Below are 69,862 nucleotides of genomic sequence, written 5' to 3'. Positions count from 1 at the left end.
TTTGTGCATTAAATAAAATGCATTCAATATATTGAACGTAAGACGTTTGGTTGAGTGTGGCATTGGGCGTGTGTGGCCAAACCCAATCTGCGTGGCTAAGAGTGATATGAGTGGCCGAGTGTGGGTGAGAGGAGAGTGTGTGGTTGAGTGTAAACTTGTTTCCTGATAGTGGTATATGGGACTACGGGAATAGTCAGTGGCACCTACCTTACCCCGTATTTAACATCTTTTACACTTTCTTAGTGTATCCAGAGGGTGGCCGCACGCTAAATCATGGGATATGCCCCATGAGGGGTAATAAAGGTATACGGACAGCGCCATTGGGCACTCGCCCAACTGGGAGTCCATCTATCCAAGGTGAATGCAAGGAGGCGCTCAGAAAAGGAGGCAGGGGAAGGGTCCTAAGGTCAAAGCTGCAAGGTTTTATCCCGATATGGTATATAAACGAATAATAATGTGATGTCTTCTCTATTCTTTTAGGCATTCGGCTGGACCTTTGTTCTGCTGATGACCTTCTTTGCGTTCCTTGTCAGAGCCATTCGGCCATGCTTCACCCAAGCGGCCTTCCTGAAAAGCAAATACTGGTCCCATTACATTGACATAGAGCGCAAGCTTTTTGACGAGACATGCACGGAACACGCAAAGAGCTTTGCCAAGCTATGTATCCAGCAGTTTTTCGAGACGATAAACAGGGACATGAACCTGTCCCACAGCCATATTCTGGAGAAGACCCTGGAACCAGAAGAAGATGAGAAGCTGCTGGGAATCACAAACCAAGGAACGATGAATAAACTCTTAAAGAACTGGCACAAATGTAAGCCCCCGCTTAACCTCAATAAGTATGAAGACCACAATGGTAACGGTTGTATCAAAGAAAATCACCATTTAAATGACCTAAGCGTCCCTAAGAAGGAATTTATAACATATTACAGTAAAGTCTGAAGATTTGATGGTTAACATTAAATAGAAGATACATGATTCGATCTTTTTAATGGAAATCTGCCTGCAGGAACTCAACGGAGAGTAACGGATCACTGAATAAACGTGACTTGCTGTGGCACAGGGACGGCTAACCCATTTGTGGATAATGGGAGACAAAGTTCAACCGCATCGAGAAGGTCAAAAGTTGGCCGAAATGTTCTAGCTTCATCGTGCATATGACTTCTTTGAGTAGAAGTTACCGTGATGTCATGCGTCTGATGCCGTATCCCCTCTAAGGAGAGCGACCCCAGCCCTTATGTGGCATTTTGAGAGGTTGTTTTGAGCACCTTTGTGTTCCGAGCAGCTTGTGTTAAGTTGTGTCCTTCCTTAACGGTTTTAACCCCTTAATGACAAAATGCATTGGTTTCAATGGGTTTAGGGTACCGCCCATTGTCCTTAAGGGGTTAATGCTGGACCTTAGAGGAAATACAGGACATGTAAATTAGAGAGTTTCGATTAAAAAAATATGCGATTATCAGAGACTTTAAATCCAGAACCATAGTTATTTGTGTAACGTGTTTTCCTCTTTAATTGTTAAAAAAAAAATACTAAATGGAAAATGGACGTTCCCATCAGCGTTGAACATGACCATATAATCACAATACATGAAATGCACCGTGGAAGCGTGTTCCCAACATACAAGATAAAAGGCACTGACCATAGAGGGAAAAGATATTTACTCCTAGTCTGAAGAATGCGTGGGTAATAGTTTGCGCCCTACTATTTCTTTGGGGTGAAATGATATTATATTATTATTATATATTATAAGGGGTAGAGGGCCCACAAATGCCTTGAAGCAGCCATGAAAAACATTTGCATTTTGAGTATCTAATATTTGGGGAACCGGTCTCCCGGTTTAAACACTAAAGGGCCCGGGGAGCCCCTAAAAATGAGGTGTATGAGAGTAAGAAAAATGTACTTACCTTGGGGAGAAGCTGCAGCTTCCCATTCCCTCTGTAGTCCGGGGATTCATCCCCCCATGACTTTGTAGGAGATACCCCAGGGCACCTAAGCTATTTTATGCATTAACTCTTTTGTTAACATGACTGTTCCCTTTAAATCTTTGCTAGACCGGTGGCCACATAATCTGCTCAAAATAAAGATGAGAGAGTTGAGGGAAGGTCTGGTATGAATACTTACACTCAACATGGTGACACTATTGTAGCACCGATCTCCGTGGCACGCACAGATATCTATTGCCTGGAGTGCTATGTCATCTGGGAGCGGCCCCCGCGGACAGGAGGAATGCTACCTACACACCTGGCTGCATCTTACGTTAGACACCCTGTGGCCACCTCTGGAACTGCGGCAAAAACTGCTGATGGCAGCCAAAATCATTGTAAAGGAAGTAGCCCAGGGGCAACTACCTAGCGGGGTAGGGTGTAGGAATATGAGTTTATATATTTAACAGTATTATAGAGATATAGTGACAGTGTCTGCCTGCCACGTAAACAATCTGACACTGTCCTCACGATTGTACTGTCCCTTCCTCCGCGTCTTTCCCAAACAGACAGTTATTTCATTGTAAGCTGACTTGTGAGTGCTGACGGCTTTTTGTTACATCGCAGTGTATACCATACATTTCTCAATAAAGCGAGAAACAAACTAGTATTTCTTCTTCACAGAACGCACATTACCGTTCAAAGGTCTGGGGTCGCTTAGCTGTTTTTATGGAAAACAAGGACATTTCTTTGCAAAAGGGTTTCTAACGATCAATTAGCCTTTTAAACTTAAGCTCGGATCAGCGAACACAACGTGCCATTGGAACACAGGAGTGATGGGAGTGATGGGAGTGATAAAGGGCCATTGGGACACAGGAGTGATGGGAGTGATAAAGGGCCATTGGAACACAGGAGTGATGGGAGTGATGAAGGGCCATTGGAACACAGGAGTGATGGGAGTGATAAAGGGCCACTGGAACACAGGAGTGATGGGAGTGATAAAGGGCCATTGGAACACAGGAGTGATGGGAGTGATGGGAGTGATAAAGGGCCATTGGAACACAGGAGTGATGGGAGTGATAAAGGGCCATTGGAACACAGGAGTGATGGGAGTGATAAAGGGCCATTGGGACACAGGAGTGATGGGAGTGATAAAGGGCCATTGGGACACAGGAGTGATGGGAGTGATAAAGGGCCGTTGGAACACAGGAGTGATGGGAGTGATAAAGGGCCGTTGGAACACAGGAGTGATGGGAGTGATAAAGGCCTCTGTACGCCTATGAAGATATTCCTTAAAAAATCACCCGTTTCCAGCTACAATAATCATTTACAACATTAACCCCGTCTGTGCAGGATTTCTGATCCATTTCATGTTATTTTAATGGACGAAATTTACTATTAATAAATAATAATAATATTATATGGTTCAGGCAGCTTTTGTAGGGGTGGGTGAGGAGAAGGGACCGGAAATTTGATCGGATGCCAATCTCAGGTTTTATGCAGTACATGGTACATTATAGGAAAAGGGGTTTTAAGATGTATTTACGCTCAAAATGGTTTTCATTGGAAGAATGATAAGACTTCTTACAAAAGAAGGCAGCCCAAAGCACGCTTTAAAATGTCCCTTACACATTACTGCTCAGAAAGCCTAGAAAGGATACAGTCAGAGTGTAAAAGCTGCCTAGAATTATTCCAGAGGCCTCTGTGGCTATATTTAACGAAATTACAAAAAAGACATAAAAAAGTCATAACATAGTTGTCCTTCATATCTGTGCACAGCAATGCGTAACTATTACAAAAAAAACCCTGCATCTGATAAACATCAATCAAATAAATGTAGAGTGCATAGTGCTGCCCATATAGGAGGCAGAGGGATTTACTACAGCTAGTAGGTACAGTAGTAACAAATACTCAGTTGCAGTGAGTATTCACTCCCCCTGCTGGCCACTTTCCATACTACTTTTTACTCCATACTGATGACACTCCAAGGAGGGGAGGCAGTATTTTTAGTGCATACATAATTGTCATAAGGATATTTTAGTTTGATGCAGGATCTCTAAAAATGTCCTTATCAGCAGATCCCGGATCCGCCACCGCCGCTGTCTTACCACACGTCCCTGGAGGATCTTTATAGAGCGTAGCTGGATTCAAAAGAGCAAATAGTCCGTGTCCCCCACTGGACAGAATGGCCGTGTAAGAGTAGAATGTGCGGACTAGCCCAGAACAGCAGTGAAAAATGTGCAATATAATTCTTTTTAATCATGTAATCATATAATAAAAAACCTCAGACAGACCGTTTCGTCTCAAAACACAGGAAAGTGTGACAAATGTCATCCTCTTCCTCCTACAGTCGATAAGCGATGTCACCTGCCGAGGCGCAGAATTCCTTTCAGCCTCACCGCGTCTCTCAAACAGTTCTAGAACCTGATTGACCACAAACTCGTTAAAGAAATAGAAGATTCCCTTCTCGTTACTGATCACACAACTCGTGACACCCTTTACTCCCACATTAAAAGCCAAAAAAAGACTTTATGAGTGAAGTGCTAATCTGTGACGTATTCGCCCCTAGAGAGGCAGGTCTAGGGGGCGCCAATCTTCCCACCCCAAAACCAGGGGGCAGACCACCCTCTTGGGAAATTAGGCCCACCGGTGTGCCGCTGCTGGACGAGCTGGTTCCAAAAGAACAAGTGAAGCTTTTAATGGATAACTAGTTTAAGGCAAACTGTGTGTTGGGATCACATGATATAATCATAAAAACACAAGAAAGCCCCCCCCCCTTATTTATGAAATGTAGTAGCACTAGGACATCCACCTGTCCAGATTTCACCCCGATGGCCGGGGGCAGCCCCTAAACAAAATATGTTGCTGCATAGTAGCGAGTAGCCACATTAGGCTGCAGGCTCCATGGTTTAATCCCTTTAGGCAGACACCATGGTGGACACACGGTGTTAAATGGCAGAATCATAATCAAGAAACACAACCTTGCAATAAAATACACATTTTCACAAGTATGGCACTTTTTGTATACCGGAAAACAACCCCCATAACCCTCAACATCAGAAAGGCTCAGAGTCATGGGAGTTACAGTCAAAAACTTTTGTCACAATAAATAATTTGTCTAAATGTATCTAATTGTGTCTTTGTGCTTTTATTCTTATTGTAGTTACTGGATAGCAGGATAATTGTTCCCACATGCTGACAAGATGGCCCATGGGAGTTATAGTCCACAAAAGACCACCCGTCCTCTTTTAAAAGAAAATAAATATATTTATTTAAATGTTTTTTTGTTTTTAGCATTATACCCATCGGTGGTTCCTATAGAAACGGGCGGTTATTAGCTGACAATTTCGATACACAGATTCCGGCCCCTGGAATGGAGGGGGTGCCGTGTATGGCAAAGAACTTTGGATCCCTGGGTCTTCTTGTCCAACAGCATATCCCATAAATGGTCGGTGCTCAAAGGGTTAAACTCATTTCTCCTTTTAACCTCTTAGTGGCGGTTATTGTTTACTTATATAGCGCCAACTGATCGGCAGCAATAAGTTATGAGGTTATACAAAAAAGCAGAAAAAGATAACCCAACGTGTGGGGGGGGGGAGTGTCATCCCCCCATTGCTAAGTACTTACGTACACAATTTATTTTTAAGCCTAACGTGATATATTTTATTGGGCCAACACAGAAAATAAAGAATTACACAAGGTTTTGGGGCCTCAGAGGTCTCTTCTTCAGGTGTCTTGTCCCAATAAAAGGATAAAAAAAAAAAGGCTATGAGTAAAGATGAAATCTCTTGTGCAGCAGGATTGCTTTATCCCCTTTACTACAATTCGGATTCTAGTACAGATCACAGAGATCTTCAGCGTAGTGTTTGTTGTTTTTAGTTAGTTTTTTGTTTTGTTTGTTTTTTTGTTTTTATGTTTTCTTTATTTATTTTTTTTGCACACAAACCGGCTGTTGCTTTAAATTGAATTTTCTCTCCCTAAAACAGACCCCCCTTTCCAGCAGGCTTCATGTCATTTCCTATGAACACACCCCATAAGGATTCCTGGGCTTCAAGCACTTCTGACGTCACTCCCTTAGTGCTTTCTCTCCTCCTTGCCTCCTAGGCACAGTCCTGCAGGACTCAGAAGTCTCTTGTTGCAGAGGAGGGTAATGTGCAGATAAAAGGAGGGTGTCCTGCAAAGTAAGTAATCTGTTTTATGTAATGTTACCAGATCTTATTGTAAATCAACTAGGGGGGGGGGTGCAAGCTTTTACTCAATGTTTAATGAAGGAGGGTGAAATAAGAAGCAGCATTTTATTGGCTTCAGTCATCCATGCTTCAAACTTTCCTTTCTGCCTTCCAGACAGCTGCAGCTATTTTAGTAGTTCTGGTGCTATAGTATTCTGTGTTTACTGCAGCCTGGGGAGAGAGGGGGGCAACTAAAAAAGTGATTGCAGGATGAACGCGAACAGGAAAGTCAGGGTTAAAACACTGAAATGCATAAAAAGTACTGGAGAGGAGTTTATTTAGAAGAAATAGATCTAGAACAAGAGTTCATAAACTGAAACAGAGCGTAACGTAAGGAAGATTTACTTTATCGAGAGGGTGGTAGATCAGTGGAACAGCCTCCCAGCATAAGTGGTAGCGGTTAATACAGTGAGGGGGATCTAAACATGCGTGGGGTGAACATATGGCTCCCGAATCTAAGACGAGATCAGCGATTAAGGTTTGAGTCAGGTTCTGAGACTAAATGGGCCGAATGGGTCAAATTCTATGTTTCTGTGAAGCATAAAGAGCTTTTATGAAGATGAAGAAGTGAAAAGGCTGATCCGGGGAATCTCTATCATTAGGGAAGTGGTCAGGTCTTCCTTCTCCCGATCGAGCGCTCAAAGTGACTCGTTCCCTTACAGATGTATTTAACTAATTGTTACACCGTTACCGGTTCAGAAATGGAAACCCCCGTTATCGGCCTTTAGGTCCGGTACAAATACACCTTTTTTTATGAATGTGGAATACATTTAAGCGAAGCTGGAAAAGTCCATAAGGCAAACAGGACACATTCCCAGTAGACCAGTGGTACCAGTCTTTGATCCGTATCCAGCCCTACTAAGCATTGAGTTATGATCCGTGTTTTTAATGGACCAGTAATTGGAAACGGTCCTTTCTGTAACGTATCCAGTTCTCTTATCTTCTCCCATAGAGTCTACAGAGTATTAGAACCTCAGCCTTGTGATCCTGGTGGTAACTTTTTCTACTTTAGCCCCACAAGTGTAGTCGCCGGAGCAGGTTGTATCCATCCGGTATTGACCATTATGTGACTACTCATAAGCTGCAGGTCATCATTTATTTAATGAAACCCAATGGTATCCATTTTCCACAAGGGTTATCAAAACGTAGGTGAGATATGGTCACCATAAGTATCCAGCACCCTGGTTCACACCTAAGAATGAAAACGATCACGAGAAGTCCAGCTTGAACGAGGCATGGATGATATTTCTTTCTAGGTAATTTCCTGAAAGTCCTCTTCCCACGCAGGTTTGTGCATGTTTGTAACGTGATCCCTCTGCTCATGAAAAAGCTTCAGGTGTTTCTTCATCTACGTTCCCGGGCTTTTAAAAGGAAACGTTATATGAAGAATGTTAAAGCTGAAAACACCCTCGATGAATGCGGTCTCTCAGAATCACCTCTCCTCCACCGCAGTCCAGTAATGAGGACTGAGTGACTGAAAAGCCTATGACCTTTGGCTAAAATCCTTTATCGACTTAAGGCTAATTTGGGGTGTTGGATTTGGTGGTGTTCTAAAATAGTTATTCTGGTCATGGCAGAATAGGATATTGTCTAGGGCCCATGGCCATGAGCGAAGGTCCTTCCTATGTGCCACATAAAGCAAGACCACACGTACTATCTGATGACCCCTCTGTTGTATGTAGGGATGGGGACCCTTATCTGGTTCTCTTCCTAGAGCCCCGGTAAAGGTGGGGGAACTAGAAAAGCTATAGTAGAACTAGAGTCCAGCTCAGTTTGTGGACACCAGCCTGCCAGACCAAGTTGTCTTGATTGTCCCTGGTTTCAGCGTTGGCTTCCTTATCCTAAATTAACACTAAAGCTGATTTAAGACAAGATATCTGGTTTAAGCTCCCACCGGCTGACCTGGTCCTAATATCATGGAATGTTTCCCTTGTTCTGCTCCCAGACCCTGAACACGTAGAGCTGCGAAGCACTGGTGGGTACCAAAGGGACTCTCGTGAAAACCGGTGGTCCTTTGCATTGCTTCATGTACCAAATGCTATAGTTAACATACTTTTTTATGTTACACTTTCTGTATTACTGTCTAGAGGCAGAAATCAACCGGAAACAGAGTAACTAAGGAAGTTGAGGGTAACATCTTGGTTATAAATGAAGTAGAAGCAGATCATAGAATGTCAGACTTTTGTGAGTATAATTAATGGAGCGGGTAAAGGGGAACACGATTTTAAAGCTTTCTTTCTTTTCTTTCAGCGTAAAGATTTTTCTGAAATCTCTGGACTCTAAGACCAAAGAGCGAAAATGGCTTCCATAATATCCGAGAACTTGAAATTCTTTGCTTTGTTCTTCAAGAGCCGGGATGTTATGATATTTAATGGGCTGATTGCCTTGGGAACCGTGGGCAGTCAAGAACTTTTCTCGGTGGTTGCCTTCCATTGTCCGTGTTCTCCGGAAAGAAACTATCTGTACGGATTGGCTGCCATCGGTGTCCCTGCTCTCGTCTTGTTCCTCATCGGGATCATTCTAAACAACCACACGTGGAATATGGTCGCGGAATGTCGTAAGAGAGGGCTGAAGAACTGCTCGGCTCCGGCGACTTTCTTATTGTTTGGATCCATTGTAGGAAGGGCGGTGGTGGCCCCCGTTACGTGGTCTGTGATTTCACTATTACGCGGGGAAGCCTACGTGTGCGCCAGAAGCGAATTCCTCGATCCTTTCACGTTTTCAGATGTTAATACGCTCTACGGGCCAGACATTTTGGCAAGGATCCCCTGCAAAGATGCCCCAGCAGTTGTCCTGCCCTTTAGAGAAGAAGCAGTAAGAAGATTGAAGTATGAATCACAGGTGACTTCGTTTTAACTCTTATAATATATAACTTGTGAGTGTACAATAGTGCATTATTTCCCCATCTCCATCATGTTGGGGACTTCTCCCACCCCATGCCCTGATTCCAGCAGCAAATAACGTTAGACGAGGGTACGCTGAATAAATGAACCACAGGAGATATGTCCTCGACTGACAGCTAAACATTGTATCAGATGGGATGTGCTTTGTTAGTTCATTGATGTATGACAAGATCTAGAGCCTTGGGACTCAAAGCTTCATCTCCAGATGATAATTAAAGCAGGTTTTAATCTTAATTAACATTATTTTAAATAGAAAAGTTGAGATCACAATGGGTAATCTTTATTTTTTTAAGCAAAGAATGTTACCAGGAATGCAGAAAGGACAGAGTTCTGGAGTAACGTATGATGAAGGATATTACGTTGGTCTTCAGCCCGAGTTAATCTAATCCGTTTTCTTTGCTCTCGTAGTTCCTCGGTTGGATAATGATCGCTGTAGTCGCATCAACCATATTTTTGCTGAAGTGTTTGCAGCATTGCTGTTCGCCGATGAGTTACCATCAGGAGGCTTACTGGTCACAGTACCGGACCTGCGAAAAGGATCTCTTTAGTCGGACAGCGGAGGTCCACGCCAAGATCCTGGCTGCCAGCAACGTCAAGCAGTTCTTTGGCTTTGTGGCTCTGGATAAGGAGGAGAAGGAACTTGTCAATGAATACCGAGTGGAAGAGGCCCAACCGAGTCCTCAGTGGAACGAAATTACCGGGGTTTACTTGTATCGGGAAAATAAAGGGTACCCGTTGTACAGCCGTCTCCATAAATGGGCTAAAAAGTTAATAGGGAATGGCCTGGACCCTGAAGGCAGGGAAATGGCGTTGCTTGCTGTGTAAAACTTGACTTGGGATTGGAAGACGAATTATGGGTTCCCAAGTAACGAACGTTCTAAATGAAAGAACTTACAGAACGATTATTCATCAACAACACCGATAACTGAATGTAACGTGATCTATCTCAAACCTTTTATCCGAAGCCACTTTGTTGCAAACGGCTTGAAAACTTGAACCACTCTTCAGACCACTGCCGTCCCACCAATGGTCTCGGCAAATGCTGTAATTGAGCAAGGCCCGTAGGTTGTGATATTACATGATTTCGTCTCCTTGTATATGGCCCACTGACCTTGTTTTCCAAGTGATTGGTGGCCCTCCATAGCCACAACTTGGACAACACCGCTGTAGGTCCTATACTAACAGACCCATGAAGTCCCCTCTAGCCGGGTAACATTTAGATCCATTATTACACATTTCTAAGAACTTTAAGGAAATGCGTTCTATTTACCAATAGTGTTATTCTTTTGGTAGCCGGCAGACTAATACACAGGGACGGAATAAAAATCACAAACCTTTAGCTTTAATTATTAATCAGGTCTGAAATAATTCAGTAAGCAGTGTCATTTTATGGCAAATATCCTCATTAACTGCGCTGCAAAATCAATGTTTATAAGTGTTTAACCCCTTGAGAGCCAGATGGTATACGTCGCAGCCCTGGCACTGCAAGGGTTACAACATATAGCACAGATCTGCAATAAGGTACATTTGTTCATAAATCCTCAGGAATCGTATGTTTTTTTTTGTAACAAATATATATTATATATGTATCTTTTTTTAATGTTTGTCGTAGAAGTGCATGTAGTTTTTCCAATAAAATAATTAATATTTTTCACACGGTATCTGTGGGTTTTTTGGGAATTACCCGATTCTAATTCTATGATTATCAATCTTTCTCTCTCCTTTTTCTTCCCTCTTGAAGTAACTTAACCAAAAAAAATCCTGACTTTTTTTTTTTGCAAATAAAAAGCTTTTATTAGGGGTTTACAAAACGTGTGAAATGAGACCATTAGAAAATACATAAGCAACAAATTGTTACTGTGTTACACAATCGGAGTATGCACTTGGATTCCTCATGGGAACGACTACTGAGGGTTATATCCTCCATGAGTGGGACCTGGCAGCTAAATAAATAAACCGACCCCAAATGTTAGATTTGTTCCAGGCAAATAAACCCAAATCATGTAGTCGGGACCAAAAAATTATTTTTATTTTTTTTTGATTAAAGGGCACTAAAGTGTCCCATACATCCTCCTCCTCAAACACAACTGACTTTTAGGAGAAGCTGCAGCTCAACACCACCGTCATGGTCAGGTTTCTGCGGTTGAAGTAGTAGGAGCTGGTCACGGTGGCTGGGCAGACTAGATGGGCCGAATGGTGCAGAAGGGGTCTCATTAAACCATCTCAGAACCTTCGCTGAGAAGGCGTTGGAGCTGGCGGACGGTAAGTACATCAGGCGGGTGCAGGCAGCAGGAGAAGTGTTCAGCTGACCCCATATCCTGCAAGCCAAGGAGCCTTGTAGGCAAGGAAAGGGACAACGCGGAAATAACGTGGGGGGCCTTGGCTCTTATGTGTATTAGAGTGTCCCTGTAAGTAGGAGTGGAAGACTCTCTGGGGACTTGGTTCCAGGATAGATTTTGAAAAGAAGTAACTGGGACCAGTACGCCTACCACCAACCTTCTGTGTTGATTATGGAAGGGGACTCCACGTGCCGAGCGGGTTTGTGCCATAGAGTGTTTGGCGGGTCCTGATTTAAAAGGCTCCTTTGTCAAACGGTCTCTTTGCCCGCAGCGGCTGAGAATACGGTCTTTATTTGTGCCTAGCTTTCCTTCAGAGGAGTTTTTATGAACCACAAGGAATGAATTTAAAATGGTTTTGCGATTGTGTCGGCGAAAACCATCTGTGAGTCACACGCCGTGGGCGTTCGATACAAAAATAGCTGAAAAGAGAGAACAGAGCTAAAAAGTCTGTCTGGGAAAAGGCCGGGACGTCTAATTCCAGGTCTAGAGAGACACGGATGCGGCAGTTTTCAGAAATTCACGGCTTTGCTAGATGTCAATGCAGTGGATGTCTCCGCTGGGCCATGCTGGGACAGCTTACTTTATAAGACAGAGTTTCAGCCTTACGAACAGGTGGCTCAGAACCCAATTTTCAGCTGTCATTCATGACAGTGATGTCATGCTGATGTCATGCACAATCATAAGGTTTGTTACAAGTTGAAGAGCACACATGACTCACCGGCTGGATTACACAGGAAGATAAAGATGTCTTTCTGTCCCAAGTGTGTGTGTGTTAGTGTGAGTGTGTGTGTGTGTTAGAGTATGTGTGTGTGTTAGAGTGAGAGTGTGTGTGTTAGAGGATGTGTGTGTTAGAGTGAGAGTGTGTGTGTTAGAGTATGTGTGTGTGTTAGAGCAAGTGTGTGTTGGAGTGAGAGTGTGTGTGTTAGAGGATGCGTGTGTATGTTAGAGCGAGTGTGTGTAAGGGTGAGTGTATTTTAGAATATGTGTGTGTGTGTTAGAGCGAGTGTGTGTTAGAGTGAGAGTGTGTGTGTTAGAGGATGTGTGTGTGTTAAAGTGAGTGTGTGTTAGAGTGAGTGTATGTTAGAATATGTGTGTGTGTGTGTTAGAGCGAGTGTGTGTTAGAGTGAGTGTATGTTAGAATATGTGTGTGTGCGTTAGAGTGAGTGTGTGTTAAATACAGTGATGGGAGGGGGGCATGAAGGCTCATTTGGATAAACATGCCACCTGGACCAGAAGGGACCATCCCTACTCTGTTGGATCTTAACAAGACCCCCACTGCATTTTGGCAGGAAGATTTGTTAGCATCGTTTGCCCTGCTGTCTACCACCCGTTAGGCCGGGGCTCTTTTTAACAGCAGCTGATCTATATACCCTATATATCGCAGTAGATTTTGCCTTCCTCCTATAAACATCATTGGCTTATTCCAGAGCCCCGGGGGGGGGGCAGTAACATTCCTTCTGAAGGGCATTTAATGAAAGTCCCCATAAGCGATAATGACTTCCACAAGCCTTGGCACGGACACCGGTGTCTGCGGACGGCTGATTTTCACTCGCTCTGTTCCTTTAAATGCTCACGGTTAGTGAATTTTGGGACAATAGGTTGGCTCCTGCTGACCACAATGTGATCATCCCCCCCCCCCAAAAAACCATTTCTTTGTTATCCAGCTACAGAAACACAAAAGAACAGGATTTCCTCTACAGTTCTGGGCAATCCTCACATGATCTGACTGGGGCGGCTCACAGAGGGGCATTTGGGCAAGAGAGGCTTCTTACAATGAGGCAGATGGGGGCTTTCGGAAAAGAAGCCCCAGCGGACAATGATTTAGTGAGTAATATTAACGTTTTATGGAATACGTGGGAAGTGGCTCTGTGTAGAGCTCTGTGTAGAGTTTGTGCTGATCGGTTGTATCGTGTGTTACGGGTGCGAAATCAGAGTTATTGGATCGGGTTTATGGTTAAAAAATGTTACGTTTGGCTTTAGGATTGGGTTTAAAACGTAGCTGTTCGGTACACTATGATAAACCCAGTAGGGCAATAAATGTCCATATGCTTTATATTATTATTATTATTATTATTTATTATTATTATTTATTATTATGTAGTGTTTTATATAGCACCATCATATTCCATAGCGCTGTACAATGACTTTTTTGGTAAAGAAATTTGGTGAATTGTACTGAATAATAGGGTGATTTTGCCATGAGTATTGCATAGAGTTATGTATATTATTATTATTATTATTATTAATTTTATTTATATAGCGTATAGGGTACTAATTCACAGGGAGGTATGGAGGTTGCCAGGCTGTCTCTTAAAGAAATTAGATTATTAGTTGTGGCGCTAACCTGTAAATATATCATTACTGCTTAAAAATATAAAAATACAAATAATTTAAAAAAATATATAAAAAAATCAGTAATTTATTCTATATTATATATAATTCTTAACTTTGAAATACGCATTGATGCGTTTTTGTACATGCTGGAGGCAGACATTCAAATTGTGCTCATATTTACTAAAGAAACATGAAAAAATGGTGGTAAAAATGTTTTATTATTACTGTGAGAATGAAGGTGAAACTTAGGAACCTTTCCCTGGTCACCCTGAGAAAGTACTGTTTCCCTTAGAATGTGGTAGATAGATGGAATAGCCTCCCAGGAGGGGTGGTAGAGGTTATTCCAGCGATGGCATTTAAACATGCATAAGACCATCCTAAATATATTCCAATCTCCAGGGTATTGGGTGAATAGTTTTAGGTATATACCTTCAAATGCTACATTTCTGTGAATCGGATGCCACAATAGCAGGCATTAGAAAGGATTCGCCGTGGATTAAACTTCAGGAGCCGTACGCCTATCCCATGCATGTTTAAATTCCCTTACTTTATTAGCATCTACCACTTCTGCTGGGAGCCTGTTCCTCTTATCTACCACCCAAGAATAGGGAGACACAAAAGACCCGGAAGGTTTTAACTCACCATACGACGCACAATTAGAGAATAAAAGGGAAGGAAGTAAATGGTTAAATCCTTCGCTCGTCGGACCTTTTAACGTGAGCGCTGCTTATTGAACAAGTGTTCGGATATTTGATATCTGCACCTGTTCAAATCACAAATGTGTTTAAGAGTTATCACAGACGTTTTAACAAGCAGCTTGGCCTCTTGGATTAAAGGGACTGAGTGGGGAGGAAAAAAATATTGGAGCGGAATATCAAAGGCTCCAAAAAGGAGATAATGCCTTTAGTTTAATGGGTTTAATATATATATATATATATATATATATATATATATATATACAGTATAATTCACACACACATATATATTATATACATATGTATTAATCAGAAAAGAGCATTTTTATGCCTTTATTCCAAAACGAGCTGCACGTTTCTGTTAGCGCAGGCTGCAGCGTGGGAGAGCAGGAGCTTTGCTTTTGGAAACATTTGCTGAACTCAGTAAAATGAGACAAAAAAAAAAAACAGCAAAGGAAGCCGAACAACATTACGCTAAACAAACGAGTGGGAGTTCATCCATCACCCGGAACAGCAAATACAGTGCAGTCACCATAGCAACTGACCGGATATTCAGGAGAGTTCTTTATTATTGAGTCCCCTTGGCTTTGTGTCACACAAAGAGTTGTTTAAATTGTTTAAAAAATGGAATTTGAGGCAGACAAAGAGAGGAGAATGGATTCCTACACCCCCCGCCCAAGTCATTTGATCCAAGATACTTAGCTCTACCCTCTTATCCAAATACACCCCTACCCCCCTCCGTTCCTCTCATGCCCCGCATCTCTCTTCTACCGCCATTACCTCTCCTCACTCCCGTATTCAGGGAATTCGCTTCGTTCCGTCAGACTTTCTCCCTCGTATGTAACTTTCAAAGGCTCCTCACAACCCGTACAACCGATCCTCCTAACACTCTCAGCCAACATCCCAATCAACGACCAACAACCTCTACAGATCATCCAGACCCAACCAACTCATCCCAAGCCGTCCTCTCCTACTGTTTCACTTCCCCCTCAGCCACTGATTAGATTGTAAGCTCCCAGGATCAGCGTCCTCTTCTCCTTTGGTATAACCATCTAGGGCAACAGAGGGACCTGTTAGGATTATTCAAAGACATCCTTTTACATGGACAAAAGTGTTATTTTCCCATGCGTTGCCATGACAGCCAGTCTCTGTTCGATGTGTCGGACCCTTGAAGGTGACGTCCTTTCTTTTAACGTAGGACGTTCGCGGTTCCAGGAGCCCAATATGACCAGAGAAGTTCTACGCGGGGTCCCGTTAAACTTCATCGTTCTCGTCTTCGGAGCAGGGCTTCTTCTGTTCATTTTCTGCTTCATTTTCTGCTGCTACTTTTTCAGGTAACACAAAAATGATAAAGTTTCTGTTTTCGCACTCATGCCCCAAAAAGAAAGAAAGACCCCGCATCTGAAGGCGTTCTTACAGCCGATGCCAGAGATGTTGGGAGACCAGTTGTGACCGAGCAACGAACGGGGCATCTCAGGGCAAGGCTGTTCTTGTCTATATCACATTTTTGGAGTTCAATTATTTGTAAATTATTATTTCAGGCTAAAGCAGCAGGAGCAGTACCAGCGACGGGGATACAGAAAGGTAACCCGATATTTACTCTCTAGAATAACAAAGTTTAAATATTTAGAATCATAAATAGAAACATAAATACACTTGGCATTCAAAAGTTTGGGGTCACTCAGCTGTTTCCATGGTTGATATCCCTGCTTGAATGCAGGTGACTCAGTTAAGTGCATCTTTAAATAACGACAAGTCAAGGTTTCTATGAGGCCCGTATCAAAGCCATTTGGGTGACATATTTTGCGTACGTAGAATCTTCACGATGGGTTATTAAAGGGTTCATATTTAAAGAGCCTTGGGGTCCGCTCATTTACAAATTGAGCGTGACAAAAGCTGCCGGTTCTTCTTGGTAAATCCCACCTTCCTTTAAGTCTGAGATTAAATACAATCCTCCTACAATGCACAGTGTAGCCTTCAAACTCCTTAAAGTCAGCATTCCGTAAGCATTTGCTCTTTTGTTGAGGTCGGCAAAATATGAATCCATAAAATGAGTGGTGATTAGGGGGTTAATTGACTATTTTGCTGTTTTTCTAGATCACCCTAAAAGAAAAGCCCAGGAAGGCCAACCTGGTGGGTGTAAGTATCTCATTTCTCATGTAGCAGACATGGAGGAGAAAGTAAGGGGGCTTCTAACCTGTTCCGGTCCCTCTGGGTCTGTCATCTCCAACCTGATCCCACACCATCAGTGATTGTAGAACATGGAGAACCTGTCATTCACGCTCAGATGTCCTCCTTTTTAGAAATCGGGAACTAGCATAATAAATCGTGCAGTTAAATGACCTCCTGGGCACTCAGACCTCAAATCCCATCAAGAGACCTTTTAAATCTATATAAATTATTATTCTCAGCCATTTCATTGTACATTATCCAGGGCCAGCTCCGTCCTTCAGGCTGGAGAAACTCGCCAGTATTGACCTTTCATAATGAACAGTGACGTGAGAAAGTTGGGACCACACTTAGACCCCACAATACTCATTCCGTAATAATTCGATGGAATAAACAGGGATATTTCTACCTGCAGCAGGTGTGCGCGGTTTGCCTCGAGGAATTTAAAGTGAACGAAGAACTTGGCCTGTGTCCGTGTAACCACGCTTTCCATACAAAGTAAGTGTCGGTGTCCAGTACTGAACCGAATGAAAGGAGAAAGGATCTTTACATTAGGTTTCTGATTCTTGCTATGGTTTACCCAGAAAGTTTATTTGTGGTTTAACTAATTTATTACGATTTTATTTCATTCAGGTGTTTGATGAAGTGGCTAGAGGTGCGGAACTCCTGCCCGATGTGTAACAAAACCATTTCAGTAACATTGCAGAGACCCGCGTTGGAGCGCATGTGAAGCTAGTTTTTTTAATTTATTCTTATTTTTTTTATTTTTAAAAACATGTAATAACTCAGGCGGGTCCAGACATTGGCTGGCCTTTCCGAAAACAGAGACCGAAGATCAGGACAGTCACCTAATGTATCGGGAAGATGTATCAAGACGCGAGTGGTAGAGATTAAAACTTTTGCAGACTTATAACTCCGAACAGATGCAGCCAACTAGTTTGACCACCAGTGGTGGGTTATATGGGGTCATGAGAGGGGGTAGGGAGGAGAGGGCTCTTCCCCTGCCATCTATCGTTGCACATGCTCAGCCTACGTAGACTGGTTGATCCAATGAAGGTCCCTACATGGAAGGTTACATTAACGGCCACATTCGTGTCAATCAGTAAGAGCTAAATCTGGTCCCAGAAATAGAACTGGAACCTGGGATGAGGGGAGTGCGAGTTTCTTGCACCGGTTAAGTTGGCAGGAATTAAAAATCAAGCCAGTAGAGGCCAAAAAAACTAAGGAAGAGAGACGTGTTAATGATAGGTCAGCAGAAGACAAGAAGGTTTGGTGGGATACGCAGAGTGATACAGAGACAAAGCACGGGCAACCAACAGTAACATCAGACAAAATAATAGATTTATTGTTTGGTTTAATTCAGGTCAGTAATAGTGGACAGACATTAACCCCTTAAGGACAATGGGTTTCCTTAAACCAATGCATTGTGAGCTCATACATGTAGGGGCTGTCATGAAGGGGTTAAAAGGTCCCTGTCCAACATTGTCCTCAGATAATGAGTATCATGAGATACAGCCAAATAATACTTAGTAAAGTGAAGTTGGTCCATCTGTTGCGGTACGAGTCCTAACCCAACGGCTGCCTCGGCTCTGTATGTGGTGGTTACAGGTAGCAGCAGCCATTGCTACGCATGCATCGTTTGTTGTAGATGGCAAGAGAAAGTGAATAAGTGGACTGGGTTTGTGGCTGCTGGGGTGAGATTGAAATGTATGGGGCTGTATATAGTCAAAATGCCCCCTTCTGTGAGTTTTTACATCTCATATACTGTAAGGGGGAAGAAACATGAGATTGGGGGGGGGCAGATCCGCAGCATTGTGTATGAACCCCATAGTTAATGGCACTCCATCTAGTTCTTTATTTAGTTTTGGTACCTATGCCTGGGAGCATTATGCATGACATATTTCATAGCACACCAGCCTGTATACACGTCGAAAGACATCGAAAATAGAAGCCTTTAAAACCGACTTAAATTATAACAAAGAAGTTGGAATAACGCCAGTCTTCCATTACCTGAAACTCGCCATCGATATGGCGATCATCCCAGACAAACGCTAACGGCGCTTTCAGCCACTAGTACAAATTTTATGCCGGTCATTCAGAAAAACCATTGAAGTCTCGCAGTACAGTATGAAGGTGGAATATTAATACGCATGAAGGGAAGTGGAAGGCTGGCTTTACAGCCCCTTTGTATGTAAAGATGAAGAGGTGATGGTCCATGTAGGTGAAAGTTGGTAAAAAAGGGAAACCATAACTGAACAGAGTATAACGGGCTGTTTATCAGACCAATGGAGCTGTAAATTATAATTATAATTCTTGGACCATGATTTGCTGTGATTGTTCTGTCTGATGAGGAAAAACTCCAAATATAAAACTGAAGTCAATACATTAATTTTATGTCTATCACTGCAATGAAACGTCTCTTCCATACAATAATATACAATAAAAAAAGATAACTGGGGAATCTTCGGTGTATAGTTTTCTACTGGCTTTACAGATCAATTAAGTGGAAAATCAGAAGTCCCGCACGAAGGCGTGATATAAAAAGTTGTGTCATTAAATGGCCAGAGAAATAAGTCTTTCCGTCAGACCGCGGTCCGTAAGCAGGAACAGAACCGCCACCGACACAAGCATTAGGACGTCGTCACTGAGCTTTTCGATTCCACGTATGCCAGAGCTTTCTCTTTCACGGCCTGGATGCTCTCCGCGGTGCCGTGTTTCTTCTCATACTCCAAGTAGCGCTTGAAGAAGAATTTAATTCTTTTTGCAGTCATGCTGAGATGAATGACTCGCTCAAAGATATCCCTGCGGAAACAATACGGTGTTCTGTTATACTTCATAAAGCGTCAGCTCATAACTAATAAACTGGGATTTGTATTCTAAACAGCCCTTAAGGTGTGTGTGTGTGCCATAGTTGCTCGATTATTAGACGACCCCCCCCAAATTCTGAATATTCATTTGGGGAAAAAGCCTGAATATAAGAGTACTCTATAAGAAAAAAGTTTTACAAGTAAATATTGATTCATGTATACTATTTTTTCATATTTAATAAAAATTGATTGAGAAAAATGCATTTGTTGTTTTTATTTCCTTATATTTGCCACTCTACCTCCCAGAAATGCCTCTTGACCCCCTATATGCCACTCTGCCTCCAGAAAGCCCTTAATTCCCCCCCATATGCCACTCTGACCCCAAAAAGGGAAGAAGAGGGAGAGCTCCAATTATACGAGGGCTACTGGTTACTGGCGCTTGGCCCCAAGTTTTAAGCCGTACTGTTGTCTATAACCAGTATCCACTTACCTCACTTCCTTCTGGCCGCCATGCTTCATCATCATATCGATATAAACTGACCAGAGATCTGTGCGCTTTGGATAATTGCTTAGCGTGCTCTCAAACAAGGCCTTGGCTCGCTCGGTGTCTCCCAGGTTAAATTCTAGCTGAGCGAACTTTGAAATGACATCGATATCTGAAAACACAACAGGTAAAAAAAAAAAAAGTCAATTCGCAGCATAATCAATCAAACCTTTAATACGCGTCAACTCTTCAATTATAAACGCCTTTTATTTTCCCTTTTGATCTGCCCAATGCGATTACAGGTACGATCCTCTCTAATTTAGAACAGATTGATATACAATTGCTTAATTGATCCCACAGGGTATTCATCAAAGCCAACTCATCAAAGACGTGTAATTAGTCCCTCCGCTCATATCGCTAGAAGGTTGACGTCTTCAGTAACGTATACAGCAACAGCCAAAAGGAGACACGTGGCATCATACAATACCGTGACCAGTGATAAGAATTACACAAGGTTCTGACGAGCAAACGAATGCAGTCAGCCAATGGGAGATGGGATCTCCACCTTGCTCATTTCCCATTGGCCGCTCAGTGATCCGATCTGTGGAGAGGCTGAATACTCACGTTCTTTCTCAGGAAGACACTTCAAGGCGCGCTGTAGTAACTTGTGCGTCGCTTCTTTCTGACCCTGTCTCAGAAGGAACGTGGCATACTTCAGCCACACGGACTTCTCCTGACGGAAGCGCTTCAGCATGGTGTTGAACAGATCTTCTGCTTGCTAGAAGAAAAAAAAAAACCCAAACATTTAATTGGTTTTCTAGAAAAGCAGATGCACAATTTAATAAATTTGTGGAATTGTAATAAAATCGGGCGGGGGGGTATTTAAAGGGACACCTTTACAACGATAAACATTAAAGTGCATATGATGGCTGAAGTGAGCCTCCATACACAAAAAAATCCAGAAAAATCAGAATATTCTTCTACAGACAAAAGGATGATGCGAGGAAAAAAAAACAGAGAGAAAGGAAAACAGAAAGAGATAAACAAATAAACAAAAGGAAAATTGATGCATAAAGTGTCCATCAACACAGACAAGCAAGTTGTTTTGTGTGTGCATATATATATATATATATATATATATATATATATATATATATATATATATATATGTATTACTTATATCACAATTCTATAAATATTATTTTAAATACATTTGAAATAAATGGCAAAATTTAATTTCTTTTATTCCCACTTTACAAACATTCAAGAGACTGAAAGAGCGGTCACCTTAAACTTCTCCGATTTGATGTAGATGTCGGCCAGCTGCTGGAACACTTTCAGGGGCTCGTTATATTGGACAGCTCGCTCAAAAGCTTTCAGCAGCGATTCTTCTGTCCCATACATGTTTTCCAGGTTCAACAAAGCCACCCAAACGTTGAGCTTCTCTTGCTCCTCTCTAGGAGAGACACAATACTCTTTAGTTCTAAATTACTAAAGATCAAGAAAAAAAAACTAATTCAGATAAATAAGTGTCATGGTTACCGGAAAGAAATCGTTTTGAGGGCCCTTTCTGCCACCGCTCTGGCTTTCTCGATCTCTGTAGCTTGAAGATGGAAAGCCATGTACTGGAGCCAGAGGATGGAGCTGTTTGGAGAGCTCACGACCAGCCGGTCAAAGTCATCGGCAGACTGAGGCTGCCGGTTCGGGTCCATAAGGGCAGCTTCGATCTTAGAAAGCTCCTTTTCTGCTTCTTTCTTTTCCATGGCCTTTTCTTTTGCGGTTTTCTTTGTCTGAAAGGTCACATAAAAAAACCAATGGAAAGTCAACAAAGTTTCATTCAACACGCGTGTGGCTTTAAAACAAATCCGGCACGGCTCGTGGGGAAAATAAGGGAAAGACGCAATCTCAAATTTAATGAAATCACATGACATATAATTAGTATACAGGACAAAGATCACGTGGTCATCTTGGAGTTAGGATTATTAGAACTTCAATGCAAATGTTATAAATCCCATGGAAACAAGAGCTCTTGGAGGGGGCAATCGCTCCAATGGGCAAGCAGGGGGGCCAACATCAGAATCACTAGTACATATTGTATCATTGGTAACCTGTGCTAAGTCTTAAGGTTATCCAACAAATCCAAAATACGGGTGGCACAAGCCATACCTTTGGCTGCGGTTCCTCCTCGTCCTCGCTGTCTGAGCTGCTTTCTTTCACATCCGCTAAAGACGTTCGCAGTGTCTGTAAACTGACGTCCCAGGAGAAGCCGGCAGGAACTTCAAGCCTAGAGATCGATTGTTTGCTGCGGTCCTTCTGGAACGGACAAAAAAAAAAGCAACACAACTCACTCAGCAGCTGTTTAACACACAACCCCAGTACAATTATAAAATATATTCCTCATGCGGAAGCCAATTTAATCACACGTTATATTATATATAATAATATAAAACATACAAAAGTAACTCTGGTTAAAACAATAAGGTCCCTTTGATACTATGCTGCTACATGGCTTTGCAAACACATTCTACGGCAGCATCGTTGGGTTAACGCGCCCAACTCACCGTATCAGTGGTTTTGTCTTTGTTCTCTCCTTTATCTTCTCGACAGTAAACTTCAACTCCACTGTCTTCGTCCTCCTTGTTCTCCTGAGATTTCTTTTTCTTCTTCTTCTTTTCAGGAACATCCTGCAGAACATCATAGGACCAACGTGAGCACAAGTTCTGTATTTATTTTTTTAAGTTATCTTTTTATTGTAGCCAAACGATGAATGCACAGATAGACAGATTTGATGCTAAATCGCGGTACCTTTGTTTCACTCTGCGAAACTTTTCTTTTTCTCTTGTCGGATTGTTCCTGCGGATCTCTGACAATTCTCTTTTTGAGGCCAGTGGATTCTGGGATCACATCTGGTTTGCCAGTGTCCTCCGGGAGAAACGAGAGGTCGACGTGCTTCTCCTCTGTATCTTTCCTGGAAAATGACGCCACAGTATTATAAAGCTTATGTAGAGAGGACTAGAAGTGAAAGCACCAAGAGGCATTTACTTGGAAAACCTCAACCCCGTCCTCCACGTATACATACCCAATAACTTTAGCTGTCAGCAGTGTTCCTTCCGGGATATATTTCTTATACAATTCTATATCGGGAACATAGTAACTTGTGACGTTACTGAATTTGAGATGCCCCACAAGAGTGCTTGATAACCTGTAACAAATAACAGTTATTAAATTACATCCACAAGTGGCTAGTAGCCAATTCATTAGAAGACAATGAATGGCTAGAACGGCTATGGTTAGGATTTAAGAAGTCATGGCATATCTGCTCTATACGAGGGCAGAGAGAAAATGCCACACTGTATTTGCCCCCAAGTCTCACCAAACCCCAGAGACAGAACGTTGTGCATCGACGTATAAAAAACATACCTGAAAAACACTCCCTTTTCTGAAATTGCACTAACATAACCGCTGACACATTGCCCTTCTTCAAGGCTTTCAACAGATGTGATTTCTGGGTTGGCCACGCTGATGTTACTCTCAGGATTTAGCCTGAAACAAAAAGGATTGGAAAACAGCATAAGATTTAATGAAAAAAGAGCATTTCTGGTGGTGTAATTACCGTATGAACCAATGGAACGCCGTTGCACCCACTGTTAGCACTTGCCATGCGATACCGATTTTGTTTTAAACTCTCTCTATATTAGAGTACAGATCAGACATGTCGTGTGTACCGATCCTATACCGGTTTATTGACGTTAGTATAAAAATCTCTGCTTATGCACGATCCCTTAAGATGAGTGCCTGAGGAAGCCAATCAGTGTCAAGAAAGCCAATCCCACAGAACCCAATAAGAACGCTCCCTACACATGCACACGTGGGGGTCTCATTAACCCTTGGAAATCTTCCTCAAGTCACCACTAGCAACTCGATTGGTGAGGAAAACACAATGGTTGGAGGGTCCCTTTAAGATTACAACTCCCATAGTATATACATATAATGAGTTTCAAATACTGTGACTTCTGAAAAGTAAGTAGCGTTACATGGGTTTCCTATGTTAAAAAAAAACGTAAGATTTAGGAAAGTGACAGATCTAGTGACAAGGCTAGATGTTACCTTGACTTCCTAAGCGATAGCTCCGTGGTAGCTGAAGTAGAGAGCACACAGCACCTACATTTAAGAAAGGAAATACAATAAGTCAAACAACGTGTGTAGGTTTTGACAGTAAATCCTGTCGGTAGCAGGAGGTCCGTGCTTTATGGACCACCATTCTACCTCTGTGTCGGAGGATGCAGAACACACTATGCAAACTATAAAAGACTAGAGCAAATAAGTATCTGGGTAACAGCGCCAGCACTATCACCAAATGCACCAATATAAGCATTTTAATAGCAGAAAAGAAAAACAAACGAGTCTACATAGAAGTACGTCATACCAATAACCAGCCATACAAACTCCAGAGCCTGGTTCCTTCACGAGGCGAGAGCTCGATAATGTGACTATAGAGAGGACAGCTAGATGTTGGTGGCTAGCCCAACCTAACACAATGTTAACTTTTGGTATAAATACACATTTTAATTATGCAAAAAAAACTCTACGTACGTACACACACACACACACGAACAAATTTAGCTCTAACCTCACAAATTGCCCAGGGCTAAAGCTGTCCAGCGGAGCCTCGGCGTGACAATCGCTTAATTGAAAAAGGTCGACTTTGCCGGTCTTTCGAAACGGGAGGGATATAACAAGACAAGAACCCGGAATCACCTTCTTTACGCGGCCCACCAGATCGGTGCCTTTTTCCAGCCGATGGAAGCCTGCGTAAGAAAGAAACACAATCTAAGGGTCTTAGAACGAAGAGTATCGGAGACCGTGCTGCTGCTTCTAGGGAGTATTGCCTTTGGGCCTGGGCCACAGGACCCCCATACCTTACTGACAGCAAGACTTACTCTCAATGATGAAGAAGAGCATAAGAGCCCCAGAAGGACCAGATACTCAAAGTAATTGAGCATTACTAAAACCACCGATATTTGGCAAATAATGCCATTTTTTGGAGAGATTTACTTTAAAAAAAACCACCCACAATGGAGGATGAGGCGGGGGGCAGTAAAATTCTACGTTTACACTTGTTTTGGTGTGGAAGTACTTTAAATGTTCTGCTTTCATTTGCACTTGTGGCCACGAAAGATATGCCCTCATTTTAGATGTTAAAATAACCAGAAAGCGGATTCTTGCGTTCCCGTGAGCACGTCGGCACCCAGCACGGCACAATACCTGTGAGCGACAGGTGAAGATACTTCAGGGAGGCATCTAGGGACACTACTGTAGCAGACAACGCCTGCCCTTGCTTGAAATTCTTTTCTGGACGTTTCAAAACCTGGGGAGGAAAAACGTTGAATTTTGCTTAGCGACGTCTCAATACATGGTCCACGGAAACAAATATGGAGGAGACATTTTCATACCTTTGGAGTATGCGAAAGGAGCAACTGCTCGATTCTGCCACGGACACCAGGGGTGAGCTCTACCTCCAGGACGGACATCTCCTTATAATACTGCACAGGGTATAAAAGACAATGCCGATGTTACATTGTACACAACAAAACTGCTGGTCACCCCCGCAACATAACATCCCGGGCTAAACACTGCGCTGAAACATCCCCGCCATAAACTAAGGAAAACGCATGCGACAATATTAGTTCAAAATGTAGCAAAAAGTATTATTTAATAGAAAAAAAATGTCACATCATGGGCCGACTGGACTGATCTTGGAAATTTTGTTGAGGGGTTTTTGGTCTCTTTGGACCAAGGAAAGGGTCGCTGAAGCTCTGTTAAGAGTGTTTTGTTTTTTTTTTAACCCCAATTTTGGATACTTCAGAGCAGAAAATTCAGAAATCACCTAACAAGCACGGCAAATTATCACCAATATACAACGTATTCATTCCCCCCCCCTTATTTAATAATTTGTAATCTAAAAAAAATAAAAAAAAAAATATTTTATTCTATATTTGTAAAAGAAGCGTACAATCGTTTATCTCATGTTCACCAAGGGTCATGGGAAACATAGGAAAATTTACATTAAAATGACTAAATATATATTGTAAAAATTTGTATTTACTATTAAACATTATTTTATCCAAAATGAAGCGCTGTCCAAGTTTAAAATACCCGGCAGTATTTCCTGGATTCCAGGGAAAATTATTCAATTGACATTCAGCCGAGTCAGTCGACTTTCTTTTTTTGATACTGAGAACAGATTAAATAGCAATCGTTGGGAACAAAAGCTACGTTTATAAAGAGATAGTTTGGGCAATTACTGTAACCGTTATACCTCCTGACTTTCCTCTTTTAATGGTTATTACCTTTAGTACGAAGCATGTCACCTTCTCTCCAACGCTGTACATGTTCAGGTTTTTGGGAGGTGGTAAATCACCCTCTTTTTCAATTACACTGCAAGAGAAAAATACATAATTTACTACACAAGTCATTAATGTAACCGGACAAACCGTAGGATAGGCCACGCACGTTTGGGAGGTCATTCTTCAATGAAATTGTTGAAAAATTGGGTTGATTCCTGCTTTACGAGGTTTCTGGTTACATACAGAATTACTTACCTTGGAAGAAGGCTCAACTCTGGTAAAGACTGCTTGAAATTCGGGTGCGTAATTGGCAGGAACCTATAAAAAAGAAACCATAGCTCATAACTAAGATGTGTTGGTAATTTGGGATAAACCAAAACATGATAAACCTTTCATCTAGTAAACATTTCACTTTAAATAGCTGCACTGGAACATTATAAGACAGAACGTACTTCATACAGATCTCTCTTGTAGGGTCTTTATTCACCTCTCGGTAAAGAGGAAGGCAACCTACTTTAGATGTTCAACTAAGAATCCCCATTATCCTCCACAAGCCACAATCTTTGCCTGCATGAGGTTCACAAGGGTAGTAATCTTATCAGCCGGAGAGATATCCACCTCCGACCTCAAATCACTGCTGATGAGGCGTCAAAGATCACAAAAGCCCAACCAGTGGATATGTGGACCTACAGAAGGCTCTTTAAAGAGACAAGTCTCCCTATATTTTTCACCTATACAATGTGTTAGCCCAACACACCTGTGCGACTTCACATCTCTTGCTCCTATGATTCGACAGGTGAGGCTCTGCTTAGGCTTCAGTTTGGATGTCGGGAAGGAACCCTCGGACATCTCCTCCAGTATTTGAGACACGTGGATGAATCCAACCGCTTTATCGTCGATGGAGACGACGACGCTGTTTGGTTTCACGGTCTTCACAGTCGCAGAGACTACCGATCCGATCTGCAGGTCTTTCTGTATGCAGCTGCCCGGCGCAGCGCTCTCTGGCGTCTTCTTGTCTCGCTTCTTGTGTTTCTTCTCGGTTGAATCTCGCACAGCGAGCAAATACCCGTGTTCCTCTGCAGATGCTGTTTTAAGAGTTATGGAGATCCTTTTCCCGATACTTAACTTCTCAGACTCGAACCGGTGCGTGTCATTAAAGTGACAGGACACGGGTACAGCTGCCAAATGAGACGTACCCTCCAAAGCCACAACGGCGAACTCCTCTGCTACGTGTTGCACGACGGCAAAATAAGTGGAGTTTTCTGTAAGCTGAGAGGCAGGAGAGAAGGTTATTCATCAATTATACGTATTATTAAATATAAACCAACATGCAGTCATATATTTTCAGAGCCATAAGGCTTATGGCATCAGATTTTGGTGTTTAAACATTTCAGAGAGCATGGGGCCAACCGAAATCTCTATACAAGTCCCTCGGATGACCAGAAGACAAGAAACGGTACAGATATTTAGCCAAAGTCAGGGCTCCTGAGTAGCCATTAGACAAGTAGGAACATATAAGGCGATAAGAAAATTATACTGATTAGAAATAACCAGAAATTAATTTTATATCACCAAATATTTGACTCTGAGCCACATCATAAACATGTACAGCTGAACCTTTAGTTGCCACCAGCTGAGGTTAAGATACTCACCGCTCCTTTCTTCTTCAGGAGAGTATTATTTAAAGAGACGTAAACGTGAGACTTGATGAGATCTACATACAGAACCACGGCTTTCACTTTCTGGCCGCTGTCTATGCTTTTCCCTGCAATGGAGGTAAAACAATGTCAGATAAAAAAAAAAAAAATCGCATCATCTGTAATGTCAGAATAATATTCCTAAAGCTCCGCTGCGTGCACCATACAGTCTCTGAAAAACACCTGAGCATAACATGCAGTGATGTACACAGTAATGTAGGTCAGCATTGATAAAAATCTATTCTTATTGGTCATAGTGCCCTGATGGGCGACTAAGACTAAGCCATTCTATTCTATTGTCTACCATAGGCAGTATAATGGGTTGTTTTTTCTAGTATGTCTAGAAAATGCACGAATGGTTATTATACAGCTGCCTGAAAACATTATATCATGCAAAAACTACAACTTTAAGACAAGTATGGTGAGCTTTTTCAGTAATAAACCGATTGAACCCGTACCTCCAAGGTTATGGTTGGAAGCCATAACTTTTTCAGCGCCAGGAATCTGGGCAACAGCGAAAAGGATTGTCCCGTCTTCTTCTACCTCCTCGACCACCAGGTTCAGCTTTTTTCCAGGGACTAAACTGGTGATACTTTCACCATCATCGTCTCCTAAAAATTAGAACCATACAAAACATTAAGGATACACGAAACAGACAAGACATTAACAAAAGGTGGACAGCAAGCTTTATAAGGCTATGATAAATGATGCTAGGATTCCAAGCCTTCCATCCCATTAGCTGCTCAGAAATCGGTTGCTATAAAGAATGACGCCAAACATCCGATGATGTCATCGGGATTAAGGTAAGCCAGCGGAGAAAATTTACCAAAATCTCTATAATTATGTATAAAAGTATGTATAAATGCACAACTAACTTCACTAACAGTTTTATGATCCACTCGATAGATTCTAAAGACCCTAAAAACGTAAAAAATGAAAGCCATTGCTCGAAGCCAATAGGTTTCTTGCTGCCGACAATGAAACAGCCTCACCTTTTCTGCTGATCATGCTCTTTAGGAGCTGCTGTTCGCTGAAACACTGGCTCAGCCGAGAGAAGCTGTCATCAGAGCAGTCATCCGGAGCGCACTGAGACAGCTTCAGGGTCAGCAGACAGCGCTTCCGCTCCTCGTCTGTCTCCAGAACCTTGGCTACCACCGTCTGCCCTTCTACAAAATGCTCGTTGACGTCCGTCACAAACTTATCGGCCACTTCCTGTTAGCGAGAAGCCAAAAACTTAACTTTTCTTCTTATTTTATAAACTCGTATTAAAAAATGAATGAATATAGGGACAGCCTTACTTACCGATTTGGGTGCCAATCCTACTAGCCCGTGTGACAACTGCACAAACACGCCGTACGGCATGGTATTTCTCACAAACCCGGGGAGTAACATCCCAATCTGCAAGTCGGAGAATTCTTTCACGCAGTCGTCTTCCTTCACGGCCGCAATCAGAGTGGATTTCCTGGTTAATATCTACGCTTTCCGTAAAGGATTAAACGAGTAAATACAGGGGGCTGCCAGATTTAATATTTATCAATTGGAAAGCAGATCAATATAACGGCAAAGTAAGGTTACAAATTATTATTTATGTGAAGGTGCGTTTTAAATACATTGAAGGTGGCAACGGCCCGTTCTGGACTCTGATGTCACCTCGTTCTTTAGATCTTCCTCGTTTACCGTTGAAAAGTAATAAAACACACCTATTAAGGTCTGCCCCGGTATAATAAACGTTACTTATGTGTGACAAAAAGGATACATTCTTTTTCTTAAAGCTGCTCAGATACATCGCTCCGGGGAGGATGTCTCCCACCTCCAGGTGACGCCACAGTAAATTGCAATTTGTGATGTAATCCGACAGGTGCATTTTAGGAAGGAAGGCGGGGGTGTTCTCCGGCAGGGTTACGACATCCAATCCCTCGTCGGTCTTCGCTACGACTTTTACATCAACCACCTGAAATACGCAAGGCGATGAGAAAATCTAGAGAAACGGGCTGCCTGCTTACACGATATTATACAGATGTGCAGATCATGGAAACATGCTACAAATATTATATATATATATATATATATATATATATATATATATATATATATATAAAATTTAAAAAAGTAGAGACTCCAAGGAAATAAAAAGTCAAGAGGATTTCTCTGCGATCCTGTGTATTAGCTGTCCTTTTAAAGATGGCTGCTCTCAATGTAATAATTAAGTTAGGTTCCTAATGTCAACATCTATGTTTCCGTCTTAAGAATGGTAATTGTCACAGCTTTCAGCATTTGTGCTGTTTGTCAAATGAACTTAACCCCTTAAGGACAATGGGTTGTCCTTAAACCCATTAAAAACAATGCATTGTGAGCCTGTACATGCACAGGCTTTGTCATCAAGGGGTTAAAGGCTTCGGAGATATTTTGTTTAAATGTATAAACATGAGACAGGCAAAATCCGATGTCTAATCAATTTAGTGTCCTGAAGTTGCTCCTCCCCCCTTCCCCTTAAAAAGGCTGCCTGAACCAATCAGCAGCAGTCAGCAACTCAATAAGATAAATGCATATCCTGAGAACAGGAAGTGGAGATGGTTGCCGCGGTGACACACATGGCATTTTAGCACTGTAATTTCTAGCATTGCTTCCATGTTGTGATATTTTATCTTTAAGTGGATTACTCGAATTCAGAGAATTCATATAAATAATTTACAGAAATATTTACCTTGCCAATCTCCAGGGCTTTTGGGTTTGGTTTCTTCAGCGTCGGTTCTTCATCATCATCCTCTTCGGTTAATTTAAACGACACCAAGATCCTTTGAGTTTCTACATTGCATTCCACGACACGTACCTTTATCACCTACAAAGAAGAGAGTCGATGTTCAAAGCAAAAGCGAATTCAGTACATAAACACATCTATGTACACACACACACACACACATCCATTCACAACACATCAGTGGATCATATCAACACCTAACCTGTCCTTTGTAGAAAACCTCCTCTGGATTGTGGATGGGTTCCGAGCTCAGTTGACTCCTCAGAGCCAGCGCTTGAACTTCGTTGTAGAATTTGACAATGCAGCCGTAGGTTTTGATAGACACAATGAAGCCGTGAGTGATGAGACCTGGCTTTGCATCCTCGAAACTGGCAATCACCGGCAGCCGTGAGTTCAATAACGTTTTCTTCCTTGTTAATATCAACTTCTTGGCTGTTGGATCTGCAGTTAGAACCTAATGGAGAAAAAACAGTAAGGGGTATAGAAAGTCAACCCTGTAATACTTTTTATTACTCAATATAGTAAATCATTTGAACATTCTGCCTCGTACTTACCCTGCACTTCACACTCAGCCCTGTTTTATACTTGAGTTCGGGATGCTGAAGCTCGACATCCGCCAAATGGAGTCGCGGGACAAGACCAGAGAGATAATTGGTAATCTTCACTACCATACCTACAGGTTCAATGGTGCTCACGGTGCCCTTCGTAAGAAAAGGGGAAAGAAAAGGATTATTAAGTTAATGTTCTGTGAACTCTACAATTAGAAGCCCTACATCAAGTGGTCTTCTGAACTCAACACTTCCCCAGGGAAAAGAACACCTAATATTAAAACCTCATCTTAATGCGGAGTGTCCGCCAACCAACCATGGAATATTTTATCAGCTGTTAAGGCGGCAGCAGAGAGACGGTTAAAAACACTATGATAGAATAAAAATAAATGCATTGTTTTGCATGAAATTTCCAGCCGTACAATCATTAAGAATATCGTTTACCGATGAGTCGTCTTAATGAACGTCACAATGTTTGGCTGAGAGGTGCTGTTCTGACCGACACTCCAAGCTGTCAGCACAACTCTGCGCAAACCAGCCATTCACTGAGACATCCACAGCGAGCAACCGAGCGCCCCACAAACGTGGATCTGTGCATTTTTATAGCAATTTGGCGTAACCAACAATAAGCTATATTCCTATTTAAACACCCAGCATGGTTGACTTTACCTCTACTATCTGCCCAGCTCGTATATCTTCGTGCCGCAAGAACAGACCTTCTACGACGCTCCTACAAAGTCGAATCACAACAAAAGATAAGTACCCATCGGATATAATGACCCAGAAGCTACACTTTAGCAACAGGCATTTAACAGAGCATTGGCAAACACATTAAAAAAAAAAACCACACACACACACACATATTATATATATATATATATATATATATATTCATAATAGTGAATATTTAACGTGTAAGTGAAAATGGTGAATTAAAATTAAAAGGTATCTAGAGTCAGGCAAGTGTTTGTTCGCACTTCTGGATAAACCCCACCACCCATTCAGCGGGGGTTAGTGTTGTTATTAAGCTTTAGAAGTTTGTTACACTCAGAAAGATTTTTGGACATTATCCAAAGCTGTGTGGAGTGAGAATGCTGTTCTTACGTCTTCAAAGATATCAAGAGCGTCTCATCCATCGGGCTGTACTCGATCACTCGCACTGTGTGACGGGTGCCGTCTTTAATTTTCTCAACACCCTTGGGTTTTTCAGAAAGATTGTGCATCTGTAAGTATAGTAAAAGTGAAACATCAGCTATGATTCCCGCCGGGACATTAAACAACATTTGAGCTACAAGAACCAAAAAAACGAAACAAGTGCTTCTAAGACTTGACTATAATAGTCCAGGTTCTATCGGTTTATTGTTCTGGAACACGACTGGATAACCTCAAGACCTTGTGGACGGTTCCATCTTTATAGCTTCCAACATGTATCTTGACCCAGGTAATACTACAACTTGAAATGACCGCCCTAAAAGCATTTCCTAAACGTAACGGCTGTTATAAGACATTAAAAACGTTATGACTTCTAAATATATTGGTGGGGAAACAAAGTATATATTCTGGATTCCTAGCTTTACTATTACTTACAAACGCAAACCCCAAAGTCCCTTCGCCAAGCTGGAAGAAAGCTCCTGCCGTCTTAAACATGGATTTCATGGCGCAGTCCTCGATGACCGACCCGACCAGGGAGCTGGACAGCTGCCGCACGGAGCTCCCCGGCTGCACAAACGACTGGCGTAGCGTCAATCGGAAGTTTTTGGAAGAGGGGTCGACCCAAAGAATGCAAGCTTTCACCTGCAAGGAGGTATAAATCAATAACGGCAAGCATCCTAAATATTAAAAAGCTGTTTTGTTCTCTATTGTCAATTAACCAAAAAATGGTTAAATCTTGTTTGTTTCCAATGTTTAAGTAAAAGGTGCATACAATGGGCATGATATGCATACATACTTAAAATAAAACACTTATAGATATGTTTAAATTTATAGATCCAGTGAATAAGTTGAGCCCGCGTAATTATGGTTTATTCCATTCAAAAGTTTGGGGTCGCTTAGTTGTTTTTATGGAAAACAAAAGGAATTTCTGGCTGCAACTTAATTGCAAAAGGGTTTTCTAATCATCAATCAGCCTTTTAAACTTAAACTTGGATCAGCGAACACAACGTGCCATTGGAACCCAGGAGTGACGGGAGTGATAAAGGGCCACTGGAACACAGGAGTGACGGGAGTGATAAAGGGCCACTGGAACACAGGAGTGATGGGAGTGATAAAGGGCCATTAGAACACAGGAGTGATGGGAGTGATAAAGGGCCATTGGAACACAAGAGTGATGGGAGTGATAAAGGGCCATTGGAACACAGGAGTGATGGGAGTGATAAAGGGCCACTGTACGCCTATGAAGATATTCCATTAAAAATCAGAAGAGATCTAAGACGGAATATTGAAACCTCTTTTAAAACAAAGTAGTTTAAGGTAAGTCTGTAGCAGGAAACAAGGAAGTAAACGAAACATTTTTTATGTGTGCCATATCACTTACCTCCTGGTCCACACTGTACGCGCTCTTTTTTAGGAGATCAAAGTGCAAGAAATCTACAGCTCCCGTGTAGGATGACAAGAAGGATAGGGAAATTTTGCTGCTGGATACCTGTGATTAGAAAGAGAGCGGCAAAATACAGGGTCAGGGCTGGGTTAAAAATCCCTTCTCAGGCTTGAAGGAATAGTAAGAACCAAAGCTTATGGGGCAAAATTCTACAAACCACCCCCCACACACACACACACAATGTGCAGCAATGGCTTGAGATTTTACCGTACCGTAAAGCGTATTCATACAGAACATCCTAAATATAGTATGCTACTTCCATGAATTTGCAACCTGCTCGCATTTTACCTTCGTAATTTTGGCTTTAACAACCAGTCCGGGCAACAGATTATTCAACGTCCACTTTTGTTCAACTGTCGCAAATGCTGCAGCCACTTCGGACTGAACGATGGACAGACGGACGATCCTCCCTTCATTCTTCACTTCGTCAACCACGCAGTTAAGGTACTCTCCCACTCTCAGGGCTGCTCCTAGAAGAAAGATAGGGTGCAAGGTTGTAAGCATGGAATTCAAAATGTCAGAAAACATTTAACCCTTTCAGGTTGAATATTCTAAGAGCGACACTTCCGGTCTAGAACGTTTTTTAGAAAATGTTCTGGAGCTCAATCAGGTGAGACGGTCACAACGAGAGCCAAGGCTGACCAGTGAAACTTCACAAACCTTTGTTTGCTTGCTTTAGAAACACTTGAGCTTTTTGACGCGGCAAGAACGCCTTAGATCCACCAACTCCTATGTCAACAAGATACCCATGATCTTCTACACTGGACACGCAGCCCGACAGCAACTGCACAGAGACAAAAATCATAAGCACAAGTAAAAGACAGATGGAATAACAGCCCTAAAACATGACAGGCCACAATAATATCCTCGGTTATTGAGGTCCCCATACAATGCCCCCCCCATTGACAAAATAATAATTAACAGACTTTATAGCTTAATACCAGCATTGTAATTTGTTTTTTGTACAATTTCACCCCAAAACATACCATGCCTGGTTGTAAAGACGCAGCCACGAGGACACTGTTGACAAGTTTGGGATCGACCGCCAACTTGACGCTGTTAAAGCCACCCGCTGTCGTCTCCAAGCCACTGACAGCACATCTTATCAACATCCCAGGAGAGTACAGGTCAGACAGAGGAGTTAAATTCTGGAAGAGAAGAGAATAAAACATGCTTTCCACATAAGTACCCAATGCTACATATTAAAAATGTCAGAAAGCAAAGTCCAACAAACCCTTTGCACCCTTTACCTAAAAACCTTAAGCAGAACTACCCTGCGAGCCTGTTTTATGTCTCTGACTGCTAAAAGCTACGTAATGAACCAAGAACCTCTGCTGGTTGGCGAGTGGTAACGTATTATTCTTCCCAAAAGTGATCTGCCAGAATCCAAAATGGCAGCCTGTGGCAGAGCTGGTATCATATAATCAATTTCCTGCTCCGAAGTTCTCCTGACCGGCCCATACAAAATCTGCCTGAACCAACAATAGGGGAAGGAATAAAAGGAATAGTCAGGCAGGAAGTCCTTACCTCCAACATGACTTCCTTCTCCACCTGCTCACTGAGGAGTTTGGTATAGGCCTCGCAGATGTTCATTGCATGGACGTATCCCGTCAGGCCATACGGCAGGCTGACGACCAGTTCGAAGTCTTTAGCTTCTTTCACACAACCCAAGAGCAGAAAACCAACGCTGAGATCCTAAACACCAAGAGAACGAACATGTAAACATTACCTGAGCAATACAATACATTACATCATCACTTAAAGGGGACCTGTGATAGGTGTGTGTGTGTGTGTGTGTGTGTGTGTGTGTGTGTGTCCTTTAGTGTAACAAAATGCGTTAATCACCTATACAGCAAAAGTATTAGTTTACATCATAAAACCGGATATCTGTAGCAAAAAACGAGATTTATTCAATATAGAGAGACCTAAAGCACCGTTTTATTTTATAAAGGCTGCCTAAGCCAATCAGTAACAATCAGCAACTTAACAACAGGGCAGAGATAATGTAATAGGAAGGAATTATCATTCAGTCCGTCAACAGAGGTATTAAAACGTAGGATTTGCGGGAAAAAGTGTCAGACCCGCTAAGTATCACCCAATCAGATTTTAGGAAAAGTCACAGGATAAATTTTTTTTGCTCATAAAAGATTTAATGGGAGAACGGACCTTAAACCGCAGGATTTTCACCGGCTGCTCTTTGGTCGGCGTGACTTTCTCCGGACGGACAGCCTTTGGCTTCTCACTGACCGCTTTCCTCTTTTTCTTCCTGGTTTCCTCCTCTTCTTCATGAAACTGAAGAAACATTTCCAATGATAACTCATAGGTTTTTCACTTTACAAATGTTTTTGATCTCCTTCAAGTTTTTTTTTGTTTTTTTTTAATTTTATGCTTCCAAACAAGATTGCAACCAGGACAAATACATAAAATGTTTTTAAATATATGCTTATAACGATGACACCTCTGAATATCTATGGCCGGCAATGTTTGGAGAAATTTGCAAACCACAGGTGTAATGTAACGAATAACAGAATATTGTTTCTAAATACAAATGGTCATCAAAAGTCACTTTGCAACATTCACAAATATAGTATCTATATTTTGTAAGAATAATTTCATGTTTTTATTGAGTCTAATAAAAAAAGCAATTGTCCCATCTTAAATCATTTTACCGATTTCTTGAGTATATTATATATATATATATATATATATATATATATATATCTCCCCATTATATTTAATGTTCTTTCACAAACGTGGACCTCTATTTGCCGTTAACTTACGGAGAACAGGTTGTCACTTTCTTTTTTTCTCTTTTTAGTGGTTGACTGGTCAGATTTGGGTAACGATCCACCACGAGGGAAACATTCCTCCTCCATGATGTCTTGATTTCTTCTCTGCATTTATATACATAAAAAAAAAAAAACACCTGGTTAGTAGACGCGTAATGAGATTTCCCCTACAAGGACTAAAAGCATTATTAAAGAAAAAAACGACTTCTCGTTAAGCTTTACTAGCCAACATCAATGTTATTAACTCCTCTACATTATTATCTTTTACAAAACAAGTATGAATGTAGTGCCAGGTTGCCATGGCGACAAGAAATCGCTTCCTGGCATTATTATTAATATGAATTATTTTACAAATTGCCATCATATTCTAGATTCTAAGCTTGTTTGAGCAGGGCCCTCCTCACTTGTTGTTTCTGTAAGTCAAATTGTTATGTTACATACTACTTGTTACGTCCTGTCTACCCATTGTACAGCGCTACGGAATATGATGCCGCCATAAAAAACAACAATATTATTCTGTAGAACTGTACAGTGGGCATCTAGGGGTTTTTTCATCCCATTGCAACAAAAATGGCAAGCTCAGCGTCCCGTGTGTAGACCTTCCGTTTGTTTCAGGGCAAATAGACGATGCTTCCAAGAACGCCGTTGCCTATGAAAGCCATGTATTGCCATAAATAAGGCACCTTGGGACTTATTCACTAAACTGGGCGTTTGCAGGCGAATTAACATGAGAGCTGCGCTTCTACTCCTTGACCTTGCATCATGCATTGATGAATGGGTGATCAGATGGATTTAATCATACATTATACAGGGCCAACCAAGATTTTCTAACATGACGAACGGACCTTCATTGGCGGATACAGAATTTGGCACGTTCAAATAGCTAAAGGTCTTTAAGATCTTTAAAGCGGATACAACGAAACACTTACAGCCCCAAAACCACGTTTTTGAAAGTTGGACAAATCAAGCGTGATCTGCAGAAAATGCTACATTTATTTCTACCAAACAATATATACTTGTGCTTCAGGTGGCACCCCAATTTCCGTAAACTACAAGTCCCACAATGCCCCAGACTGACGAATAAAGAGTGCCAGGGATAATCCCAGTCCGATTAGTCTCTATCCAAACGGAACGTCATTTCATAACAAAGACACGTATGAATAAGACACCCTATCAAACTCTAATCGTTACGCTGTCTATTTTGACAGAGAAATGGTGCCTCAGTTCTTAAACTTATGAGTTGGTTAGTTTACTAATCACAGACCAACTAGTATTAAATTGCAAAAAAATAAAATAAAAATACTAAGGTGCCAAGACATTATGGCATCAATTTTTATCTGTCTTTTGACATGAGTCTCCGAGAGAGGGGCCGGCTTTCCAAAACCGTGAGTCCTGGTGAAATTATCAGTGACGCTATTAAATGAATGATTTGGGTTTTTTTATGAATGGCATACAAAGTTTTGGATCCAGCCATTTGCTTTTTCTGTTGCTAAAATAACTGCATTTTAGAAAAGGCTGGTGAATAACTGTCCCGACAGAAAATAAATGTTATTTTTGATTGGCTAATAATAATTTAAAAAAAAAAAATCAGACTGATTTCACTCCATCTGATCCAGCCCTGGTTAAGATGCGGGCTCCTCATTCCGGTAACAGACACGCTGAGCGCATACTTATTTTATATTGCCAACATTTTTTTTTTTTTTTTAAAAAACCCTATTCTTATTTTCCCATGGATTTTACTTGATGCTTGTGCGCCGGCTGTATCCGTGTCTCTACAATTATTAATTGTATTTACTAAACACCAGCGGATCACCACAATGAGGAAAACATATACAAGATGAACCATAACATCAACATACAAGAGGAGAAGAGGACTCTTACCAGCTTGCAATACATTAAAGGGTTACATTACAATAATCTGAAAGATCTCTGAGATCTCGAAAGTTTATATTTTCCTGTGTTAGCCAATTAAATACCATACCCATTCCGCTAAAGACTCCGGTGCAGTGAGAGTTTAGCTTGTGCATATAATAACCCCCATCTATTTACCTTCAGCTGTAATAAACTATTCCCGCTTTGATCACAACCAATCTTTCACATCAACATGCAGCATTCATACCCACGTGTAGCCTTCCGCGCACCCGACCCGGAAGCTCAACTTTCACAGGTCGACACACAAGAACTTCCTGTCACAGGCATGGAAGCGACGTCATTAGAGTCACCTTCCCAGTCACCGAGCGCTAAACACCGCACTGCTGAACTTCTACTTCCCCAGCCAGTTCACTGTGGGCATTGCGGTTCATCCCGTATCTTAATTAGGCTTCGGAGAAATGTTCTCTTTATTATAGCGCAAGGTTCGGCCACGGAGACACTGTTTTTAAACCAGCTGTCATTGGTATTGTGTTGCCTCTAGCGCTTAGAACTCTGTGACCTAGCGGGAGGGCGATATTCTGTTACAGCCAATTACAGCCGACAACGCATTGATAGACAGGCCTGACAGCCAATGTAAGCGAGAGGTTGGGTTTGCCTGTTCAGATCCTAAGAAGTAGGAGCTGCCGCTGAAGGACACTTGCCATTTAGATTGATTTGAGGCAAATAAGTGAGTATGGAGGCGTGCAGGGAGCGGGAAGCGGGTTCATATCAGCCGGGGAGGGGGTGCTGTCCATGTGGGGGTGTCATGTATGAGGCAAAGTGTGTATGGATGGGGTCCTGCCATTACTGTAACGTTCGGTAGTGTTGGGGCCTAAAACCAGGCATGGGGCTCATCAGGCGGCAGGGACATTTTTATTTTACTTTATTATTTATCCGTTACGAGTCTCCTGCAATATAAGTGTTGAGATATATAGTATATAATATATATACATTATACATTTAATATTTGGAATTATCAATTCACTAAGGCAAGATCTATTAAAGGACCTTAATAAAAGAACGGTAACTGGGTGGTAATATGACTGGTGCTCGGAATATAGGTTTTTTCTTTTTTTAATTTATTTATTATTATTATTATTAAAAACTGTTGCTTTCAGTTGAGAAAAAATAGTACAATCTTAATATTTTTTTTTAATTCTTCACTCCAGCCTGCCTCATCAGAGTCTCTTATAGGAGAAAATGCTCATTGATATGAGGGCAAATTACCCTAAGAATGATTTTTTAGATTAGTGTAGAAATCTGTAATGGTCGGTATTGCACCTGAGCGCACACTCTGTGTTTCAATCAAAAGTCAATGTTATCGCACCCTGAACGCGGTTAAGAATTAGTGAATTATTTTTTTGGGGGGTGGGGGGAGAATTTGTCACAGATGTCTGTGTTGCTGGTTAATTGTGAGAATAACAGGGTTTGCGAACGATCAAACTGCATCAGTGCGATGAATTTGACCTTCCAGCGAAGTCCCCTTGGTGCAGGGGTGAGAAAATACGAAACGTTTTCTCTGGACACATTACAGGTCCAGCTTTTTTCTAGGTCCGATTTAATGTTATTTTACCAATCCGGAGCAATAGATGTTTTAACCCAGACCAAAAAATATATACTCTGTTGACTGCTTGTCTTGAAGATGGGGTGCGTCGAAACTGGAGTGAGATATCGATAAACTGGTATGGAGCAGATTGTTAATTATGTCCTAAATCTCCAGATTGGTAACGTGGCAGAGAGTTTATTAAGAGACAGAGTGAACATGAAGTTCTAAACATTAGTAGCTATAAGATCGCACTTTATCTACAGTACACACAATGTATGAAATGACCAGGTATTAATGACGTGTGGCTTACTTGTCACTTTCAGAGTTTATCAGCTATTTTGCATCTTCTACGCTTGAGTTAGCCGAAACAGAAACTTGATATACACTCTGAGGTCACCTGACCATCACACCTATATGACCTTCTTAACATGCCATTCCGATTTTTACATAGAGTCCTTCTTAAATTATTTTAATGGTGGACTTCAGCTTTATAGTAAACTAGTAAATGTTTTAAAGCGCAATGTAGCCAGAAACCGAACTTCCAAAAGTATATTAATTTGCATTATCTCTCTCTCTTGTTTTATAGACATCCGTCATGGGCGCTCACGATTCCGGCAGCCACCACCAGTTCACCGGCATTCAGAAGTACTTCAATGCGTATACAATCACAGGGAGAAGAAATGTACGTACAAAGACATATCTATGTTTCTAATAGCTGTATGTTCACGCAGGAGAATTATTCACTGTGTCTCTCTTGTTTAGTGTGTACTGGCCACGTACGCCGGCATCGCGGGACTCATCCTGTTCTTTAAACTGAAACCTAAAAAACAGACCCCCGCCGTCACAGAAAAATGAGCGGTGAGTGTGATTTATACATTGTTTTCCCCCCACCTCTTGTAGCTTTAAAGTACGTGTGTAAGAATGGAAATCGGACAAGTGCTATTAAGAATAATACTTTGTCACAGGGGGGGTTTGCTGTAAGATAGTCGGCGTGAGGAAAAAATGAAAGTTAATACAGACTGTTTCTGCAGTCGCTTAAGATATCTAGTCAGCCGGTGCCATGCAAGGATGTATGGCCACCAGACAATAAACATTTAAGGCACGTTATTAAATACTCTTAAATGTTGCGACTATTGCCACCGAGGGCTGGCTGTTCAGCTTTTGTGTTATAATTCTACTCTCCCTATAGTTATAAGGCCTGTTCCCGTCCTTCAGGAAGATGGGCATTAAATATAAGCTTAGATGTCTTATTAAGGTAAATACTGCCTCTTAGAAGCCCAACCGCCAAACAATTACACAGTACCTGGCGTTATGAATCTACTGCTAGTTTGATACCAAACTGGTCTACTTGGACACGGCTACATGGTGGGTAGTGTTTTGAAACCACATCCTATTATCACCAACCTGCCACTTACAGAAGAAATCTTGCTCTGTTTAATACTTCTGCCATGTTAGAACTTGAATTAGTCCAGAATCCTACTTGTATATGGAGCTCCTGTTCTGCAGAAGAGTGAAGCAGGTTTGCAATTTGTTTTTAAAAGGTAACTGTTTCATACTGTAATGCACATAACGTAAATGCTTTAACAGTTAGCACTGTGTATAAAGCTATGTCTGCAGCAGCATTATTGCAGATTCTATATCGACCTTCCTCCGTGTTGTATTTCTAATTATTAATTTGCACTCTTTGTTCCTTAGGCCCTTTCCTGCCTGGAGCTATGAAAACAGTAACATCGTCTTCAAGAAACAACCAAACTGTTGTGGATTTGTATTTTCTTTATTTACAAAATATAAAGTTAAAAAAGCCTGTACAAAATGACAGTGGAGTCCTGTCTGTTGGATCACGTTACAGTTGAGCATAGCACAGTATGTTGGAGGTATATGTTTAAATAAATGTCTTTAGTTCACTTTCACGTTTCCTTCTGGTGACTCAAAATAACTTACTTATTGCTCCAGCATCTATTCACATCTCAGTAGCTGCCTACACTGAGCTGCAACTGTTCTAATTTAGAGGTAGAAATGGCATCAAAATGACTTTGTTACGGTTTGAGGCCCAGCTGCTGTTTTTACATGAAAAAGGACAATATATTAATGCCACTTATGCTGCTAACGGGGAGGGGGAGCTTTAATGGTGAAGCTTAGATAAAACTGTTCAGCCTTCCCATTCCTTGCATAAACAAATAACAAGTATAAGCATTGTAACGGTTAGTCTGTCCAGCCAGTTGCGGTCAGCTTCGGTAGCTTTAAGTACGTAAAGTTGTAATCGGCTAATACCTGAGCGTTTCTAAGGAACAAACTGGCCCGAATAATGTGTATCAGCACTGACGAAGCCGGAGACGGCTCGGTCGTCACTGAACGTGTTCCCAAGACCTGTAAGTCATCAGAAGAGGGTGCTACTAGTGAAATCATATGTTCGAAAGAGGCGGAAAAGCTCTAGTATCAGTGCAGGAAGCTAAAGATCAGTTACGATAGGTAAAAGACTGCTCCTTTTATCCAAAGGTTAAAGAGAAAACACTCTTAATAAATTAGGATTAAACGCACCGAAAGGCATTCATTTTCTGGAAGCAACCTGTGCTTAAACCCCTGAAAATAATTCCCTTATAAGTTTTATAAACCCAGCTCGCTGCAAAGCTATCGGGCATCTGCAGTTTTTGCAAGTCTATGGTACAAACAAGGCATCGTGGAGGAGGCAGGAAATCGTGGAGAAATTGACATCTGTTCCCCATTTTGGAAACGTTCCAGCTTTATCAGCCTTTTTCCCCATCTGAGAGCCATTTGCTGATCAGAACAATGGAAGATAATCTTTTGCATTAGAACGATAAAGTGCATCGCTATCCCTGCGAAGTAAAGGCTCCAGCGCTGAGGAGTAGGTTTCGCCTGGTGAAGTGGAGATGTATAACTGAAGTTGATTTGGTCATATAAGATCCAAGCAACAAGTCCTGTGAGTTTTCAGGTAAGTTTACATGACCGGTTGAAGTTGTGAAGTCATCCGTCTCCAAGTCTTCAAACGCTTTGATGGCATCCCATAGTTTCACCGTATTATCTGTTGAACCTAAAGAGGTAAATTAAAAAAAAAAAAATCTCACCCAATAAATCTCACTTCCAAGCTCATTCCTTTATAAAGCCATATAATGCCATTGTTTCTTTAGGTTAAAGAAAACCGTTACCAACGGTGTTCCAAATCCAATAGCAAAGAACGACAAACTCATTGGAGTTCATGGAAAATTGATGCCCGTATGTGTGTTCATTTAAGGATAGATGGCAGGCTTTAAAACAGCACTCTTTCTGGGGGAAAATTTATATAGCGATCATAAAAGCATATGGTGCAGTTTCACATAAGTGCTAAATTCCATTTAGACTAAATTTGAGCTTTCTAACTGATGTAAATGAACATTAGACTGATCATTCTATTCTACTTACTAATTAAATCACAAAATATATATTTCCTAAGGCAACAATCTATGCCAGCCAGCTTTTGGGTCAAACAATGCCCAAGAAAGTAGGTAAAATTATACTCGATAGAAAACACTACAGGGTCAAACCTAATGCTATAGTTCTAAAAGTGCTGAATGTAATCTTACAGGTTAACCTTTACAAGAACAAAGACACTTTGATAAACGGGGGCAGATAAATGTGAAACCATACATTTGCTGTTAGGATACATAAACTGATATTATCCCTCTATGGCTTTAGTGATTTTGCCAGCAATTCATTTCTTTATGTACCGAGTGTACTAAGGCAAGGAAAACAGACCTCCCCTCGAGTTACTTCTAATGCATTACAATGGATACGCACTTGCAACAAAACAAAAACACGGTAAATACCTAAATAAAGTTTTATATAGAGTTATAATGAGGAGGCTAGATACTAGAAATAAACAGGGTGGGGGTTGGTAATACCCAGTATAACACTAGACATACCAGATGCCAGAATCTCCCCATCTCTGCTAAATCGAAGTGCATAGACTGTATTCGTGTGGCCCTTCAGCTCTCCAACCATCAAACCATGGCCGATATCCCACAGCAGAACTCTGCCATCGGTCGCTCCAGACGCGAGAAATTTTCCATTAGGAGTAAAAGTCAATGCATGAATTGGTCCCTAAAGAGACAAGAAAGCTTGTGTAAATACACACACACAAACATAGTGTGGCTACACACCAGAGTTACATTTGTACTTTACCTTATGCCCAGTAAAGATCCTCACGCAGTTCCCAGTTAATACATCCCACACTCTGACCGTTCGGTCTGTGGAACCGGTGGCAACGTAGTTGGAGTTCGGATGGAAACGAGTTGATATCACATCAGCAAGATGGCCGGCGAATATTCGCAATGGCTGATAGTGGTCTGTAGCCCATAAACTGAAGACAAAGCAGAAAGAATACACACGTTTAATTCTGGTGCACACACATGTTCCGTTACAATGAATGTTAGGCATGTATGCCTGTAAAGGATCCATCTGGCTTCATCCACAGGTGTCCTTCACAAGCATACATTTTATTAGCGTTGTTACACACGGCCTCAAAAGGTAAGCCATGTGTTTTTGCAGATGACACAAAGGTCTGCAACAGCCATGTGGCTTATTCCACCAGGAACGGCCACCCTCATGATTTATATAAACTAGAAGAACGGTCAATAATGCAGCAGCTGCAGCTCAAGGATTATAAATTCATTTGGGACATAAAACCCAAAGACAAGATCAGGGGTCCTGTACTGTCAGCAACAGAGGAAAGGGATTATCCATTAAGGGGGGCAATAAGCCAGGATTTTGAGGGAAGAACACAATTCTTTAGGATGGAAGCCATGTCCCTAATCACCGGTACCGCATTTCAGGGCAGGATCCTTTCCAAGTCGGATGTGAAATGTTTCAAGAAAGCTGCAGATTTCTGATTTAGTGACCAAATACCATTTCCATACAATATAAGGCTCTCTCTAATACAGAACGAGCTTTCGTACATTGTGACGCGTTGACCTCCGTGTGCTTACCGGGCAACTCTGTCATGACCTCCAGACACAAAGTAGTAACCGTATGGAGAGAACTGTGCATCCCACACAGGATAATTGTGTCCTTTATAAGCTACCAAGCAAGTGAACGTCTGAAGACTCCACAAGCGGACAGTTCCGTCTTCTGAACTGGATAACAAGTAATTCCTGAGAGGAAGAAAAGGCTGAGTTACACAGAGGGCTTCTCACAATAGGATGTAAACACTCAAGATCGTAAGCTTGCGAGCCGAGTCTCTCCACCTAATGTATCGGTTTGTCTTAGTATTAAGCGCTGCGTAAACTGTTGGCACTATATAAATAAAAGATAATAATAATAAATAAGACTTGTAATAACATTCTCTTACCTGTCTGGACTGAAGCTTGTTGCATAAACAGGACCACTGTGCCCACATAAAACCTTCATCTCACAGGCAGTTTTCTCATCCATTATTCTCTCCAAAACATCGTCAGATTCCTTGTCTATAAGACTAAGCTCTGAAGAAAGAAGCATCTGGTAAGGACGCGCTCCCAAATATTTAGCATTGCTTTTTTATCAACGCATTTCAAGTATTTTCCTAACATAGAAGTGTTCACCAATACAAACATCTACAAAGATAGAAGGCAAACTTCAATTGATTCGTAGTATTCTAACCTCCAGGCAACAAAAAGCCTGTTAACTCCATGGCCATCAACATTATCTTGCCAGTAAAGGACCATTAGCAGCAAGCGAAAAGCTGATCGCCATAGGGTTCAATTTATTTGTTCCTAGAGACTGCTATTAGTAAGTAGATTATGTGTCATATAATCTTGGTGTGAAAATAGTAATTAACATTAAACAATGAATGCCCGGGCACAAGAACAATATGCATGATGGGCCTATACAGCTTTACCTTTTGCAAGTTAAAGGGGGGGTTAACAGAGCGGTAATGGGGGCTCCTGGCAATGATTTTATATGGGCTTCCAGAGGTGTAAAAGGATGCCCTCACCTCACGTAGTACTACATACCCATCTTTCACCGAAAAAGCTTAAGGGGCAGATTCAATTTTCTGTTTAGAGGGAACGGCGTTCTAGTTACCTGTTGCAGATTTGACACTTCTCAGTTTTTTGGGAGTCAGACTCCAAACACGGACAGTAGAATCTGCAAATCCCCCGGCAATCAAACTAGAGTCATCTGTGATATCCACCGCTGTTAGGCCCTGGAAGAAAGATTGGGTCCGGTTAGTACAAAAATCACAAGAGGTTTGTTTGTAGAAAAGAACAAAACCAGTGAAGCTCTTGGACACAGGAATACACCTGGTCTGTCGCTGGCTTTAAAAAGACGTCATTTTACTTACTGATTACCAATATTTGCTACAGACCTGATAGGCATTGAGAAATGTGTAGAAACAGATCGATGGCAGACAGTCTGGACCAAGACGGACGCGCTTTGCAGCCTCCTTCATTATCATAATTTTATCAAGCTTGTCCGAGTCTTTCAGTTCTGGAAGTGGAATCCTTATAAAAGAAATGGGAGGGGGGCATCAAAAGATGTCATTTTCCACATAGAAATAATGGAGCACCAACTGATCAACTCAGGATAATGTGGCACAAAACCAGAAAATGCAAACTACCTGGAAGGGTTCATCACCCTGATTTACCAAACACTCAAAAGCAAGCAGCTTCTACACTATCCTATCAACTTGTTTAACCCTTGGTTGCTTGTTTAACAATTAGGACAACACAGCTACAAGTACACATTGTGATGAGTAATAACAGTACCTTTATACTCAAGAACATGTATACTGTGCAATAAAGTCAATCTGAAAATACTGCTAAATAGATTTGGTCCAGTAAAACATACGCTTTGCATTCTATAGACAATGTGCCCAAACAAATTGAGGTATATTCACTAAAGGAAGAGCTTGCAGGACGTGTGATTCAGCTCCTTGACTTAACTGTACCTTATGATGGCCCAACCTCAGTGAGATTATTCTGCAGAGAGGTGGGCTCTCCATGTATAGTTCAATCGGGGGGATTTCTTCATATTATATCATGCATTAAACGAGGCCAAGTCAGACCTCGTTAGCAGGGAAACTAGCCTGCGTTTGCACTTTATAATGTGTAGCAAGGTCAGGTAGTTGAAACCATACTGAATAAGCCATGTGAATAAACACCATTGCACAGAATTATAGATACCTATTTTGTGGAGGAGCATTTGGGTCTTGTTTCTTGCTTTTTGACCCAACGCTATCCTTTTTGGGCTTCTTTTTCTTCGGCTTGCCTTCTTCATTTTCTCCTTCCTCATCTTCGTCATCCAAAGGCACCTCAATCTCCGGCTCTTTCAGAAGTCCGTAAAACACCTTAAGGAAGATTAAAAATACATTGAACAGATTAATGGACACACAAAATATTACTGATGATTCAGCGCTCAAACAGTCTCAAACATAGTAACCCAATTAAAACAGATACCTTGACTTTGTTGGCTTCCCGTTTTGCTTCTCCTGACAAGCTGCCCACCATAGCGTCGATCTGCTGCTTGCTTCGCGGCATCCCATCAAAGATGTCGATGTATAAGTGCTCCTGGACGATGCTCCAGATCTGATTGTTCTGCCTTTCTTGCAAATGCCTCTTCAGGAGCTGATAGGAGTCACGGGAGATCCGCAAAACAAACTTACTCGTCCGAAAATCCAGCATGGTCTCGTTGCCTTTCATATGCTCCTTCTTTGAGAGGCTGGCTAAAACGCGAAGGTCGTCTTCGTAATAACACTCCTGGTCCCCGTGAAATCTGTGGAGGTTTGTTAGAAAGTACACGGGCTTACTTTAAGAACAGCTTCAACACTTTACTAGCGATGCTTAGAAATCCCCAATATAAAAGCTACTAAAGGTGCATTAAATACGGGCAGATCGTACAACGATTTATCTGGTCCTATGTAGCCGCCAGAATAGATAGATCCACGGGTCAACAAATTAAGCACTAAAAGAAACGTATTTAGAAACCACAAGAACATGGCAGATTAGGCTCGGGGGCAGGGGGGGTGATCCATTGGTTTATTAGCCTCTTCTGAACACAAATTTGGTAAATAAGACTTACTTGTCAAAGAAAGATTTTGCCTCTTTCTCGTGCTGGTTGTAGACCAGCTCCAGGTACATGTGCACAAACAACGGGTAGAATAACTGGGACAGCTCCGCACGGTGACAGTCCAGCACAGACTCAATAAATCTCTTCAGGCCGCTATAATACTCCTCGTACATAGCAGGGTCTCCTTGCTGCGTGTAAGCAGACAACACAGCGCTGACATCCGGCTGGTCCTGCGGGCCGCTGCTCATAGAGACTAGAGAGAGAAATTAAATTAAATAATTTAACACATTAGTATACCAGGGCTGCAGTTACCCAAGATCCCCAACAGGTCTTACAAGTTCCCTGAACTGTTAGGAAACCCCTTATAGACAAGTTATTTTCAGTAAATGTGAACAGGATCTCAAATGTCTAAAATATATATAGTTCTGACGATAGTGGGGTCGGAGTAGTTTGAAAAAACCATGGATCCTATAGAGGACTCTATACCTTTGATTGAAGAGAGAGCGCCCCGAGACCAGTCCCCACGCGGTGACCGAAAGCCTAACAGATGGAAACGGACCATCGCAACACAAAAAGCTCCAAATCCAGCATTACAGCGCCCCGAACCCCTAACACTACGAACCAATTCCTTTCAAACCCTAAACCATTTGTTTGCCCAGTAATACCCCCTGGCACGCCTACCAGCCGCATAGCGAGAATCATTTCAGTGGAACTGCCTGCATTATGCTTTATAAAACATCATTGTTCTAGATTTTTCCAGCGACATGTCTTTCGGGATCTGGCGTTCACTTTAGCAGTTATTACATCACTACAGCAATTCCATGTTAAACCTGAAGATCACATCTTGACCGCACTGGCAACTTGAAGCAAGGTTATGATGTCATCAGGTTTAGTGGCCTCCTCGCACATCAGGAAAGTTCTAGAAGACCCACGACACACAACGTCATTAAAGACGATTTCATTCGATGGCACCAGGCGACCCACGGCTTCCCATCCAGAGAGAATATTTCATACCGTTGTTTATTCCACACTAAAAGAGGTTGCGATCTCTGGTGCAGCCCATAACCAGGTCTTACCCCGATAACTATGGCAGAAATAAGCACTAAGAAACTTGTTTTTGGCTCTTTGACCCACAGAAAAAGGACCCAGACTCCAGACCTACAAAAACAACTTTGGGCACCAAATACACCATCAGAGCGACATCACCGTCCCCGAGAAGCTGTTCCGGGGGTTTGCATGCGCAGATAGCGCGCACCCCTCTTGTTTTGCCCCCTTGAACCTGCGCACATGTGTAGTTTCTTAAATTCTACCTGGTTTACATAATTTTATAACTGATGAGGTTAAAAAAGACAACAAAAAAGACACAACATTGCCAAGGTGAACCCTTCCAAGACATCCCTATCTACATTTATCAAGATGAAGCCCCAAATCCTTCCTTACGCTGGAACGTCAATTTCTCTACAAGGATAGAAAAAGAAATCCTTCGCGAGCCCAACAGGCGGTAAGATTTGCCCCAGGAAGCCGAGGCAACCAAACATTACACCCGGGTCCCCAAACACCGCGGGCTGTATGTAGAGGAGCCTAAAACCTGCGCCACGGTATAGGAGGCTGCAAAACATCTACAGGTCATTCAGAGGGATTGTAACTCTGAAGAGTTCGCTGGACTACAATTCTCATGATCCTGACCAAACTAAAGGCACTGGAGTGGTTGGCTAGAGGAGTAAAGCTGCAGTTTCAAGAGCCAGAAAGTCCTGGTTTGGCTCTCCCACAGGCATGGAGGAGGCTGGAGCTTCTCTGCAGCAGCCTGCGATCCCAGTCCCCAGCTCCCCCGCCACACACTGACTGATATGAGGTGTATGAGGCTGTCGGCCCCTCCAGCATCAGCGATCAGACCGTATAACCGCAGCAGCCCAGACCCAATAGTCACCCCGGAGCTCACCCTTCACGGTAGAGGCATTGGAGGCATTCCCAGCGCCGGCTGCAGCCGAGTTAGCGAGCCCCGCGCTGCCTGCAGTCACCCGGCTCAGCAGGCTGGCTCCAGCACCATCAGCCGCCCCGGACTGTTCCGGACTCAGGGTGGAGGCCTCATCGGCATCCAGAAGCCCGGTTTCCCGCTTCAGGATATCCACAGAATCTTTCAGGTTACTCTTCTTGAGGAACTGCAGCACGGCGAGCAGGGTCTGGCGGTCAGGGAACTCAGCCCCGGCTGCCTGGGCTGGAACAGCCGCTGGGGCAGCGGGAGGCACGGTCTGAGGGCTCGGGGGCTTCGAGGAGGCCCCATTTCCATTGCCCAGCACAGGGGCGCTGGATTCGTTGCAGCCCAGGCCATCGCTTTTAATATCTTCCTGCAGCTCGGGCTCCGTCTTCACCGCCTCGCTCGCCTCGTCTGGCACCGCCGCCATGTTGAAGCGGGAGTTTATTCCCTTACGACGTCGATCATTGCGACACTAAGGGCAGAACCCGCCCTACTTCCGGAAATCGTTCCGCGACAGTCCTGGCATAAGCCTAATTGGTTGAGGGCGTACTCACATGACGTCATATTAGTGCGTACCAGAAAATCGACCTTCTGGTAAACTACTGTGTAGGTCGCCTGCTTTACATTATGGTATTAACCTCAAGGTGGCTAAATTAATTAATGTAAATAGTGAACAAAATTATCAATATAACGACATAAGTTTCAACGTTTTTATTTTTCAAATAATGTATCTGTTGCATCCAAGAGGTTAACGTTATAGTCCCTGCACCTAGCCCATAAACTACATTTCCCAGCACCCCAAGCGGCGCGCATGCGCAGAAACGTTCCGAAAACTCGTACCGCGCTGGCTTCCACTTCAGATCAGGGAGACGTCCGGATGGACGAGGAGCCTTCTTATTCACCGAGGTCCGATGAGCAGGGCGAGGACCTGGTCTCCAGCACTCCTCGGAATGCAGAGTCTCTGCCGGAGCTCACCCGCTCTTCCTTCGGAGAAGATACCGGGTCCTCCATTGGAACTGATGGAGGAGAGGACGAGGGGGTGGGGGAGCAGCAGCTGTCTCCAGAAGAGGAGGAAGAGGTACCCAGCACCCATATATATGGGCTACTGCTGAGGGCAATATTCACTAAGTGGGCACACAGCAGTGTGGCATTTAAACCCTCTGACATCGCTATGCAATATTAGCTACTCTTGCAAGACCCTGTGTGATGCATGTTTTAATGTGCGTGCTGACCTGCTAGAGCTCCCACTGATCTTATTATACCCTATACAGGGCCAGATAACTAGTCCTTTCACATAGTTTGCCTTTTTATTGCAAAATGAAGTGTTTCGCTTTGAACTGCAGAACTCCTGTTATAGTGAATTAAGCCCCCGGGCTCTTGCGTAATACATCCCACCTTCTTCTGGATCATAAGCCCTTAACCTCCGCATTAATGCGCCGCCGGTTGTGTCCTGTGTGCCTGTTATACAGCGCTGTGGTATATGATGGTGCTCTGTCCGTCTCCGGTAGTTGTTTAGCTCCTGTTGGTTCGTATGGCTTGGCCAGGTGTCCAGAGCTGTTGTCAGGTTGTTTCCGATCCCTCACTATGAAGGGCTGACCCCACGTAATGCATGGTGGGTGACGAGACCTTGACAAACCCACGGATTTTACTTTACATCGTACAGGGCCGGCTAAGCTCTTCCTGCAGCAGACGCTCACCGGGGCTGGACCTTCATAATGTATAGCGACCTCGTTTCTCCCTTCAGTGAATAGAACCCCTTCGCCAGGCGGATTTTAGGAACTGTAACACTGAGTACCCCTGTAGTCGGTCGGAGACCCCTGCTAGTAGATGCCATTAACCCCACCCCGCAGATCTCGTGGCATTTAATTCCTGTGAATAAACCCATTCGCTGTGAGCTTTACCCCCCGTGCCCAATGTAAATCCGTGCAAGATGCAGAAATGGGGTAAAAAGGGTAAAGTACTAGAAGAGAAGGAATAACGTATTCCCTGAGTAGGTGTCGCGACGTAGCGTTATCCGTACTATGTGTAAGTCAAACACACCTATTTTATTTTATTTACAGCCCCTGATTAATTTGACGGACTTGAACCCTTACATTCGGTGCTCGATCTGCAAAGGATACTTCATCGATGCTACGACCATCACCGAATGTCTTCATACGTGTGAGTAAGGGTTTCCCCGAATGTCTTCATACGTGTGAGTAAGGGTTTCCCCGAATGTCTTCATACGTGTGAGTAAGGGTTTCCCGAATGTCTTCATACGTGTGAGTAAGGGTTTCCCCGAATGTCTTCATACGTGTGAGTAAGGGTTTCCCCGAATGCCTTCATACGTGTGAGTTAGGGTTTCCCCGAATGTCTTCATACGTGTGAGTAAGGGTTTCCTTATCTCCATGTGCGGTGATCACACACAATCAATGACAGCTCCGTGTTCTATGAACACTGGAGTTGTTAAAATCCTCTCTTAACGACACGCTTTGATCTAGTGTGTGTGTGTGTGTGTGTGTGTGTGTGTGTGTGTGTGAGAGAGAGATTCTGCATCCCTGAAAATAAATTAATAAAAGCATGAAAACTCCCCCCCCCCATTTTTCACAATTATTTTAAACTGTAAAGAAAAGGGTTAGCCTCAAAGGAAAGCCCCGTCTGTCCTAAAAAAACACTTTATTACCCTCAGTCCTGCACATCCCTTATTTGTGTAAGCGCATGCATGAGCGCGGGGTGGAGTGTAAGCATGAGCACGGGGTGGAGTGTAAGCATGAGCACGGGGTGCAGTGTTACAGATTGCACAGATATACCGCGTAATTTGGGATCTAATGCTATCATTTTTATCAATTTCAGTTTGTAAAAGTTGTATTGTGCGACACTTTTATTATTCCAACCGATGTCCGAAGTGCAATGTTGTGGTGCATCAGACGCAGCCGCTCTACAATATCAGGTGAGCGCTCCTCCTGCATTATTTCACGTTCTTATTGCCCCTTTTTTCATGCTTCAAGGGTAAAACTTCACCAAAAATAAGGGAAAATTAGAACTTTATGCCACTTTTATGCATATGGTAGCCGTGTGGCCCCATTTTGCAAATGCCTGGGGGTTGTTGATTTAAATAGCGACCCCGTATTTACACGACGCCTCTTACATTCCGTGCGTTCGAAGGGTCTGACAACCTGACGCATTAAGTAGACGGGGCCCTGCTCACAGGCTTATATAGGTTACCAGTTTGTAATTATTGTAGAAAATTCAAACATAAATGCAAAACAAAGTACTTTTTTTTTTATTTTTTTGCAATATTATACAACCCTGAACTTTGTGACAGCGGCCCTTTAAATATAAGGAACACACGCATGTTTTATGTCTCCGCATACACTGATTCCTAGTAGACGTAACCTAAACGCTTCTCTTTCTGATGCTTCTTCCTGAATTTGTTCGATAAACCTGAGGATAAACCTCATTCTGCAAAATCCTTACTGATTCCTTAAATTATCTTTTAGGTTGGATAGACAGTTACAAGACATTGTGTACAAATTGGTGGTCAATTTGGAAGAACGTAAGTACTTTTCTTAACTAAAGCTGGTTTATGTATTATTTCATTGTTTTTTTTTACACCTGTTTAGTAATATTTTTTTATTTTCTCGTTTATTTTGCATTGCTTGTATTGTATTTGCATAGAGATCACTTAATCTCCTGCTATTTATTTTAGGAGAGAAAACCCAAATGTGTGAATTCTATAGACAGAGAGGTCTAGAAGTCCCAAAACCTCGTAAGTATGATGCCGACTGTATTGTAGATGTAAAAGCTTTTACATCTGGGTGACAGTTACTTTATCAGTTTGTTACGCGCCATGGAGTCTAGCCTTGCCAACAAAGAATGTAAAAGTGTGTTAAAGTACTTTAATATGCATTCTTCAACCTGAAGTGATAAAAATTAACCGGACTGTCCTTAAATTCCAAGAAGCCATTCGGTGTCAGGAAGGCACTGCCATTAAGATCAATGGGAGCACCTTCTGCACATGCACATGGGATGGGGGTCTCATTAGACCTCTTCATACCCCTCTATGACCTGGAGCTGGTTGGCAATGGGTATACAACGCGGTCACCGGCTACCATAAATGTGCCGAAGGCAGGTGGAAGAGGGGAATACATGTAGGGGGTCCTGCATAATCCCACAATGTATTTGCATGTTGGACCACCTGCAAATTTAGGGACCCTCAGCTGTCCTACGCATTAAAGTGCATATGATGGCTGAAATGTCCTTTAATTACATGCTCGCTTTTTGAGCGAGGCGCTGATTCAGAATACATTTAATTTTTATGCTCGAATGTATTTAAATACTTTTACCAAAAGGCTCAGATATTGTTGCAGTAGACTGGTAATAGTATTTATTTGTTTGGGAGACAACGTAAGCTTTTGTTGTAAATTGTCTGCGCGCTTCTATATGCTGGCATCTTTTTGAGGCCGCAATAATACCGAAAAGGTGTCTATAAATTAATGGTAAGAGTGTTTAGTAAGCGATAATCAGAATTTTCGTCCATTGCGCATTGTAGTTTAATCTGCTCTTCTATTTGTTTTCCTCTCCCCTTTAAAAGTGCAATTATTTTTATATATATATATTGTTACTCTGTCATAACGAGCCTTTGTTATTTCTGGACATTAATAGGGCATTCATTTTGGCAAAACGTTCTGATTGGGGGGATTGTACTTTCTTATGGGGAGATGTAAAGGCTGTTGATTTGAAGGATGTGGGGTTTTCTCCTTTACTTTCTTTGTAAATATGTTCTCGTTTTGTGTAGCGGCCCCGCAAGCAGTCTGTACCGAGCGAGGAAGATCAAGGAGGATATTGGGACCCGTTTTCCGTATTCCCTCGGAGCTGGATGTGTCCTTACTCCTGGAGTTCATGGGGTCTGTAAGAAAAAGTTTTTTTTTTTTTTATTAGCTTTTTATATTTAATTGTTACACGAACCGGTGGACGTTATTAAATTGTATTGTAGAAAATGCACTTCTCACGCTTTACCTATACTTCTTATGACACATAGAAAAGAACAAACACTTCTGATTTCTACTTGGAAATCAGATCACTTCTTGGGGGGGTCAGTCATTAACTCCTTGAAAAGATTTGAGATGTACCCCAAAAAACTGTTCTTTCACGTCGTGCAAACCAGCCCAGGAATCATCTCTTACCTGTAAACGCAAAGTGACACCTGAAATAATTGTGTCAAAGAATCGTGACATAAGGTGGTCGGCCCCTGGGCAAATCACCGGTGCCAGCCAACCTCACTCATATATATTATATAATATAACTATATATAATTATATATATATATATATATATATATATATATATACACTAGTGGTTAAAAGCGTCAAGATGGTGCGCAATCACCACACTGAGCTGATGCTTTATGGCGATGCTAATGAAGTTTGGCTCTCCATAGACTTTCAGTAGTCAGAGTGTCTTGCTGGGTTGTTGAGACAGAGTTACTCTATTGTATACCATAGGCAAAGGGCGTTTGTCTAGTAGACTGGGATAATATACCAGAGTGAGGACACATGCACATGGCTGATATACAAAAGCATTATATTATGCAAAAACTAGAAGAAAACGGAGCTGATCATCTGATATTGTAATAAAAGGTGGCTTTCCCTTTAAGCAATGGGGGGGTAATATCTGATGATGGATATCGGCCACAAGGGGGCAGAACGACCAAATGTTTATTTTTAATGTTTTGGGTGTGTCTTTCATTCGATTTCACCTGCCTTATGTTACCCGGCTTTTAATCCCCTGTTATTGTTAAGCCGTATGTGGTTTGGCCTAATATTTAGCTTTGTTTTGTGAATCATCGCCCAGTACTGGCTCCATTTTTATTTTTAATTGCGTAGAAGTTCTATTGCTTCTTAAAGATGGTGATGCATATTAAATGTTCCCTCTGGGTGAACTTACAGGTATTACAAGCTGGAATAACCGGCGGGAACGTTCTGTTTGCATCCATTGCTGCCGCTCCCCTTTAGGAACTCTGCCTGATGACACCGGTTTATATAAAAGACCCGCCATGTGTCATAGAAACTTACCAATTCTCTCCGTCTCTAGAATTAAAAGGAAAAGAAATCCGGGTTATGCAGTAAAAATCAGATTGAAGATATGCTCGTTCCTCCAGTAATGTGCGACGCTCACCCTATTTCTCGAAGGCTCGATGGCTTTAGGTTGCCGTGTAGCCGCCGTGGCCTTTAGCCATTGACCTGAACAATATGTGAAAGGCTTTCCATTATATAGGAATTTTATTATTTATGAAGATGAGATGGTACTGAAAGTGGATAAAAAGAGAACGCTTCGGTCCTCGCATGTAGCATGAAACGAGTAAACCTTAAATTATAAATCGCTTCTGCCTGGAGACGTAATCATCGATGGATCTGGGAATCCATTGGATCCTTAATCGTGTCGTTAATGAAGTGTTTGGCTTCTGTATTTCAGGGCTGCGGAAGGCACGGGGAACTTTAAGGTAGGTCATCGCTGCCGCGCGTCCTTCGTGTGTTTATTCCAATAAACACGGGTTTTTTGGGTGTTTTTGAGTCTCAGCGTCTGCGTGTGTGATAAAGGCATTGCTTGTAGAAGCCGCCGAATACTTGCTTAGATTAACATTTAGTTATATACTTAAAAGCTGCGTCATCGGAAACATTGTTCCTATTACCGTTAAAATCCCAAACCCTTCCCAGAAATAATTCTTGCGTAAAGTAAAATTTTCTCTCATTTATAATAGAAAACCGCTTAATCGCGTGACATAAAAGCAGGGACTTTTAATAAACCCCCGTATCAGAGGTGGCGCTGGTAGATATACACTATAGTGAATCCTGGAGTTTATTTCAGTTCTGGCTCGTATATATTGCGGGTCCTGCGTGGTATCGGTCGCTTTACTACACAAAGTGCTTTCTCTTACAAGTATTTTCCTTTTTTTTTTTTTTTTAAATATTTTGTTTTAGCCCTTGGAGAAGAAGTTCGTCCGTGTGTCCGGCAGTGCAACCATTGGGCACGTTGAGAAGTTTCTAAGAAGAAAGATGCAGCTGGATCCCGCCTGTCAGGTGAGCGAGATGTTTTATTGGTTGCGTGTTGCCCGTTTCTTGCTTCTTTCTCTTTTTGGACGTATCTGCCTCGCTTTACATTCCCCTAATCCGAGGGGCCAGGCCAAGTCCGGCGTTGGGCTCGAGTCCCGTTATTACATTGCTGTTGGGGATGATGCAGATATTTAATGACATTAAGAGCATGGGGTTGATAGTAACACACGTGAAGACGTACTGCTGCAGGAGGAGGAGGAGGAGAGGGCTCGGGTCTTTTGGTCCCATTAACCGTTACTGTAAGTTGCTCTACCAGGAGTGGCTACGAGCTGAAGGAACCCCCAAAAGAGCTTCATTGAGGCTTTTCTTTTCCTGATCGGGCAAGACTTTGGAGTTTACTCACTAAAGAGAGAACGTGCAGTTTTAGCTCTTTGACTTTATTTAAACTTTGACGTTCTAACCCCAATGAGCTTCTGTTCCAAGAATAGCTTGGATGGTTCCGTATAAAGCCTTTGTTTTTAAATCAGTGAGCCTTCTTGAAACTTTACTTCCCTGATTCAACTATACATTATTCAGGGTCAGCTCAGCTATGTCTTACATAGGAACATGCCTAGGATGGTCCTTTTTGTGAAACCACAATCTTACCTTTTTATTTATTTTTTCAATTCCGCTCCTGTTTTCATAGCTTAACCCTTTTAGTACACTAGAGCCTATCTATTTCAATACGGTGAATGTGCTTTATAAATCGGTAAGTAATAAAGGTATGGAGGCAGCTTCAAAATGATAAGTTTTGGCAATTTGACGCTTTTTTTTTCTTCTTTTTCTGGTAACTATACCTGGGATCTCTCCGGGGTTGACTTGGAGTCTTTGGATGAAGCGCTGCCTCTCTGGGTCTCCAGGTTTTTCTTTTTTTTTTTTTTCCCCAGACAGGGGAGTGCCCACTAAAGGTTGTCTGCAACAAGCACCACCCCTTCCTGCAGTTAGCCCTGCCCCTACATTCAGCTAGCCCCACCCCTTCACAAAGAACTCCAGACAGCCTTCCACGCCAAGCTCCTTTGTCTGCTGATAATGTGGCAAGATATAGTCAATGATTTTAACCAAATACCAACGATTTGATGCGATTTTCTGCGATTCTTCATTGCATCACAGAAGACAAAATCTTTAAATAAAACGCCCTATTTTACCGTTTTAAAAATAACCATATATATTCTTTACGGTCAGACCGTGTATAGCGACTCGTTTACCTGCGTTGTTATCTCGTTCATCCCCCACAGACTCTGTTCTCGGCATCTTTCTATAATTATAAGGAGGTAATCGGGGGGGGGGCACGGCCAAGTGAAATATTCATTAACAAGCTGTTTTATAGTCTGCAGGGAGCAACTAATGTTCAGCGAGCCGTGAAATAAAAGCATCGCTTCTACTCCCAGAACCCTAACAGAGTAGCTGTCAAGCCGTGCTTTATTCTGGCGTAATTGTCTCGGTTCTTTAATGTTCTCTGAACCAAAGTTGCCGGAGTATAGGCTGTCGACCTGGAATAGGGGGCTAAAAATATAAAGTCAAAAATAGATCAATGTTGAGTTAAGCCGATTTCCGTCTTTATCGCGTCCTTTGAGCGAAACCGTTTGCAGATCCCTCCTCGCATCCGCTTGTCAGTTTAGCATGCGGAATAGATGTTTAACGCAGCCGGGTTCTCGCTCCGCTTGTGTGATTAAATGTTTAATACATGAAGTTTATTAAGAGCAGACTGCTAGGCATATTTAAACAATTACACATCCCACGTGTTTTCAGAAGGATTTATTATAAACATATCCCATCAAGAACATCATGACCTTTACAAGAGGCTGCATGGTGTGCAATAATTTACTTTTCTGAAGGAGTGGTAGATAAGTGGAACAGCATCCCAGCAGAAGTGGTATGGTTTTAACGCAGCGAGGGAATTTAAACCCGCATGGGAAAGGCATATGGCTCCAGAATGTAAGATGAGCCAAGGACGGATTTAAGGTTTCATTCTTTACATCGAGAAAAATTGGACGTTCTTTCGCATTCTAAGTTTCTGTAACAATTCTGTAACAATTCCGGGTTGTCTGAAAGCTATGGTTTAATGAGTTTTCATAAAAAAGTTTGAAAGGGGAAAAAAATTGTATGCGCAAGAATATTGTGATCGAGGAAGCTGTAAATGGAGTGGAAGTAGTTGAACCAAACGGACAAAAAAGATGGGAAATTGAATAACAAGAATAAATGTGAAGAGAGGGGAATATAGAGGCAAATCGTGGGAGAAGGGAAAGTCGTCATGGAAGACGGGATGGAGAATGAGCCAAGGAAGTAAAGAAATGATTAGAAGAAGAAAACAAGGGAAAGGGACAGGAGAAAAGGAAAATGGGGAGATAAAAGGGAATGGAAGTGTAAAGGAGCCAGTCCTTTGGTCTGTTATGTTTAATGCGTGATCGCTGTGTGTTTTATTGGCAGGTGGACATTATATGTGGAGATCATTTGCTGGAGCACTATCAGACGCTAAGGGAAATTCTTACAGCCATAGGTGAAAGTGCCGTTCAGGTAAAGTATCGGATCTAAAAGCATAATGAGAAAATATGGGGGGGGGGGGGAACGACTAAACTTTGCCCACTAAACTAAACAGCTTTACTGGGCAGACTCTGCATCTGATATTGGGACTCTCCCATTTTCATTCATCCACTTAAGTGTTGGACACATTATCCAAGTCACTCTTTACATAACTAATCATCTACCCACCATACATAAGCCAGTGCTCTCATGTTTTTTAATTAAACAGATACCCCCGCCATCATATGCACTTCAATGCAGATAATAGCTGAGCGGTCCCTTTAAAATATCCTTTGCCCCCCATGTAAATGCCTGGAGGGATTTCAATGGGACTGTTTCCCCACTGCTGATTGGTTGCTTGAAGCAGCCAGTCGGTGGTGCAGAACAGAAGCCATGGAGCGGGTGAGGCTCTGCAGCTTCTCCTGAAGAAGGTTGATGAATTCATATTAAAGCACTAATGCATTATTCTCGGGGCCGCGTGGGACTCCGGTCCCTTTGATATTCTGTGCGATTGTGAAACATGTTTGCAAGCTTTATTTTCAGTTTAGTCTCACTTTACATCGGGGGTAGCAGGTGTTTATCGGCGTATATTGAAAATGTGTCATTGTAAGGTATATTTTATCAATATGCAGCTGTTATAGCTTCATAACATCTGTATAACGGCCGTTTGCTCAGAGAAGTCGTCAAATTCTATTCTGAGTCTCCTGGGGCAAATGAATGTATAATTCATCATGGTGGGTGTCTGCATCACAATATTATCTATAAAAAGCTAGAAAAACCCAACGTGGAGATTGGTAGCTAAATGAATGTCTGAAAATTACTTTTCATGTTAATAATGTCCAGTCCACCCATTGTACAGCGCTACGGAATTTGATGGTGCTATATAAAACAATAAACAATAATAATGTATAAACACAATGACAGAATTACCTTTACTTCTGCTGATGAGATTTAGATAAAGAATACAAGACCCCTCAAGTCACGAGTATTTCATTTGATTCTTGTGCTTTAAAACATCAAAAAACACTTCTTTCTTACAAAATCCAACAGAATCAATATTTAAAGCCTTTGTAGATGGTCAGGGCAGAGAGTGGAGATATATATATATACTGTGTATGCTTCGTAACTCTGGCCTTCAATATAGAAAACATGGTGCCTACGTTTTAATTTTCCTGTACGCATAGAGTGTTAAATGAGACCCCCGCATCCCGAAATCCCCCTGTAATGTAATAAATCACGGAAGTAAATTATGTTGTCTGCTCCTCCAGTACAAAATAGTGTTTTATGGAGGAGAACGGAAAATGAAATGAGTGTCTCAGCTGCGGGCGGCGGATTATTTCCGATCCGCTAATGGAAGTGGAGTGCGATTAGCTTCACGTGGTAGAGATTTGGTCTTTGTTTCTAGGTGAGAAATTAGAATCAGGAGGAGAAGGCTTTGCTCTTACATCCATGGAGTAGTCAGAGCGTGAAACTGAATCCTGCCTCAAAAACAATCATTTGGGTTCTTATAACCTTTATTTACTCTTCTTTTTATTTATTTTTAAGGTGCTGTTCCATTTAGTCAGTTAAGTGTAAGATCTGCTATAAAGTGCGGAGACGATAAGCCTTTACATATCATTAGCCATTTACAATTTGCCGCTCCGGTCGTTTCCCAGAACCAAAGATATTCCTTCATTTCTTAAAACCAACAGCTACTTCATGGTTGCTCTGATAAGTTTTCGTATTAATGTGTTAATAAAAGACTCTTTTGTTCTGTGCGTTACTGACGGAGGACAGATACAGTTCAAGGTCAAGACAAATGAACGGTCTATTTCTAGCCCCAGTGCTTTTGTTTTTCTTATCGTTAATCCCCCCCCAACCCACCATGTAAAACTGCCTTTCAAAGAAGAGCGAGAGCTGCAAACGCAAAATCTGAATGCGGCCACGAAAATGACGTTAAATCGCGTTTCCATGATGAATTCTAGCTCGTAAAATGTGTGATCGTTGGCGAACATCTGATAGAACCCATGGCAGACCACGGAGGAAAGGTGACCCTTGGCACGACCCGATTTCACGTGATATATTTAGCTCGCTTATCTGAAAAAGGAATTGTCATATCCGACGTAACCACAGCTGGCTCAAGCTTTTAAAACGTAATCGCCCCATCTTATTTTCTGTTTAATCTATGTTTTTATCTCTGGTCAGAGACCTCACCTAGAGTATTGTGACCAGTGCTGGAGACCTCATCAAAGGAGGAGAAATGTTAGAAGGAGAGGTCATGATCTATAACTAGAGCGTCAGGGGCTTGCATGGAATGTAAGGAAGGTTTACTTTACTGAGAGGGGGTGAGATGACGGCCGCCTAGCAGAAGTAATTCAGATTTATAGGTCCCGGGTCTCTGCCGGCTAGACCTGGCCAGACACTGTTTCTGGGGTGACCCCATGGTGCTAGCTCTCTTCACCGAATGTATCGGATCATCTTAGTCCGTCGGTACTAGTTTTATCAGACCCTTTGAATCTATGGACTGTCAGAAGCGCTGTGGAAATAGCTGGCATTGTATAAATTAAAAAATAATAATAAATGAGCGGGTTCCTTCGTTGTGCGTGCCGGTTCTCATGCCTTCCCGTGGATGGTTCTAGGGATCTTCAAGGAGAAACATTTCCATGATTTCACACATCTAATGAAACAGACGAGACGCGGGAGATCTCGCACTGCATCGTAATTCTCTGCATAAAAGCAAATCTCTATTTGCTGGCTGCCATAACAATACTGTCAACGTTCTGACAGTTTTCTATACAGTTAAAAGAACCCAGATACAAGCCGCAGACAGTATTTGATAATGAGTTTCACCGCAGCAATCTTTATGATATCGAGCCTTTAGCATAAATCAAGCATCACTTCTTTTTAAGAAGACAGTATTTGCCCTTCGGGAACCGGGTGAGGGCCGTTGATGTTTGCCAGGTTTTACCAAGTCAATGAAACATTCTGCCCCAGCTGCTCCCAATGTCTACAGACGTCAGGGATTCTCTTTATAGTCACAGAGGACACATGTACAGAGCCATACGATCAAATGGATTGTCTCTACTAAATAAGCTTCGCTGTTGAAAAACAATATGGGTTAATTATTTAATATGCCGAATTTCCGTAGTAAAGCGATAACGTGTACCGATGTCCTTCTCCTCCTCAGGACGGTCTTCTCGTGCTTCACTTTTGCTTGGTGTTGTCCCCGCTTTCACTAACATGAGGATCCACTCGTTGAAGAGTGAAGATGCTACAAACGTTCCGTCTCCTCTCTTTCACCCCGTTGTGCTTCGGTTTTCGCTCACTTTGGATCTCCGCCGGTCGACTTGTCTCTGAGACGGCTGCCGAGCGGAAATCGTTCAGCTGGAACCCTCGCTTTACGAACGGACATATTGTTTTGTTTTTGAGGATTTATTCTGTATGTATGCACTCGGAGTGGCTCGCCTGTCGGCGGTCGGTCTGCTATCGCCAGACGTTTCTTTTCCTTTACAAACTGTTTTATTTGTATTCTTTGGTTTTTACACACTCTTGTGTATATAACTCTCCTGAGATTTTGAGAGAACTGTTGTTGTCTGGGATGACAGTCTTGTGCTCTTTAGTGGAAGGTTTCAAAATAATAATTTAGACTGTAAATAAAGTTAAAAACCTAAGGCAAGCATTTATTTTTTCATATTTCATACCTGGGTACCCTCCAGGTTTGACCCGGAGTCTCCGAGGCAGGCGGGGTAGCAGTGTATGGCCACACCTACTTCCCACCCATGTTCCACCTACTCCCTGGCCATTTTCTCCAACTAAAGGAGGTCTGGGGTTAGCTCCACCCCTACGCATGGATAGGCCAGTCTCTACACAAAGCCAAGCCCACAGAAGAGGATATTTATAACACTGGACGACCTGGTAACAGCTTTTCTCTTCTGGCTACCGATTTCTTACTCTTCATCTTTTTTATGATGAATTTTCAGGTCTGTGTATAAACGATGTAACTATGTCTTTCTTGTCTTTTTTTTTTTTTTTAAACAATATATATATATTTTTGTCTACGTTTATATTGTAAAAGTAGTTTTCATGTTTATATAATATGAATTTATAAATGTTCTCCTTTATTGAAAATATCCTTTTTTTTTTTTTTTTTTTTTTTAAATTAAGAATTAATTTTGAGTTAAAAGTACTGTGTTCTTTATTCATGACCCAATATCACGATTGTATAAATTTCTAATTATTTCTTTTGGCTTTTTTTTTGGTTAAAATGAATGTGCTCTACAGAATTATTTCTAAGCGCAATAAAACATTTCAGCAATTCCTTCTCTGCTTTCCATTATTTTAATAACTCACTAGATTTAGCAATATATATATATATATATACGGTATTATACACACACACACACTACCGTTCAAAAGTTTGGGGTCACTTAGCTGATTTCTGGGAAAAACAGGACATTTTCAGCTGTAACAAAATGGTTTTTAACTATTAATTAAACTTGGTGAACACAACGTGCCATTGGAACGCAGGAGTGACGGGCGTGATAAAGGGCCATTGGAACGCAGGAGTGATGGGAGTGATAAAGGGCCATTGGAAAACAGGAGTGATGGGAGTGATAAAGGGCCATTGGAAAACAGGAGTGATGGGAGTGATAAAAGGCCATTGGAACACAGGAGTGATGGGAGTAATAAAGGGCCATTGGAACGCAGGAGTGACGGGAGTGATAAAGGGCCATTGGAACGCAGGAGTGATGGGAGTGATAAAGGGCCATTGGAAAACAGGAGTGATGGGAGTGATAAAGGGCCATTGGAAAACAGGAGTGATGGGAGTGATAAAAGGCCATTGGAACACAGGAGTGATGGGAGTAATAAAGGGCCATTGGAACACAGGAGTGATGGGAGTGATAAAGGGCCATTGGAACACAGGAGTGATGGGAGCGATAAAGGGCCATTGGAACACAGGAGTGATGGGAGTGATAAAGGGCCATTGGAACACAGGAGTGATGGGAGTGATAAAGGGCCATTGGAACACAGGAGTGACAGGAGCGATACAGAGCCTCTGTTTTCCATTAAATATCAGCCAAACTTTCTAAGTGATCTCAAACATTTGAACAGTAGTGTATGTGTGAGTGTGCGTGTGTATGTATTTTTATGTATGTGTATATATATATGTATATATATATATTATATCAACTTTACACAAACATTAAAATGTGAACTGTTTTCTCCCTTTATGGTATAAATGTATATTTCATCCATGGACACATTTACAGTGGGTTCCGCAGTTACTCGTGAGGCTGTACAGCGTTCTCAGGCACGTCCCGTTTAGGTGATAAGTTGCGATATTAGTTTGACGTATGATGCTGAAATCTCCGCTGTTCCTTGATGTAAGCGGCAGCCACAGCTCTCCCGGGTTATTAATGGAAATCCTTTACCTAATGAAATGCAAGATTGATCGTAAACCTCCAGTGGATGGGTTTTCGCCTGCATTGTCGGGATTAATGGCTTTCTGCTGAATGGTTCGTGTGGACGTTCAAGATGAATGTGAGGACAGTGTGACATAGTAGATGTTTGTAATTAAACCCTCCAATGATCTTGTCTCAAATGTTGTTTTGTGTTTGTTTTTCTTACTCATTAAGGAGCAAACTGGGGGGGGGGTATATTATTATCCAGGAAAAATCTTAAAAATTAACCGTAACATTCCATGAGAGAAATTTCCGAAAAATGGCAGTTTTTCTGATTCCATTGTGCTTCTTCCATGTCTTTTACAGCAGTTGGGGGGCTGTTATTAAAAGGGATGTCTCCTCAATGAATTGCTTTTTCCCGGGGATTATTACACGAACACCTTTTCGCATAGTGGTCTCTTTTCCGGTCTACTAAAAATTCTCAGCATCGCTGGGTCCGTTCCGCATCCTAATGGAAAAGCCTGGTGGGTCGGTGTCCTTCGTGTCACCTACTCATCATATGTGCCACTCGCGCGGCTGATCGAGTGCTTTAGCGAGCGGCCACGTGATGCAGTGTGCTTAATTGGCCTCTGACCTTAAAGTGCAAGGACCCGTTTTAATCCCCAGTCCATTGCTGACCCAGTTTCTGAATGACATTTCAGCACAAAGGACTTCACGTCAACTACCATTCATCTGACCCAGCTCATTGGGCGTCCATGGTTTGATGTGTAGCCAGGACTCAGGGTCCTACGAAGACCTCTAGGTGGCTCTTGTGATTTAAGAGGAAGGAAATATTTTTATAACGTACTTTTACAGTTCCTGCTCTTTTAATACACATTATTTTGGCTTTTAGGGCTGTAGAACCCTCTCATACCTTCATACTCCGCAAACAAGAGGAACATGGGAGTTTGGGACTGATCCTCCTAGTTGGCACTATGCTGCCCCTGGGTCAAAAGCAATCTAAGGCCAGAGTCCTGCACCCCTTTTAGCGCACATTCATTTAACCCTTTAGCTTTTAATATCACAAACCAGTTAGTGTCCCCTGGAGAAGATCCAAACTGCAGTAAGACCTCTGCAGAAAATCTGTTTCTCTCTACTTCATGCATTACCGAAATTCTAGCGATGGCTCATTAATGCAGAATGAGCCTGAATTATTAATCGGAGATAGAGAAAGTAGAAGCCAAAAGGAAGAGAGAGCAACCAGCTCAAATGTTCGCTGTCTCATAGAAGTCAGACAGCTTCCTGGTTGTTTATTGATCGATCAATCTTTCTATATCAGCTGCACCTTTATTTGCACGTTACGACCTGTAACTGCCCCGTACACACCTGAGACTCGAACCAATAACCGTTCTTTCATACATTGACTCTACACACGTATTAATCGAACTTTGTGTCCAAATGGGAGTTGGGGATAAAGGCAGGAGCGGGACTACCTGTCACCCCTACCTGTCTAGCCACCATCAGTTTGGCTCAAGGTGGCCACATGGGAGCCGGGATAGAGATCAGTGCTGACCTCGATCAGTTTCACGTCTCAAAGGGCACGACATTGGGGCAGCCTATTACGTCAAGCCGTCGGCTGCGCTTAGGTCATAAGGAGGTCGTCGGCTTTAAAGTGCCGGGACTGCCTCATTATCCCCAGTTCGACCCCCAGCGCCTCTTCGTGGAAAGACGTCCAAAGCGTTCCTTGCTCACCAACTTCCAATCTAGAAAAAAGGAAAAAAATATTTATTTTTTAAATTCTGTTTCAATTTCTGAGTAAAGGAGCATTGAGACGTCAGTATGCTCAGAAACTCCGAATAAATCATTCAGAAACCAAGCAAAGTCAAACTTTGGGAATAATACAGTAATAATAATAATAATAACGATAACGATAATAAATAATAAAAAATAAAAAAAATGATTATTATTATACACACATAGAAAGAAACAAAGGGGGAGGAGGGGGTTGCAAAGGATGAAAGAAAGGGAGTAGAAGAAAAATGTTTTTTTCGCTAGAGATATATATATATAGACGCAGACAGACAGACAGTTTGGTCTGGCAGTTGTCGCCGACAGGCGCTCGTTCCGAATCATTTTCCTCTAACCTGACACCTGCTTCGGTTTATTTCTGCCGTCCTCTGACACAATAACTCGACGGGGCCGTTAATGAGTCAGTAACATTTCCCCGCGCCGCATTCCGTACATTCAGCCTTCCTTTTATTTTTCCTTCTCATTTACACTTCGGTACGAAGCGAGATCGCCCGTGGCGTTACATACAGAATAAACTCTTACTTTTCTTGCAAGAAACAGCAGTTTTTTTTCCTAATATTGCTTTTTTTTTTGTGCTGGTTTTGTATGGTATGATATTTAAAGGGACAGTTTAACATCCCTGACGGCCTGAGTATCCGTATAAAGGGCCGCATTTAGTGCCAATAATCAAGCGTGTTCTTCTGCGAGGGTCTGAAAGGTACCAACTGCCTCGGCTACCTTAATTTAAAGTAGTTTCTGTGTCACATGAGGATTAAGTGTTCCCGGCAAAAATATGAATGAGACAAAATGTTTGCTCGTTAAAGAATTATTCCTGGGAAGGGTTTTGGGGCATTCAGCATTACTGGTGGAACAGCAGCTTTAACAAATCTCTTGTTATGTTGCAACACAAACCACAGCGTATGTGAAATTAAAACCCCCTAGCTGAAAATTGATGGGCCCCTGGGGTAATCTCTGGGTTCCTGCCCCTGCTATTACTTACTCATCTGCTCTTATTTACAGCGATAATGGGCAATAAATAACCAAGCCTTTCAGACAGGTGCGGCTTTGCACAGAATACAAAGACATTTAATAACAGAAACACAACCTTCATTCACAAGGGCTACGAACCAGTGCATTCCCAGTATACCCAGTATACCCAATAAACAAATCACTAGGATTCTGAGAATTAATGATCTCTGCAGCCGGAACCTCTGCCCAGGCTGATCTTCTGGCAGGATGGGTTAGACCGATTGCCGCTAAATTGCGGGTAATTGCTGCTCTTATTTAATGATTTGGGGCCACTGCCTGATGCTTTATGTGTTCTACTTGCAATTCCGTATACAGCCACTAGGGGTGTCTAGAATAAAAAGAAGGACTTACTCATTGACCAGATCCTTTTTGTGTTTTCTGTTGTTTTTTTTTTTTTATAGGTATTCACTTTTGGTCAAACTCTTACGGACTAGATTGGATAGAGAACATTGGGCACGCTGCCTCTAAATATACTTCAGGCTGCTTTATTAGTCGGCTATTATTATTATTGTTATTATTTATTATTTTATATAGCACCATCAAACTCTGTAGCGCTGTACAATGGGTGGACAGGACACAACAAGTAGTATGTAACATAACAATATGACGCACAGACACAACAGGTGAGGAGGGCCCTGCTCAAAGGAGCTTACAATCTAGCCTATATGGCTAGGATAGCCCACTGGGAGAATGTCACCAGCCCACCCATGCCAAGTGGGTTGTATTTAGAAACCCAATCTGGAACAATTTACGAGGCAACATTGTCACCATTGTTAATATTGTAACATATCGCACTGTATCTTTTTTTTTTTTAGCTTTTTTAAACTAATATAAGTATTCATGTATTTTCTAAACATAAACACGTGTATCTATATCCTTTTATGCGGATTTTCCAACATTCTGAAGTTTGCAGTGTCTTAGAAATGAAGGATTTTAATAATAATTACCATTTACTTTAGGTTAGATTACAAAGAGCTTTACATACTAAACAGAGACAAAGAGGCAAGAGGGGGCTTTTCTGGTGCCCCCTTCCCCTCAAAACGTGATTTCAGTGGCGCAAACCCTTTCGAGGAAGGGCCTTCTGGACGGGGAGGAAAATCAGGGGGCACATAGCCATATGGGGAGTGTGGCCCCTGAAGAAACGAAGAAGAGGAACTGGTACCATCTGGCGCGATTTGGCACTGATTTTGTTTTTTCGCAGCAGAGTCACTGAACCTCGGGGGCTTAAAAAAAAAAAAATATGCGATATTTCACCCTAATTCTTTGTGTCAGACCCACAGGCCGTGTTATCGCTGCCATGCACCAGCACTGTGCTTTCTCTTCTTCCTAAATGCATATTACTGGTATTTTCCCATTCGTGACCCTTTTTTTTGCGGTCCCAGACGGAGGGTCCAAGGATCAATATTAGGTTCAGCTGCATCACTCAGGATCCGATCACTCCGGCGTTACCCCGAGGGAATCACACGTTTGGTTTAAGATGAAATATTACAGGTTCTGAAAAAAAGCAACATTTTTAAATAGAGACCTAACATCCTTTGAAAAGAATTTCGTTTTTTTTACCCATCTGCCTTTATAAAAGCAATATATTTCTTTTGTGACGGGATCCCCAATATTTATGGCTTTGATTTTTTGGAATGGCCAGATATTTAGCAAGTGGCCAAATATACCCATTAATATGAGATTATAGAATAAAAAGAAATTGCTCTCCAGATTTTGACCGCTACTGAATTTATTAAGGCTGGTAAATTTACTTGTATTAAGGTTTATTTTACATGTTTGCCAACATTTGTTAAATCTGAGGGTCATTGCCCAACACGTGAAATTGCATCTAAATTACACAATTACTTTGTGATGCAATGTTGTCCATGACTTACAGAAGGTTGGGGGGGGGTTATGACCTCATGATTTTTTTTTCTAGTCCAACCTTGGTGAGGATGTCTATTTGGAGTAAAATCTGCCTAACATTGGACCTAAAACAACAAGATTTGCTGTTTTAGGGGAAAAAAGGTTTT

At 42.1% G+C, this 69,862-nt stretch overlaps 7 protein-coding genes across 8 annotated transcripts in view; 5 read left to right on the top strand and 2 right to left on the bottom strand.

The window, feature by feature from the left end:
* The window catches only part of CALHM1 (calcium homeostasis modulator 1), a 4,308-nt gene extending 2,788 nt beyond the window's left edge, over positions 1–1,520 (top strand). Inside the window, exon 2 of the mRNA XM_053450411.1 lies at positions 481–1,520. Coding sequence (XP_053306386.1) covers positions 481–942 — 462 coding nt within the window. The 3' untranslated portion in view covers positions 943–1,520. The remainder of the gene's footprint in view (positions 1–480) is intronic.
* A 6,903-nt stretch (positions 1,521–8,423) lies between these two features.
* On the top strand, positions 8,424–10,276 carry CALHM2 (calcium homeostasis modulator family member 2). Its single transcript, XM_053450415.1, has 2 exons — positions 8,424–8,992; positions 9,463–10,276. Exons 1-2 carry the CDS (start codon positions 8,450–8,452, stop codon positions 9,877–9,879), a joined length of 960 nt encoding a protein of 319 aa, XP_053306390.1. The 5' UTR covers positions 8,424–8,449; the 3' UTR covers positions 9,880–10,276.
* A 2,654-nt stretch (positions 10,277–12,930) lies between these two features.
* On the top strand, positions 12,931–17,811 carry LOC128468665 (RING finger protein 122-like). Of its 2 annotated transcripts, XM_053450422.1 has the most exons (7): positions 12,931–12,968; positions 13,058–13,217; positions 15,621–15,756; positions 15,964–16,006; positions 16,520–16,561; positions 17,007–17,089; positions 17,225–17,811. In XM_053450422.1, the coding sequence occupies exons 3-7, from the start codon at positions 15,647–15,649 to the stop codon at positions 17,319–17,321; spliced, it is 375 nt and encodes a 124-aa protein (XP_053306397.1). In that variant the 5' UTR covers positions 12,931–12,968; positions 13,058–13,217; positions 15,621–15,646; the 3' UTR covers positions 17,322–17,811. The 2 variants fall into 2 exon arrangements, with proteins under 2 accessions (XP_053306397.1, XP_053306398.1); XM_053450423.1 differs by lacking the exon at positions 12,931–12,968 and having other exon boundaries at positions 12,983–13,217.
* Positions 17,812–18,963: 1,152 nt separating this feature from the next.
* PDCD11 (programmed cell death 11) lies at positions 18,964–38,925 on the bottom strand. Its single transcript, XM_053450426.1, has 36 exons — positions 38,667–38,925; positions 36,609–36,722; positions 35,995–36,120; positions 35,356–35,523; positions 34,815–34,976; positions 34,489–34,612; positions 34,117–34,298; positions 33,766–33,873; positions 32,820–33,026; positions 32,337–32,455; positions 31,902–31,962; positions 31,239–31,385; positions 30,887–31,138; positions 30,631–30,765; positions 29,683–29,877; positions 29,229–29,399; positions 28,919–29,138; positions 28,385–28,534; positions 27,882–27,994; positions 26,987–27,498; positions 26,485–26,547; positions 26,233–26,320; positions 25,336–25,425; positions 25,148–25,250; positions 24,513–24,690; positions 23,990–24,043; positions 23,303–23,425; positions 22,962–23,084; positions 22,688–22,850; positions 22,444–22,566; positions 22,049–22,195; positions 21,425–21,672; positions 21,170–21,338; positions 20,507–20,660; positions 19,889–20,054; positions 18,964–19,393 (listed from the first exon to the last, which is right to left on the bottom strand). Exons 2-36 carry the CDS (start codon positions 36,702–36,704, stop codon positions 19,222–19,224), a joined length of 5,412 nt encoding a protein of 1,803 aa, XP_053306401.1. The 5' UTR covers positions 36,705–36,722; positions 38,667–38,925; the 3' UTR covers positions 18,964–19,221.
* Positions 38,926–39,087: 162 nt separating this feature from the next.
* On the top strand, positions 39,088–41,978 carry ATP5MK (ATP synthase membrane subunit k). The gene is made up of 4 exons (XM_053450425.1): positions 39,088–39,216; positions 40,661–40,756; positions 40,837–40,932; positions 41,770–41,978. Exons 2-3 carry the CDS (start codon positions 40,670–40,672, stop codon positions 40,927–40,929), a joined length of 180 nt encoding a protein of 59 aa, XP_053306400.1. The 5' UTR covers positions 39,088–39,216; positions 40,661–40,669; the 3' UTR covers positions 40,930–40,932; positions 41,770–41,978.
* Positions 41,778–50,582, bottom strand: TAF5 (TATA-box binding protein associated factor 5). Its single transcript, XM_053450390.1, has 11 exons — positions 50,048–50,582; positions 48,121–48,361; positions 47,499–47,814; positions 47,226–47,389; positions 46,409–46,544; positions 46,126–46,246; positions 45,416–45,545; positions 45,054–45,218; positions 44,251–44,428; positions 43,992–44,169; positions 41,778–43,123 (listed from the first exon to the last, which is right to left on the bottom strand). The coding sequence occupies exons 1-11, from the start codon at positions 50,508–50,510 to the stop codon at positions 42,903–42,905; spliced, it is 2,313 nt and encodes a 770-aa protein (XP_053306365.1). The 5' UTR covers positions 50,511–50,582; the 3' UTR covers positions 41,778–42,902.
* A 336-nt stretch (positions 50,583–50,918) lies between these two features.
* Positions 50,919–63,323, top strand: PCGF6 (polycomb group ring finger 6). Its single transcript, XM_053450416.1, has 10 exons — positions 50,919–51,161; positions 52,144–52,243; positions 52,916–53,012; positions 53,563–53,618; positions 53,772–53,831; positions 54,861–54,969; positions 56,537–56,564; positions 57,043–57,141; positions 59,581–59,667; positions 62,840–63,323. The coding sequence occupies exons 1-10, from the start codon at positions 50,961–50,963 to the stop codon at positions 62,894–62,896; spliced, it is 894 nt and encodes a 297-aa protein (XP_053306391.1). The 5' UTR covers positions 50,919–50,960; the 3' UTR covers positions 62,897–63,323.
* The last annotated feature ends 6,539 nt before the right edge of the window (positions 63,324–69,862 follow it).

This window comes from Spea bombifrons, chromosome 11 (genome assembly GCF_027358695.1).
Source record: "Spea bombifrons isolate aSpeBom1 chromosome 11, aSpeBom1.2.pri, whole genome shotgun sequence".
Taxonomy (NCBI): domain Eukaryota; kingdom Metazoa; phylum Chordata; class Amphibia; order Anura; family Pelobatidae; genus Spea; species Spea bombifrons.
Note: the sequence above shows the minus strand (reverse complement) of the source record. Positions and strands in the feature narration are given on the sequence as shown.

Bases quoted from the DNA above. Each gene is read 5' to 3' on its own strand.
- PDCD11 (XM_053450426.1), bottom strand. From the start codon at position 36,704: ATGGAGGAGGAATGTTTCCCTCGTGGTGGATCGTTACCCAAATCTGAC. The intron at 29,400-29,682 runs GTATCCTTTTTG...CGGAAAGCGTAG, and splicing joins GCAGCTTTAAGAAAAAGAAT to ATATTAACCAGGAAATCCAC. The intron at 19,394-19,888 runs GTAAGTGGATAC...TTGTTTCCGCAG, and splicing joins GGCGGCCAGAAGGAAGTGAG to GGATATCTTTGAGCGAGTCA.
- LOC128468665 (XM_053450422.1), top strand. From the start codon at position 15,647: ATGACCAGAGAAGTTCTACGCGGGGTCCCGTTAAACTTCATCGTTCTC. The intron at 15,757-15,963 runs GTAACACAAAAA...TTATTATTTCAG, and splicing joins TTCTGCTGCTACTTTTTCAG to GCTAAAGCAGCAGGAGCAGT. The intron at 16,562-17,006 runs GTAAGTATCTCA...TTCTACCTGCAG, and splicing joins GGAAGGCCAACCTGGTGGGT to CAGGTGTGCGCGGTTTGCCT.
- ATP5MK (XM_053450425.1), top strand. From the start codon at position 40,670: ATGGGCGCTCACGATTCCGGCAGCCACCACCAGTTCACCGGCATTCAG. The intron at 40,757-40,836 runs GTACGTACAAAG...TCTCTTGTTTAG, and splicing joins CAATCACAGGGAGAAGAAAT to TGTGTACTGGCCACGTACGC.
- CALHM2 (XM_053450415.1), top strand. From the start codon at position 8,450: ATGGCTTCCATAATATCCGAGAACTTGAAATTCTTTGCTTTGTTCTTC. The intron at 8,993-9,462 runs GTGACTTCGTTT...TTGCTCTCGTAG, and splicing joins GATTGAAGTATGAATCACAG to TTCCTCGGTTGGATAATGAT.
- PCGF6 (XM_053450416.1), top strand. From the start codon at position 50,961: ATGGACGAGGAGCCTTCTTATTCACCGAGGTCCGATGAGCAGGGCGAG. The intron at 51,162-52,143 runs GTACCCAGCACC...TTTTATTTACAG, and splicing joins CTCCAGAAGAGGAGGAAGAG to CCCCTGATTAATTTGACGGA. The intron at 53,619-53,771 runs GTAAGTACTTTT...TATTTATTTTAG, and splicing joins GGTGGTCAATTTGGAAGAAC to GAGAGAAAACCCAAATGTGT.
- TAF5 (XM_053450390.1), bottom strand. From the start codon at position 50,510: ATGGCGGCGGTGCCAGACGAGGCGAGCGAGGCGGTGAAGACGGAGCCC. The intron at 46,545-47,225 runs GTATCTATAATT...TTCTTTTATAAG, and splicing joins AATGCTCCTCCACAAAATAG to GATTCCACTTCCAGAACTGA. The intron at 45,546-46,125 runs GTAACTAGAACG...TTCTTTCTTCAG, and splicing joins AAGTGTCAAATCTGCAACAG to AGCTTAGTCTTATAGACAAG.